The following is a 72089-nucleotide window of genomic DNA, read 5'->3' on the forward strand; positions in this document are numbered from 1 at the left end:
CTCCTCTGGCAACTTGTTCCATACACCTAAAAGTTACCCCTCAGATTCCTATTAAATCTTTTCCCCTTCACCTTGAACCTATGTCCTCGATTCCCCAACACTGGGCAAAAGACTGTGCATCTACCTGATCTATTTATCTCATGATTTTGTACACCTCTATAAGATCTCCTCATCCTCCTGCGCTCCATGGAATAGAGACCCAGTCTACACAACCTCTCCCTGTAGCTTACACCCTCTAGTCTTGGCAACATCCTCGTAAATCTTTTCTGAACCCTTTCAAGTTTGACAATATCTTTCCTACAACATGGTACCCAGAACTGAACACAATATTCTAAAAGTGGTCTCACCAACGTCTTATACAACTGCAGCATGACTTCCCAACTTCCATACTCAACACTCTGACTGATGAAGGCCAAAGTGCCAAAAGCCTTTTTGACCACCTTATCTATCTGCGACTCGACCAAGGAACAATGCACCTGTACTCCCACATCCCTCTGCTCTGCAACACTACCCAGAGGCCTACCATTTACAGTGTAGGTCCTGCCCTTGTTCGACGTTCCAAAATGCAACACTTCACACTTCTCCGTATCAAATTTCATCAACCATTTCTCCACCCATCTGGCCAATCGATCCAGATCTGCTGCAATTGCTCGTAACCATTTTCACTATCTGCAACACCCCCCCAATTTTCCTCTACCAATCCAAGAATCGAACAGCACTAAAACAAACTGAAAAAAGATTAGTATATCCATAAATATCCAATGAAATTACTTTTCACCTCACCTCACATAAACAGTATTGCAGATGCAAGAATAAGAGTACAAAGTCCGTGGCAGATGATTTTGATCGGACATCAATCCATCACGTGACCACTTGATTAGTATGGTGTCAGGGGTTTTGGGGAGAAGGCAGGAGAATGGGGTTGAGGGCAAGAGATAGATCAGCCAAAATTAAATGGCAGAGTAGACTTGTTAGGTCAAATGGCCTAATTCTGCTCCTATCACTTAGTCAATAAATATTTTACAAGAAACATTCATTTATTTAGGCACACACTTAATCAAAAACAATATTACATGTAAAACTCCTGTCCTTTCAGAACAAAATAATTTACAATAGAAAACAAAAAAATCTTTAAGAGTGAAGGGAATGTGCTGCAGTTAATCAACACACTGAATCTGCATTGAATCTGCCCAAACACTGCCAATCAAAGTTCACTACTACATTAAATGTCAGCTATATTCAATAATATTATTAACAGCTTAAAATGGATAAATGCCCTAATGAGACGTCAAGTATACGGCATCACCAGCACTCTAATCATATGGAATGATTAAAATGGTTGTGTTCCCTAGCCAATTACCCTGCAATAGAATAAAAAGCACAATCTATCTGCTGCTGTTATTTAACATTTCATTATTGTGAAAATAAAACATTAAAAATATCATGTATCAAGTTATACACATCATCTTGTGCATGTCCAAATTAATGAAATATTCTCTTAAATGTTATACACCTGGGGAAAGTTCTGTCAAATGTGAATTTTAAACTAATCATTCGCTACATGTAGATAGCTATTTCTTGTGATAGATCAGAATACAAACGGAACAACACTTGCGTTTTTCATATAATATTTAATTTAATTCTTAAATGAAAGTCCATCAATACTAAAACTGTTCTGGCGATTCTTTTTAATGTTCTTTTCTGCAGCAAAGCATTTGAATCACTTCCATGTAGTTTCTTCACCTGGTTTCAATTCCCTAAAAGGGAAAGATAACAATTTAAATATGCAGCTCATGGATAGAAGTAGGTATTACATGTATTTTTTATATACTCTTAAAATCTTAACTTGAAAACTAATTGCCAAAATTGGTAGAATACGTTTATTTTACCAGTTTTGGCAATTAGTTATAAAGCTCAATGGATTACCATTCATCTCAATGACCATATTGGTCCTTTGAAAGATCTTTCTATGTTCTCCAGTGATGCTGCCTGATCAGCTGAGCTACCACAACACTTTGTCTATTTTGTAAACCAGCACCTGCAATTCCTGGCTTTTCTACAAATTAGACCCACTTGACAGTTAATTCTTGATTATTTTTTAATCATATTCAAGCATTTTCAAAGTTAGTACTGAACCTGCTTCCAAGGTCCTTTCAAGAATGCATTTCAGTTCAGAACAACTTGCTGAATAAAACATGATTTTTATCATTCTATCATCTCACTGACCCAAGTTTTGTTTGTTAATTATCCCAAAACCATGTTCTCTGATCAAAAATCCTCCTGCTAATGGCAAAAACATTGCCATTCTTCAAAATCCTGATAGATTTTGACCATTATCAAAAAGGTCACTGAATGTGTAGGAAAGAAAACTGCAGATGCTGGTTTAAATCGAAGGTAGACCCAAAATGCTGGAGTAACTCAGCGGGTCAGGCAGCATCTCTGGAGAGAAGGAATGGGTGACATTTCGGGTCGAGACCCTTCTCATTGCTTTGGAGAACAATCTCAACCTCAGCAATCTTTCTGCATTGATGAGTTACATTATTTCTGGTACTGGTGTACCTTAAAGATCTTAATATATTTTCTGAAAATGTACAATAGTGATCACTTTGTGTCTTAAGAACATATTAGTAATAATTCTTACTAATTGATGGTTTCAAAATGCAAATCTTGCACTCACCGTTTGAACAATAAGCTTTTGTTTCTGAATGCAGTGAGCTTTTCATCATTCTTTCTATCTAGATAACATCCCAGTACAAAACCCAGAGGGACAAGGATATTACACCAGTGATCACGCACAAAACCTACCAGGTTCATTATGCTGAAAGGAGGAAAACAAAACAAAATTACTGTTGGTACAAATAAAGATAATGATATATTCCTGCTTACATTGGTCTAGATTTGTCTTTTTTCCCTGCCTATAATGAAAATAATTTAATACACAATTTCTATTCACAACAAGCAAAACAATCCAGCCAGCACATTTGAGAGTAAAATGAATGTGCACAAGTGTGATATAATTCACAATTATTATGGAAAAGTAATGAAACAAGAATGTCAGGTAGAAATGAAAGAATAGTGAACTATGTTCTTGAAACAAGGGTTTTATTGATATGCAGCATGCAGTTTATAACTGCAACATTAAAAATATATTTACAGACTCCACTGTGGCATAGTTACTCAAGCTGCTGCCTTAGAGTTCCAGCAACCCAGGTGCTGTATGTGTGGAATTTGACCGTCTTTGCTGTTACTCGGTGGGTATACCAGGTACTATTTTATCTCACATTCCAGTTAGAAATAGAGGCATGAGGGAAAGGAGGGGTCAGAATGATGGCAACAAAATGGCAAATGAAAAGTCATATCACAACACTCGATTGGGAGGGTAGAGAAAGTTAGGATGAAGGGCTATGAGGCATAGATAATTACTGATTAGTTTGGATTTAATTGCATGGAGGGGCAAGTTTATACATTTTAAATATCTCAACCTATTACTTGAAATGTTTAATGAATTGTCCCGACTTCCCAAGAAGGATCATATCATTTTAAAAAGTCACCGTCAGCAAGATGCCATTTAAACCAAAACGTCACCGTGACTTGGAAATCTCCCCGTCCCATCATTATCACCTAGTCTAAATATTAAATGGTCTAAAGGGAACATGACGAATTGAGAGTGGCAGGATTGTAGACTTAATGGAGGGAAATTGACAGATAACATTTTATGTCAGGACTCTTTTTCAGACTGGTGGAGTAGCAGATAGAAAACTGGGGGTGGGAGATAGGACAAAGCTTGGCAAGTGAGAGGTGGATACAGGTGAGCAGGTGGATGATTGGCAGATGGGTGGAGAAAGTGCCATAGGCAACAGTTGAAGAGGAGTGAAATGTAAAGCTAGAGAGAAGGTAATGGGTGGAAGTGGCAGAGGGGTGAGAAAAGAGAAACAAGGACTCGAGGATGGGAGAGACACAAAGTGCTGGAATAACTCAGCAGGTCAGACAACATCTCTGGAGAAAAAGAATAGGTGACAATTCGGGTCAGAAGCCTTCAGAGTGCAAGTGGGGGTGGGGGGAAAGGAGGAGAAGAGCTGGTGGTGAGAAAAGAGCAGGACCTGTCAGGGATGGGAGATGAATGTAGGAGAAAAAGGGGGGCTGGATAGTGGGGGAAATGTGTGCGCACCAGGATGGGTGGGGTTGAGGAGGTGTCTGGAGTTACCTAAAATTGGGGAATTAACTGTTCATACAGTTGGGTTGCAGGCTACCACAGTGGAATACGAGGGACTATTCCTCAGAGAAACATAGAAAATAGGTGCAGTAGGCCATTCGGCTCTTCGAGCCAGCACCACCATTCAACATGATCATGGCTGATCAACCAAAATCAGTACCCCATTCCTGCTTTTCCCCCATATCCCTTGATTCCTTTAGCCCCAAGAGCTAAACCTAACTTTCAAACATCCAGTGAATTGGCCTCCACTGCCTTCTGTAGCAGAGAATTCCACGGATTCACAACTCTCTTGGTGAAAAGGTTTTTCCTCATCTTGGCCTACCCCTTATTCTTAATCTGTGACCCCTGGTTCTGGACTCCCCCAACACTAGGGACATTTTTCATATAATAATAATAATGTATTTTATTTATATAGCGCTTTTCATATACTCAAAGACGCTTTACAGAGATTTAGAGAACATAGGGAAATTAATAAATAGATAAATAAGTAAATAAATAAACAAACAGAGAAAGGAGACAGAAGGTGAGGTGACCTTCAGTGGTTGAAGGCAGAACTGAACAGGTGAGACTTCAGCGATGTTTTGAATGTGGTGAGTGTGGAGGAGTCTCTAACGTTTTGGGGTAGTGAGTTCCATCGGGTGGGAGCAGCGATGGAGAAAGCCCTGTCCCCCCAGGATCTGAGTTTGGTCCGGATGTGGGGGGATAGGAGATTGGCAGCAGCAGAGCGGAGGGTGCAGGTGGGAGTGTGCCTGTGGAGGAGGTCGGTCAGGTAGGATGGGGCCAGGTTATGGAGGGCTTTGTAGGTTATGAGGATTTTGTACTGGATTCTCTGGGGGATGGGGAGCCAGTGGAGTTTATAAAGGACGGGGGTGATATGGTCACGGATCGGGGTGTGGGTGAGTAGACGGGCAGCGGAGTTTTGAATGTATTGAAGTTTACTGATGATTTTTGAGGGTGCGCCATAGAGGAGGAGGCTGTTGCAGTAGTCCAGACGGGAGGTGATGAAGGCGTGGATGAGGGTTTCTGCAGCTGTGGAGGAGAGGGATGGACGGAGACGGGCAATGTTTTTGAGGTGGAAGAAGGCTGTCTTTGTGATGTGTTTGATGTGTTTGTCGAAGGAGAGGGTTTGATCAAAGATGATTCCAAGATTCCGGATGTGAGGTGAGGTGGATACTGGGAGACCATCAATGTTGAGGATTAAGTTTTGGGTGGATTTGGTGAGCGTTTTTGGACCAATGATGATGATTTCAGATTTGTTGCAATTGAGTTTGAGGAAATTTGATTGAAGCCAAGATTTTATTTCAGTGATGCAGTTTGTCAGTGTAGAGTGTGTGGTGGGGGAGATTGACTTGGTGGAGATGAGGAGCTGGATATCATCGGCGAAGCAGTGGAAGTTGAGACCATGACGGCGGATTATCATATCATATATATACAGCCGGAAACAGGCCTTTTCGGCCCACCAAGTCCGTGCCGCCCAGCGATCCCCGCACATTAACACTATCCTACACCCACTAGGGACATTTTTTTTTACCTTTACCCAGCCAATTAACCTACATACCTGTATGTCTTTGGAGTGTGGGAGGAAACCGAAGATCTCGGAGAAAACCCACGCAGGTCACGGGGAGAACGTACAAACTCCTTACAGTGCAGCACCCGTAGTCAGGATCGAACCTGAGTCTCCGGCGCTGCATTCGCTGTAAAGCAGCAACTCTACCGCTGCGCTACCGTGCCGCCCTTTTCCTGCATCTAGCCTGTTCAATCCCTTAAGAAATTTATATGTTTCTATAAGATCCCCTCTCATCCTTCTAAATTCCAGAGAATACAAGCCCAGTCGATCCATTCTTTCATCATATATCAGTCCAGCCATCCCGGGAATTAACCTGGTGAACCTAAGCTACACTCCCCCAATCGGAATAATGTCCTTCCTCAAATTTGGAGACCAAAACTGTACACAATACTCCAGGTATGGTCTCACCAGAGTCCTATACAACTGCAGTGGGACCTCCTTGCTCTTAAACTCAAATCCTCTCGCAATGAAGGCCAACATGCTATTAACTTGCTTCACTGCCTGCTGTACCTACATGCTTACTTTCAGTGACTGATGTACAAGGACACCCAGGTCTCGTTGCACCTCCCCTTTCCCTCGCTCCTCTGTCAACGGAGGCGGCCCAGGACAGAAAGGTCAGTGTGGGGATGGGAAGAGGAGTTAAAATGGTTGTCAAGAGGGAGCAGGTGTCGCCCTTGATACAAGTCCTGTCCCGGTGTCAGCGCCGTCCCCACTCTGACCTTTAGCGCCGCCGCCAAGCAGCAGCCACAGGCCGTAGGAGGGGTGCGAGGAGCAGCGCGGGTCAGCGAGTCACGCCGGCGCTGGAAGAGCAGCGCCGACGGTCGGTCGGTCGGTCGGGGGTCAGGCCGGGCTCCTGTCCTGTTCTCCCCGCCGACCCGGAGCGCAGGTCGCGCTCAGACTTCACTCACCTGCAGGCGGCCGCCGTTCTCCACCCACGACACGGGCCCGCAACTGGTTCCGGGGCAAAGGGCAGCAGACTCTGCCACCCATCGCGTTACCATGGAGATGGGGGGGGGGGGGGTGATAAATATCAAGTGTTTTATGTCCCAGATGGAACAATGAAATTCTCACTTATAGCAGCACAGAATGTGTAAACAATATAATAAACGAGCAAAAAACTCCACACTTACAGGTATTTGCATATATACATATACACACACATTTATATACATAATACATTTTTTTTTGTGTGTGGATATATATATATCACAACAGAATGTGTAAACAATAATAATAAACGAGCAAAAAGTTCAGTGTGCGGTGCATATTTATATACACACACACATATATGCATATATACACACTATAGGTATAGATATAATAAATATACATACATATACACACACTCACATTATGCATATATATACACTATATATATATATAATACATATACACACACACATATGCATATATATATACACACACTGAACTTTTTTCCTCGTTTATTATATTGTTTGCACATTCTGTTGTGATATATCCACACACATAAAAAACAATAATAGTGCAAAAAGACAAAATTAATTTAAAGTGTACTATGTTTCCATATCTTTGATGCTGCTGCAAGTAAGAACTCTTGACTCTAAACAATATAATATCAGATAAATATGAAGTTATGCATTGACACACCATGTTACTGGCATTAATTGTGAAGTTTTCTTCTTAGAAGTAAATGTTTCAGGTGAGTAAGATTGGAAATGAGGAGGGGTTTGGCTGATGGGGGTGGAGGAAATGGTGGCGCCCGTTACCCTCTGACCCGGTGCCTGCTCGGCGGAAGATGGCGGCGCGGCGTGCGCTCTGACTCCGGCCGCTCGCTGCTCGGGCCTCTCCAACCCCTCCGCCCGGTACGTTCACCGCAACCAGGCTTCATTCAGTCCCTCCTCCGTGTTTTGAGGCCCGTCTCTGGGCCCTGGGATATCAAGGGATAGGATGGGAAGGGGGGGGAGAGAGAGAACCGCGAATTTCTCAAACTCCTCTCCTCAGGCGATAAAATGCAGCAGTTGGTGACGTTAGGTTTAGGTTTATTAATTATTGTCGCCTGTACTGAGGTAAAGTGGAAGTTTTGTATTGCATACTATCTAATCTGATACATGTGTAGGTAAGTACGATCAAGTCAAATTTAAGTATAATAGATGGAGTGAAGGGAAATAGTGTGCAGTATTTGCAAAAGGGCACAAAGTGCTGGAGTAACTCAGCAGGCCAGACAGCATCTCGACAACATTTCAGGTCGAGATCCTTCTTCTGTCACCTATCCATGTTCTCCAGAGATGCTGCCTGACCTGCTGAGTTACTCCACCACTGTCCTTTTGTGTATTAACCAACATCTACCGTTCCTTGTTTCGATATTTGGAGTGCAGAATATAGTTGTCAGCATTGTAGCGCATCAGTTTCATAGATAGGCTGTCAATACAACCAACTACCACCAGTAGACAATGACCAGATAATTTCCTTTTGATGATTGATCGAAAATTATTGGATTAATACCCTTCCACCAACTCTCCTTGAAGTTATTTGATGGGACCTCAATTTAACATGCCACTTGAAAGACTCAGCTTATGCAGGAGAGTCTTCAGAAAGGGAGTAGTGCATAAGTTTTCAGCGTTAGTTTAGTTTTAGTTTAGAGATATAGTGTAGAAATGGGCCCTTCGGCCCAGTGAGCCCGTACTGACCAGCGATCCATGCACACTAGATAGAGCTCTTAAAGATAGCGGAATCAGGGGGTATGGGGAGAAGGCAGGAACGGGGTACTGATTGAGAATGATCAGCCATGATCAGATTGAATGGGGGTGCTGGCCCGAAGGGCCGAATGGCCTCCTCCTGCACCTATTGTCTAACAATATCCTACACACACTAGGGACAATTTCCATTTATATCAATCCAATTAACCTATAAACCTGTACGTCTTTGGAGTGTAGGTGGAAACTGGAGATCCCGGAGAAAATCCACGCAGGTCACGGGGAGAACGTACAAACTCCAAACAGGCAGCATCCGTAGTCAGGATCGAACCCGGGTCTCTGGCACTGCAAGGCAGTAACTCTACCACTACACCACCGTAACGCCCTAGTTCTAGTCCATAAACATTTCAAGTGAACAATTTACTTACAAAAACCAGTGCTGAAGGATATCAGCAGATCGGGCAGCATCTGTGGTGGGGAAATGGGCAGATGATGCATCGTCATATCATATATCATATATCATATATATACAGCCGGAAACAGGCCTTTTCGGCCCACCAAGTCCGTGCCACCCAGCGATCCCCGTACATTAACACTATCCTACACCCACTAGGGACAATTTTTACATTTACCCAGCCAATTAACCTACATACCTGTACGTCTTTGGAGTGTGGGAGGAAACCGAAGATCTCGGAGAAAACCCACGCAGGTCACGGGGAGAACGTACAAACTCCTTACAGTGCAGCACCCGTAGTCAGGATCGAACCTGAGTCTCCGGCGCTGCATTCGCTGTAAAGCAGCAACTCTACCGCTGCGCTACCGTGCCGCCCTTTTCCTGCATCTAGCCTGTTCAATCCCTTAAGAAATTTATATGTTTCTATAAGATCCCCTCTCATCCTTCTAAATTCCAGAGAATACAAGCCCAGTCGATCCATTCTTTCATCATATGTCAGTCCAGCCATCCCGGGAATTAACCTGGTGAACCTAAGCTACACTCCCCCAATAGGAATAATGTCCTTCCTCAAATTTGGAGACCAAAACTGTACACAATACTCCAGGTATGGTCTCACCAGAGCCCTATACAACTGCAGTAGGACCTCCTTGCTCTTAAACTCAAATCCTCTCGCAATGAAGGCCAACATGCTATTAGCTTGCTTCACTGCCTGCTGTACCTACATGCTTACTTTCAGTGACTGATGTACAAGGACACCCAGGTCTCGTTGCACCTCCCCTTTCCCTCGCTCCTCTGTCAACGGAGGCGGCCCAGGACAGAAAGGTCAGTGTGGGGATGGGAAGAGGAGTTAAAATGGTTGTCAAGAGGGAGCAGGTGTCGCCCTTGATACAAGTCCTGTCCCGGTGTCAGCGCCGTCCCCACCCAAGACGGGTCCCAACCTGAAACTGTGCCTCCACAGAAGCTGCTTGATCCATGAGTTTCTTCAGCACTTTGTATTTTGATCAGTATTTGCATAAAGTTTGCTCAGCATTCCAGCATCCACAATTGTGTGCAATTCCTGTGTCCAATTGACTTACATTATTTTATTCTATTTCAGCAATGTAAAGTTTTACTTTTATATGTTGGTGTATTTTTTTAAATTCTGCCAGAGGTCCTCACATATTTGAAAAACAACAATGACGTCTATCATAAAGCTGACTGCCATTTCTGGAGTGCAGGAGGAATCTGCCCTCTGTTATTTGCTGCAGGTGGATGAATTCCGCTTTCTGCTTGATTGTGGCTGGGATGAAACCTTCTCCATGGACATCATAGATGCACTGAAAAAGTAAGTAATAACAATTGACAGATGAAGGCAAGGTTGACATTGAAGGAAATCAAATAGAAGTTTCAAGAATTGGGGGAGTGCAGAGATGTTGGAAGCTGGTAGAGCTGGCAAAGGTTACAAATATGCTGGCGAATAAGGCTGTGCAAGGATTTGATGGAAATTTTAAATACATAGAACATAGGGCATTAACGCACTGGAACAGGCCCCACAGGCCATAATGCCTGTATTGGACATGATGCCGAGACTAACCCTTATCTGATTGCACATCATATTGACAGATTGTTGATTAGTAAGGGTGTTCAAGGTTAAGGGGAGAAGGCAGGAAAATAGATTTGAGACGTAAAATAGATCAGCCATGATTGAATGGCGGAGTAGACTCGAAGGGCTCAATGGCCTAATTCTGCTCCTATATCTTATGGTCATATAATCTATATCCCTCCATTCCCTGCCTATCCATGTGCTTATCCAAAAGTGTCTTAAATGCCACAATCGTATCTGCCTCCTCCATCACCCCTAGCACTGCCTTAATAGATTCTGACTATCTACCTTGCGTAGGAAAATAACTGCAGATACTGGTACAAATCGAAGGTATTACAAAATGCTGGAGTAACTCAGCGGGTCAGGCAGCATCCCTGGAGAGAAGGAATGGGTGACGTTTCGGGTCGAGACCCTTCAGACTGATGTCAGGGGGGGCGGGACAAAGAAAGGATACAGGTGGAGACAGGAAGACAATGGGAGAACTGGGAAGGGGGAGGGGAAGAGAGGGATAGAGGAACTATCTAAAGTTGGAGAAGTCAATGTTCATACCGTTGGGCTGTAAGCTGCCCAAGCGAAATATGAGGTGCTGTTCCTCCAACTTGCGGTGGGCCTCACTATGATACTGAAGAAGGGCCATGACAGAAAGGTCAGAGAGGGAGTGGGAGGGGGAGTTGAAGTGCTCAGTCACCGGGAGATCAGGTTGGTTAAGGCGGGCTGAGCGAAGGTGTTGAGTGAAACGATCGCCGAGCCTGCGTTTGGTCTCGCCGATGTAGAGAAGTTGACATCTGGAACAACGGATACAATAGATGAGGTTGGAGGAGGTGCAGGTGAACCTCTGTCTCACCTGGAAAGACTGTTTGGGTCCTTGGATGGAATCGAGGGGGGGGAGATAAAGGGACAGGTGTTGCATCTCATGCGGTTGCAGGGAAATTTGCCTGGGGAGGGAGTGGTTTGGGTAGGAAAGGACGAGTGGACCAGGGAGTTATGGAGGGAACGGTCTCTGCGGAACGCAGAAAAGGGAGCAGATGGGAAGATGTGGCCAGTAGTGGGATCCCGTTGGAGATGACAGAAATGTTGGAGGATAATTTGTTGGATACGCTGGCTGATGGGGTGGAAGGTGAGGACAAGGGGGATTCTGTCCTTGTTACGAATGGGGGAAGGGGGAGCAAGAGTGGAGCTGCGGGATATAGAGGAGGCCCTAGTGAGAGCCTCATCTATAATGGAAGAGGGGAAGCCCCGTTTCCTAAAGAATGAGACATCTCTGATGCCCCAGTGTGAAACACCTCATCCTGGGTGCAGATGCAGCGTAGACGGAGGAATTGTGAGTAGGGGATAGACTTTTTGCAGGAGACATGGGTGGGAAGAAGTGTAGTCCAGATAGCTGTGGGAGTCAGTGGGTTTGTAGTAGATGTCAGTCACTAGTCTGTCTCCTGTGATGGAGATGGTGAGATTCAGAAATGGTCGGGAGATGGCGGAGATGATCCAAGTATATTTAAGAGCAGGATGGAAATTAGTGGTGAAATGTATGAAGTCAGTGAGTTCTGCATGGGTACAAGAGGCAGCACCAATGCAGTCATCAATATAGCGGAGGTAGAGTTCGGGGATGGGGCCAGTGTACGTCTGGAACAGGGATTGCTAGACTTACCCGAGAAAGAGGCAGGCATATCTAGAGCCCATGCGAATGCCCATAGCTACGCCTCGGGTTTGGAGGAAGTGGGAGGAGTCAAAGGAGAAGTTGTTGAGGGTAAGAACCAGCTCTGCTAGGCGGAGGAGAGTGTTAGTAGATGGAGATTGGCTGGTTCTACGGTCGAGGAAGAAACGGAGGGCTTCAAGACCATCCTTGTGGGGGATGGAGGTGTAGAGTGACTGGACATCCATGGTAAAGATGAGGGAGTGGAGGCCTGGAAACCGGACGTTATTGAGGAGGCGGAGAGCATATGAGGTGTCTTGGACATAGGTGGGGTGGGATTTGACCAGGGTGGATAGGATGGAGTTGAGGTAGGTGGAAATTAATTCTGTGGGACATGAACAGGCAGAAACAATGGGGCTGCCAGGACAGTTCTGTTTATGGATTTTAGGGAGAAGGTAAAATCGGGCCGTGCGGGGCTGGGGAACGATAAGGTTGGAGGCATTAGAGGGCATAGCGCCGGAATTGGTGAGATCAGTGATTATGTTGATGATTAAGGTCTGATGCTCGTCGGTGGGGTCATGGTCCATGGATAAGTAGGAGGAGGTGTCTGAGAGTTGTCGTCTGGCCTCAGTCCTGGTAGAGGCCTGCACCCCAGACTACCACAGCACCTCTCTTGTCAGTGGGTTTGATGACTAAGTCGGGGTTGTTGCAGAGTGAATGGAGGGCTGTACGTTCAGGAGTGGTCTCAATTGGTTCTTAATGCCTACCCTCTGAGTTGTTAGTTGACAAATTTTATGTTGCAGGATCAAAGTGACTTGGCTCAGGTTAGAAATTGTTGTAGTGTTGGTATACTGAAGTTTATGGAGGGTCGTTGAACCTGTTGCTCCATTCAGTCAGATCTTTGACTATCTTCTATTTCAATACTAATGTTGTGCACTGTTTAATTTAATTTAGTTTAGTAATGTCACCTATACTGAAGTACAGTGAAAAACATTTGCATGCTATCCAGTCAAAGAAAATACTACACATTACAATCAAGCCGTCCACAGTGCACAGCTAAAGGGTATGGAATTTAGTGCAAGGGAAAATCCAATTAAAGAGAGTTCAAAATTCTCCGGAAGTGGATGGAAGGTCAGGGCCGCACTCTAACTGATGAGAGAACCGTTCAGTTGCCTGGTAAACGCTGGGAAGAAACTGTCCCTGAATCTGGAGGTACGGGTTTTAAACTGCTGTTATTTCTTGCCTAATGGGAGAGGGGAAAAGGAGTGACCGGGGTGAGACTGGACCTTGATTATGCTGGTGGCCTTGCCGAGGCAGCAGGAAATTGCGTTGGAGTCAATGGAAGGAAGATTGCTTTGCATGAGTGTCCAGACTATGTCCATAACTCTCTGTGGACTTGGATGAAGCTGTTCCTAGACCATGTTGTGATGTATCCCGATAAAATGCATTCTAAGGCGCATCAGTAGAAGTTAGTGAGGGTTGCTGGGGACATGCTGAACATCCCATGCCTTCTATTCCCAAATCTGTCAATTCCTCCAATATGCAAAAGTCCTATCAATATAATTTTGACTAAGCCTCCACAGGCCTCTTGGGTAGAAAATTCAAAAGAATGATCTTTTCAGTCCAAAGGTGTCACAAAAGGCTGGAGTAACTCAGCGGGTCAGGCAGCATCTTAGGAGAGAAGGAATAGGTTGTGGCGGTCCCTGGGTATCAGGCCACTCCTAGGGTCAGCCCCCTCGGCACTTGACAGACAGGCGTACGGGGTATGTACCCAGGCGCTTTGGGGGAGTGGTTCATCCCTGTGGTGGACTCCGTTGTGAGTGGAGGCTCACAACCAAATAAAGAACTTTCTAAACGTGCCTAGCATCCAGCCTTTTTCTGGCCTCAGCCAGGCCACCAGAAGGTGATGTTTGGGGTCAAGACCCTTCTTCAGACTGAGTCCAAATGTTTGAAGTCTGATTTTGAGACCATGATTCTTAATTCTTGATCTCTTGGCCAAGGAATATATCCTCCCGTCCCTTCCACAGATGCTGTCTGACTAAGTGTTTTCATCGTGTTTAATTTCAGATTTCCCATATCCATTTTTATTGGATTTTCAAGTACCCTGGGATGTTCTGTGACTAGTGGGGTGCCACAAGGCTCGGTGCTGGGACCCCAGTATTTACAATATATATTAACAATTTAGACGAGGGAATTAAATGTAACATCTTCAAGTTTGCGGATGACACAAAGCTGGGTGGCGGTGTGAGCTGCGAGGAGGATGCTATGAGGCAGCAGGGTGACGTGGATAGGTTGGGTGAGCGGGCAGATGCATGGCAGATGCAGTATAATGTGCACAAATGTGAGGTTATCCACTTTGGTGGCAAGAACAGGAAAGCAGATTATTATCTGAATGGAGTTAGATTAGGAAAAGGGGAGGCGCAACGAGACCTGGGTGTGCTTGTACATCAGTCACTGAAAGTAAGCATGCAGGTACAGCAGGCAGTGAACAAAGCCAATGGCATGTTGGCCTTCATTGCGAGAGGATTTGAGTGTAGGAGCAAGGAGGTCCTACTGCAGTTGTACAGGGCCCTGGCGGGACTGACGTATGATGAAAGAATGGGTCGATTGGGCTTGTATTCGCTGGAATTTAGAAGGATGAGAGGGGATCATAGAAAGATATAAAATTCTTAGAGGATTGGACTGGGTAGATGCAGGAAAAATTGTCCTGATGTTGGGGGAAGTCCAGAACCAGGGGGCCACAGTTTAAGAATAAGGGGTAGGCCATTTAGGACTGAGATGAGGAAAACCTTTTCACCCAGGGTGTTGTGAATCTGTGGAATTCTCTGCCACAGAAGGCAGTGGAGGCCAATTCACTGGATGTTTTTAAGAGAGATAGATTTAGCTTTTTTCCTACTCCGTTTGACAAGGACTTGATTGCTTGTTGGAAGGAGTGACTCCTCACCCCCGTTTTCCAGTAGATTGGGCATAGATGTAGCAACGAATCCCCTGCATCCCACTTCTATAGGGAAAATCTTGGTTTTCCAGGCATTCTGGGCAGCTTCAGTTGCCAGTTCAGTGTATTTGGTCATTTTCATCTCATAAGCTTCTTCAACACCATCTTCCCATGGTACTTACTGTCAATTCCACAACGTCTGCCAGCTTCGCTGTTGTGGACCAGAGGACCATGTCTGGACGGAGTGTTGTAGCCACAATATCTGGGGGAAACACGCTTTCTTCCCAAGTCCATGTCCATTTTCCAATCCCAAGCAGGCTGCAAAATGCTTGCAACTTTTGCTGTTATCTGGTGCTCTGGAGGTTGGACTGCTGGTACAAATGGTGTGAAGTGGCCATTTCTTGCCGATGTTTGTGGGGAATAATAACGAAGCATCAATTTGCATTTTCAACAGCACAATGTTTTTGCTTCTAATCTTGCTTGCTCGTCTAATATAAATATTTATCACTTTAAAATTGGTATATTTTTCAGTGCTTCTGTTTTAAAGTTGCTTTTAAACTAATACAAGGACATTTTATTACCACTGTATAGGGTGAGACTGCATCTCTGGAGTATTGTAGACAGTTTTGGTTTCTCTATCCACAAAATGATACATTTACTGTGAAGGCCGTGCAGTGAAGATTCATTAGACGGTTCCAGGGTAGTGGGTATGTCCTATGAAGAAAGATTGAATAGACGGGGTCTGTATTTTTAATACTGTAGTTTAGAAGATTGATGGTTGATTAAATTGAAACTTGAAAAATTATTAAAGGGTCTGCCAGGCTAGTTGCAGGGAGGACATTTCCCCTGATGGAGGAGTCAGAGACTGGGGCATATTTTGAGAATTAGGGGTTAGCCATTCAAGACTGAGAAGATAAGAAATTTCTTGACTCGGAAGAGGGCAAGCCTTTAGAATTCTCCACCCCAGATAATTGTAGAAGCTCAATCGCCAATTTAATTTAAAAAAAAGATATATAGGTCTGTAGGCATAAACGGAATCAAGGGATTTGGGGCGTTGCTGGAAAGTGCTATTGTGCAGAATTGGTCACAATCTTGATGTGTGGCCGAGCAGTCTCGTGTCTCGTGTGGTCTAAAACCATTCTTATTTCCGTGTTCTTATTTCCGTTCATGTCCTGACGATTTATTTTCTTGGCTTCTGAGGTCTCTTAATTGTGTTGATTTTATCTGTATTGTTTATTATTTAATGTATATTAATGAGGTCCTCAACCAGCTTAAAAGTAATTCCTGAACTTTTAGAATTTATAGTTCACTGTGGTATGCAGTGCAATATTAATTATGAAGTATTGCAAGCCATGAGCTTTAAACCATAAATATTGCCTAAACCATTGTGTATTTTTGATTTCATTTTATTTGGAGATTGAGTTCTGCAAGCACTGAAACACAGGGTTAAAGATTAGATGGATGTCAGATCCTGGCACATCTGACTTCCCATCAGTTGTTGGCTGGCGCCATTCATTTCAGTGGGATCAAAAATCCTGATTAAATGTGCTGTGTTATAATGAATTGCATTTTTTTAAATTTTGCAGATATGTACATTTGATTGATGCAATCCTACTTTCTCATCCTGATCCCTTACACCTGGGAGCACTCCCTTATGCTGTTGGAAGGCTGGGGTTAAACTGCTCAATTTATGCCACTATTCCTGTTTACAAGATGGGGCAGATGTTTATGTATGATCTCTATCAGGTAAGTGAATTGAAAGCTGTATGTGGTGTCAAATATATAAAATATGTTGTTTATACTAATTTCTGTTTAAATATTAGAACCTTGGTAGGAGCAGCTAATGGTAATTTAAAAGAAGCAGCCAAGATGCAGCAAAGTTCAGTTTAATGCATTAACGTTTTTGCTTAAATCGTAGATTGATCTAAAATGAATAATATTCTAAGAATGTGAGGTTGATTTAAGTTAATAGATTAAAATGAAGTTCATCAAGATATTTCTTACTGTGAAATTGTAAATTAATTTAATTTCTCGTTACAAGTCTCGGCACAATACTGAAGAGTTCTCCCTGTTTACATTGGATGATGTGGATGCAGCTTTTGACAAAATCCAGCAACTGAAATACTCGCAGATTGTCAATTTAAAAGGTGCGATCTCACAAGCTTGGGTAATAACCCTCAAGTCCAACTTAACATCGGACAAATGATCAGTTTTTTAACTTAGTAGAATAGGTTGGCATCACTGCATTGATGGCCTTTAGATTTATGACCAGCTCATCTGCAACATGAGCCTTAAATCTCAGTCTTGTTGTTTGTTGATATATCTTGTGGAGACATGGTACCTCACCTGGAAAACTTGCACATATGTCATTCTCTTCTCAAACTGAATGTTCCAAAGAGGTTCACAACCAATGAACCAACTGAAGTGCAATCACTGTTGGTAGTACGGATATCTTAGTAAATGTGTAGGAAGGAACTGCAGATGCTGGTTTACACCGAAGATAGACACCAAATGCTGAAGTAACTTAGCGGGTCAGGCAGCATCTTTGGAGAAAAGGAATAGGTTCTAGAAAACATATTCCTTTTCTCCAGTGACGCTGCCAGATTCACTGAGTTACTCCAGCATTTTGTGTCTGTCTTAGTAAGTAGACGTTTTTCCTCCAGTTACACAAATGGTGATGGCAACTCTTATCAATGCAAAGTGGCTCAAGTGTTTTGGATGTAGAGTATTTGGGTGCTGTGTGTTATGTGACCAAAATGACTGCAACAAATTACTGGTTGAACATATTTAAAAATCCAATGAGCAGTTTAGTTGCACTCAATTATTGAACTTTTTAATTTCTGCCCTGTATTTAGGTAAAGGACATGGCCTATCCATAACTCCATTACCTGCAGGTCACATGATTGGAGGAACAATTTGGAAGATTGTGAAAGATGGTGAAGAGGAGATTGTGTACGCAGTTGATTTTAATCATAAGAGAGAAATGTGAGTAAGACTTCTAGTATCACATTTACATAACCATGCAACATCTGCCACTTGTCAAATCATCTATACAGCACTTGTTAATATCTAAAAGTCATCTGAAGAAATTCAGAAGTAGCTGAATGCTTTTAATATTAAATGATTCTTGTGGTTTAAGACAGAGACATCCCATCTGATGCAAATTCAAAATCTTCAAACTTTGATTTAAATCAGATATGTTGTTAATACTGTGGTCTCTTATATTTAAAGCCCTAATGAGACCAGATTCAGAACTAATTTGTGTGGGCACAGCTTCCAAGTTCATTATCTGTTTTACTTCTTAGCCATCTGAACGGATGTTCACTGGAAATGATTAGTCGGCCATCTCTACTCATCACGGATTCTTTCAATGCCACATATGTTCAACCCCGAAGAAAGCAACGTGATGAACAACTGCTCAGTATGTATTTTTCAACAACGGAAAATCAGAACTAGAGGGATTTCGAATCATTTGGTCCATTATCATTCACTATGTGACTTCAAAAACTTTTTTTTGTTTTCAACTCTAAAATTGTGAATTTTGCAACGTATGCCCGCCGAACTAGATCTCTTTATTGTTTCAAATAAACTGAGTATTAATAGGTACAAATTGTGAATATGGTAACCCGCACTTTCTTCGTTTGCTGGTTGTTATTCTAGCAAGATCTGTTTTGAAGGCAATAGAGATATTGGCATGCAAAGTTATCAAGGAATGGAGAGATTTCTTTGTATTAGACAAAATTCTAGTTGTTTGTGTCTTCATTGATGCTTTGGCCCTCTTCAAAGTTGCTCGCTTGGCTCATTAATATTATTCTTTTAATCTAATTGAAATCCATACCTAGATTTTTTTTTTTTAATTAAAAATGTTTTTTTTTATTTTTTACCATGGCTTCTGCTTTTCCTGGCGCCATCACATTTGACTCTATATTTTTATAGTAATGGGAGACAGCATGACTAGATTTTAACAATTTTAATATTGTTAAAGTATAGTAAAACCCTGATAATCCAGCACTGCTGGACCAACAGATTATCTGGTCAATTGAATTTTACTCGTGTTAAAACCCCAATCCCACTTTTATTTCATAATTGTTACGTGTTGTACAGGAGTATAGTAGTTTTTTTTTTAGTGAACCTGGTGAGTTTCAACTGTAGGCATAAAGCTGAGCCAGAGTGTGTTCAAAGGGAGCAAGACATGGAACCAGGTGAGTTTAATCTTATAAGCTTCACCTTGTAAAAACAGTGAAACATAAAACATTCCACATTCTGGCCACTTTTCTAACCATTGTTGTTACTGACCTTGGCTCTGACCACACAGCCAGCCCATTGTCCATCCACACAACCGAACAACTCTCCGCTTGCACTCTGGTGCCCTGGCTCACAGTTCTGACTAATGAGTGAGCCAGATGCTGAAACATGGGGATTTCCAAATGATTAAATTCTAGTTGATCAAACTTTTACTGAAATTAGCCGAGCCACAATTAATGGCTATGTGCCAATGACAATTATAATATAATCATTGTGCCAAATGATTGTTTTTTGTTTTGTTTTGATGTTCTCAGAATTAGAGTTTAAACATTCTACCATAATTTTGTAGAATTCTGTTGAAGTGAATGATTGTTTTGAATAAAGTCTTCCCACAGTGTACAGTCTTCGGAAGGTCATATTCCGACACAAGATAATCCCAAATAAATCTGTATAAATGGACAATAGCATGTAAATCTTAAATCAGTAGAACATCTTACATTTTTGAAGGAACGCCTTTTTAGTTTCTCATTAAATTGGCGGTAGAGAAGAAATAACCAAAGTGCCATCAGTAAAAGAAGGGAAAATGACAAATAGAGTGAAAGTATAACAACGTTCTGTGGATTCCTTGAGGAACAAATGCTGAGTTCTTCTTGACTCTCAGTAGAATTGAAGTATGTAGACAATTACATGCATGTAAGAAAAATATAAACTTGTATTTCTGAAAGTTGATTCTTTTTTGCTGCATAAGTTTGTCAAAGATTCTTTCAATGCCAATGGCCTTGCTTTGCAGCCAATGTCCTGGAGACTTTACGTGGAGATGGCAATGTGTTGATAGCTCTGGATACTGCTGGCAGAGTGCTGGAACTAGCTCAGCTTTTGGATCAAATCTGGAGGACAAAAGATGCTGGGCTGAGCGTCTACTCTCTTGCTTTACTCAATAACGTTAGCTACAATGTGGTGGAGTTTTCCAAATCGCAGGTTAGTCTGAAAGTTTTCATTTCATGCTTGTTATTATAGATCCATTTAAAAATTAATTTATTAGATTAGAGTTTAGCTTCTTTTTCTTTAAATGTCAGGCATAATTACCTAAAAGTAACTTTATTTTCAGAAAGAGATTGACTTAGGCCATTGAAATGCTTTTTCTAAAACTCTATTTCCCTTTTTACTTTTATCTCGTACATAATCCTCCGTGAGAGAAATTTTGCACCATAAGTCTCAGAAAAATTCTATGTTAGAGTGAAGGACAAAGCAGGCAAAGTTAGTGTGAAGGGCAAGAACGACGCATGGAACAGGTATAGGCAGCTGGGATCAAGTGTATCCCTGGAGGAGTTTCGGGAACTAATGTTAACAATATAATAACTTCCTCTGGGGCTTACATTTATTCATTGTATATAGTGATTAGTTTGTTTCAATCATGCGAATGATTTGGTAATCAGTAATCTTATTTTGAAAGAAGTGTGACAGTTATCAGCCATCATTTTGACAGAAGGCTTTTTTGGGGAATATTCACTTGTGTATTTGTAAATGTATTATAATTGATACGTCAATGTGGCTTCAATAGCTTTTTTACAAGATGTAACTTATGCGGTTAGAAACCCTCGCCGTAGAATATTTTGAGCTGCCAGTAGGATGCAATAATAAAATATTGTCTTAATTATCCCATCAATTTTAGGTAGAATGGATGAGTGACAAGTTAATGAGATGCTTTGAAGACAAGCGAAACAATCCCTTTCAATTTCGTCACCTTTCATTGTGCCACAGCCTCTCGGATTTGGCACGAGTGCCTAGTCCAAAGGTGGTGCTTGCTAGTCAATCCGATATGGAATGTGGATTTTCACGCGACCTATTCATACAGTGGTGTCAGGACCCAAAGAACTCTGTGATTCTCACATACAGAACAACCCCAGGTACACTGGCCAGATATCTGATAGACAATCCACTCACCAAGAAAATGGAAATAGAGGTAAGAGTGCAAGTTAAGAAAAGCCTGTCAATTGCAATTAGAGTTGGTATTCCTTAGGCTTATCAAAGATTCTGAATTACAATGTAACCACTGTAAATGAAAGAAGGCAGTTTCAGTTGATGAAGATATAGTTTCAAATACTTTGTGTGCTATTCGATCAAATCATTCAATGCATGGATGCAATCAGGCCATACACAAGTACAACAAGTAGCCAAAGAGAAAAGTACCAGAGAGCAGAATATAGTGGTACAGCATTAAAGCATTACAGTTACAGGAAAGTATAGATATAAAAAAAGTTCAAGGGCTGCAATGAGTTAGGTTGGGAGATCAGAACCAATCCTTAGTTTATGAGAGGACCGGACAGTCTAATAACAGCGGACAAGAAACAATTGCTGAATCTAGTTGTACACACTTTCAAGCTTATGAATCATCTACCTGACAGGAGAGGGAGAGGAGGGAGTAACTAGGGTGTAAATGGTCCTTGATTATGTTGGCTGCTTTCTTGAGGCAGTGTTAAGTGTAGATGGAGTTGATGTGGGGGGGAGGAGAGAGAGAGTTGGGGTTGTAGCTGGTTTGTATAATGGATCAGGCCACACGCACAATCATCTACAATTTCTTGCGTCTTGAGCAGAGTTGGTGCCAAACCAATCCATGATGCATCATGATACTTTTTTTGGTGCATATTTAGAAGTTTCTAAGAATCATGCTGAATCATGGAGACATGCTGAACTTCCTTAAACTTCTGAGAAAGTAGAGGCATTGGTATGCTTTTGTCGCTGTAGCTTCAATGTGATCGGTCTAGGACAAATCTTTGAAGCTATTTACACCTGGAAACTTGAAGCTCTCAACCATCTCCACATTCAGCAGCTTTGATGCTGAATGAGTTGTGCACATCATGTCATTTCCTGAAGTCAATAACTAACTTGTTCATCTTGCTGACATTCAGGGAGAGGTTGTCTTGACACCCTGTTATTAAGCTCTCCATCTCCTTCCTGTATTCCGTCTCGCTATTGTTTGAGATCCAGACTACAACAGTGGTATTATCTGCAAATTAGTAAATTGAGTGACAGCAGAATTGGGCCACAGTCATGAGTGCATAGGAAATATAATAATAGTTAATGAACTATTATTATATTACTATCAGATTTGAAGAATTAATTTTCTTTTCACTTGTTAATAGGTATAAATTTCTCTTCCAATGGGTGCTCTCTCATTTCTGGCAAGCTCTGTACTCGAATGCTAATTTATTTTTGTCATGTGTTTTGAAATGGGTTACCTGTTTCTGTGTTATTCTACTCTATGACTATCGTAATAGACACAAAATGCTGGAGTAACTCAGCAGGACAGGAAGCATCTCTGGAGAGAAGGAATGGGTAACGTTTCTGGTCGAACCCCTTCTTCAGACTGACTATCATAATGTTTTGTTAATAGATTAGGCGTCGTGTAAAATTGGAAGGGAAAGAATTAGAAGAATATCTGGAAAAGGAAAGGCTCAAGAAAGAGGCGGCTAAAAAGCAGGAACAAGAAAAAGAGTAAGTAGCTCAGAAGATCGTAAGACATGGGAGCAGAATTAGGCCATTCGGCCCATCGGGTCTACTCTGCCATTCGATCATGGCCGATCTATTTTTCCCTTTCATTCTCCTGCCTTCTCCCCATAATCTTTGACACGCTTACTAATCAAAATCTTATCATCTTCACTTTCAAAATACACAATGACTTGGCCTCCAAAGCTGTCTGGAGTAATGAATTGCACAGATTTACCACATTTACCAGATTTCCAAAGAAATTCCCCCTCATCTCCATTCTAAACGTACGACCTTTTATTCTGAGACTCTCCCACTACTGCAAACATCCTCTGCACATCCATTCTATCGAGGCCTTTCATAATTCGGTTGGTTTTAATGAGATCCCTCCCTCATCCGTCTAAATTCCAGTGAGTACAGGCCTGGAGCCATCAAACGCTCCTCACACGTTAACCCAATCTTCCTCTGTATCGTCCTCGTAAACCACCTCTGGGCAATCTCCAATGCCAACACTTCCTTCCACAGAACTACTCACAATTTTCCAAAAGTTTTTTTATTTTCTTTTGCACACTTTGGTTGTCGAGTCCTGAAAGCAGTAGCCTGCTAAATTGGAAGAAAAGGTGCTGTTCATGGAGCTTAGATTGAACTTTACTGGAACAGCAAAAGAGAGCATACAGAGTGAAAGAGGAAAGATTAAAGTAACATACAACTGGAAACCCAGAGCCACCCTTGCAAGGGGCTCCAAGAGTCCAGAAGGAAAGAAAACTGACAGACTTGGCCTGCAGAATCTGTCAGTACATTTGGGTCTTCCGCATTTGAAAATGTAAATAGAATCCTTGAACATTCAGAGCCTAGGTGGAATTCTTAAAATGTTACTGAATCATCAAAATTCCAATGTGTCAGTGTAATGTTAGTTTAACTTATATTTGTTACATTATTAACGTTGTTCGAAACAAAAATGTAGAGTCTGATTTTATTTTCCTTCCAGGCGAGATGTTGACTCCAGTGACGAGAGTGACGTTGAAGAAGACTTGGATCAACCGCTGATCGGAAAAGCCAAACATGATCTCATGATGAAAAGTGAGAGTAGTCGCAAGGGAAGCTTCTTCAAACAAGCTAAAAAATCTTATCCCATGTTCCCAGCCACTGAGGAGAGAGTGAAGTGGGATGAATATGGAGAAATAATAAGGTATATCCTGTTGTCCTCCACTTGTGATACCAAATCTACCCCAAGTCAATCCCACCATTTGAGGTGCTGATTCTTGTTGCAATTTACTGCTTTAAGTGTTCCAATCATGGTGGGAGATTAATCTTTGATGTTTGTACTTGTATGGCTGTGAAAGCGATGGATCTTTGTGGGGTTGTGATACATACAGTACGTGTACAATCTTATGCGTTTTATGTGGTGAAAGAAAATGCTTTCCTACAAACTTGTCTGGTTCCCTAGTGTAGTTCCTTTGCAACCAGTGCTTTCCAAAGCACAATGTCTTTTTAAACCATTAAAATGCTGCAAAAAGGACTCTAGTTTCTTCAGTATAGTCATCTAAAGTTAGTTTTTCACTTTGCTAGCAGCTCCTCACTATATTTCATAATGCAGCACATTACTGATTTATTCCTTGCAGCATCTTTCATGCAAGTTTAAGTTTAGAGATTTTTGGAATGATAATGTTTGAACCATTGAATTATGGATTTGGTTTTGGTTTGTTATTGTCACCTGTCCCGAGATATTGTGGAAAAACCTTGTTTTACTCGCTTCCAGCCAAATTTTACCATAAATCTGTGCATCTGGTAGTGCAGAAGAGAAAATGAACAGTACAGGCGGAATATAATTACAGCTAATGAGACAATGCAGACTAAAAACATGCAAGGGCCGCTCTGAGGCAGATGGAAGGGTTGGGAAATTCATCCTCTGCACCTGAGAAGTCCATTAAAGAGTCTGTTAACAGTGGGAAAGCAGCAAGGTGGTACGTGATTTAAAGCTTTTATATTGGGAAAGGGGAGAATGAGTGTAATGTGAGTGGTTGATTATGCTGACTGGTTTTCCAAAGCAGCGTGGTATAGATGGAGTTGATGGGGGAGGCGGGTTTGTATGATGGGCAGTGCTGCAACTCTGCAATTTCCTGCCAGTTCTTTTAGATTTTAACATTTTAATTTTAAGAAAAGAACAGCAATCACATGTTGTTTAGTGTAATTATGTCAATATATATTTTGTAAATATGTGTATCGTAATTTTAGTTCTACATTTCATTGCCATTTATTACTGAAACAGGATAGAAGAATTTTTTGTTCCTAGATCACCATCATCATCATTATCATTGAGGTTGGGATAGGTGAAACTTGGCGTAGTGGGTCCATGCCTTGACTGAAATCTTGCACTTCCCTTCCACTATTTGCATTTTGCCTTTGCATGCACTTTTACCATTTCCTTCCATTCCCTGCATATTCCTGTGCCTATATAAACACCTCTTAAATGCCACTGTTGTTTCTGTCTCCACCACTATTTATCAGAGATTTTCACTTTATTTTACCCAATTACATTCGCGTTCTCTCACTCACTCACTCATGCCTGTAGGTTTTTGACTTCATCTTAAGGCATCCTTTTGAAACAATAATTTTTTTTATCATTCAATTTGATATCTATGCAGATGCGAAATTCAACAGTGAGCTTCTTTGCCTTGTGCTTCCTGATTTGTTTATTTCTTTTTTTTTATAGAGCTGAAGATTTTTTAGTTCCAGAGCTTCAGGCCACAGAAGAAGAAAAGAGCAAACTTGATGCTGGTCTGATTAATGGAGATGAACCTATGGATCAGGATCTATCTGATGTTCCAACCAAGTGCATTGCTGCAACAGAAACCATCGAAATCAGGTTAGTGAAACCCTAATATTTGAAAGTAAAATGATTTGTAAACAGAAAATCTGCTTATTTATCTTCTTCTAAAGTGAAATATATTTTCATCAAATAATTTTCCTTTCTCAAACAGAGCAAGAGTGACATATATTGATTATGAGGGGCGTTCAGATGGTGACTCTATCAAAAAAATCATTAATCAGATGAAACCCCGTCAGTTAATTATTGTTCACGGACCTCCAGAATCCAGCCACGATCTTGCTGAATCCTGCAAAATATTTGGTGGAAAGGACATAAAAATTTACACACCAAAGCTTCAAGAAACAATAGATGCTACAAGCGAAACTCATATTTACCAGGTAATGCAGCTTGAAGGTTAATATATTTGATGGATATTAATTGCTGGACGTATGCTTTTTGCTACAATTTTAAAGAATATTGTAGGCTGAGTAATAATTTCTAAGATAATAGATGGTTCCTACCCTCATGATCATGATCAGCCATGATCACATTGAATGGTCGTGCTGGCTCGAGGGGCCGAATGGCCTACTCCTGCACCTATTGTTTATTGTCTCATATTCTAGGTAAAATGACTCCATTATTGAAGTTGTGATATGTCACAAAGGAAATGGCGTACCTGGAACAAATATTCTGAAGTGTATTTCAAAAGTGATTGTGTTTTATATTTTTGGGCAGGTAGTTTGTAGGTAAGATTTCCGCGAGGAATTACTATAAATGTGCAGCTTGAAACAACAACTCGTCAGTCCAGAAAGAATTAGATGTATGAATTTAACATCCTCTCAGTGTTGGACCTTCAAGTCTTACATATACAAAACCTAAATTTGATGCTTTCTGAAGCAAATTAGAGTTGACAAAATATTAAGTTGCCTACTCAGCAACTGAGAAAATAATAGCCTGTAGGGAAACAGCACCAAAAATCTTTTTACTGTGAAGGATATGATAACTCCAAAGACGTACAGGTATGTAGGTTAATTGGCTTGGTAAATGTAAAAAAATTGTCCCTAGTGGGTATAGGATAGTGTTAATGTGTGGGGATCGCTGGTCGGCGTGGACCCGGTAGGCCGAAAGTGCCTGTTTCTGTGCTGTATCATAGAGTCATAGAGTGATACAGTGATACAGCCCAACTTGCCCACACCGGCCAACATGCCCCAGCTACACTAGTCCCACCTGCCTGCGCTTGGTCCATAACCCTCCAAACCTGTCCTATCCATGTACCTGTCCAACTGTTTCTTAAATGTTGGGATAGTCCCAGCCTCAACTGCCTCATCTGGCAGCTTGTTCTATACACCCACCAGCTTTTGTGTGAAAAAGTTATCACTCAGATTCCTATTAAATCTTTTCCCCTTCACCTTGAACCTCTGTTCACTGGTCCTCGATTCCCCTACTCTGGGTCCAAATAGAAACTTGGGTCCAAAATATCCGTGATGATCTTAGTGCCACGTTAAACTAATCTCCTGATGATCTATATCCTCCATTCTATATCATGATCTATATCCTCCATTCCCTGCATATCCATAGGCCTATCTAAAAGCCTCTTAAATGCCACTATTGTATCTGCGTCCACATTTAGACAATAGACACAGGAGTAGGCCATTCGGCCCTTCGAGCCAGCACCGCCATTCAACGTAATCATGGCTGATCATTCACAATCAGTACCCCGTTCCTGCCTTCTCCCCATACCCCCTGACTCCGCTATCATTAAGAGCTCTATCTAACTCTCTCTTGAAAGCATCCAGAGAATTGGCCTCCACTGCCTTCTGAGGCAGAGAATTCCACAGATTTACAACTCTCTGACTGAAAAAGTTTTTCCTCATCTCCGTTCTAAAGTTTTCCTCATCTCCCTTATTCTTAAACTGTGGCCCCTTGTTCTGGACTCCCCCAACATTGGGAACATGTTTCCTGCCTCTAGCATGTCCAATCCCTTAATAATCTTATATGTTTCAATAAGATCCCCTCTCATCCGTCTAAATTCCAGTTTATACAAGCCCAGTCGCGCTAAACTAAACTCAAACTAAACATTAGCTGAAAGTATAAATGGGAGAAAAGTACTGACTAATTTGTAAGAGATCTATTATAACCATATAAATAAAACTGCATTGGAAAAAGCATTCAACGGTACATTTAGATATATATTCTAAATTGACACTAATAAACTTAACTTTGAAAAATCTACATAAACCTATTCAATGTCAGCTTTTGATTATAGTTTATAAATCACTGAATACATATTTAATAGCATTTAAATTAGAAGTACATTATAATCTGAACTCAGTTTTCCAGTCTACCCACAGTAACCTATCACGCCCATGTTATTAAAGAATCTATCAACATTGGCCTTAAAAATATTTAAAGACTTCGTTTCCACTGCGCTTTTAAGGGTGAGAGATCCAGACTTCAGACTCCCCCAGGGAGAAAAACATTTTATCTCTATCTTAAACCCCATAATTTAAGCAGTGACCTCTGATATTTATTTTATACCACTGGTATTATATTTTTAAATATATTAATATAAATGAGATAGGTGTAAATTAACTGCTTGTTAAATTGCTTTAGTTGCCTTTGTGTAATTAGGCAGATGGACCTGGGGCTGTTGGCTCTGCTTATCATTCCATGATTTTCTAAAATGTGCATATTTTATTCTCACAGGTTAGACTAAAGGATTCTTTGGTCAGTTCTCTTCAGTTCTGTAGAGCAAAGGATGCAGAATTGGCCTGGATAGATGGTATTTTGGACATGCGGGTGTCAAAAGTAGATACTGGGGTCATTCTGGAAGAGGGGGAATTAAGAGAGGATGAAGAAGGAGAAATGCAGGTGGATGCTCCTTCATCTACACACAGCTCCGATCAAGTTGCAGCTCAACAAAAGGCAATGAAGAGCCTCTTTGATGATGATGACAAAGAGAACAATGAAGATCTTGATGTAATTCCCACTTTGGAACCATTGTCACCAAATGAGGTAACAACATCTAAATACCAGTTTTTCATAGTTGCAAACTTGCATTTCTTACAAAGCATACATTATCAAGCTTGATTTAAGTTTTAAAATGAAGAAAATTATTGCAGATTTATAATACGAATGTTCTTTAGGTTAAAACTATTGTAATGTTTTTAAAGATTATTTTATATTTCCATTTAACACAAATGTATTATTTTAACATACATGGTGTCTTATTCTGAATCATAATAAGATATTTTCTCTCTTTGTGATGCACAAATTGTAAAAGGTATACAGGTTGTTCTGCTCTTGCAAATTAGTTGCATTTGTAAGAAACCTTATGTTACAGAAAATCATATTATAAAAACAATTGTGTCAATAGATCTTATAGAAACATATAAAATTTTAAAAGGACTGGACAAGCTAGATACAGGAAAAATGTTTCCAATGTTAGGGGAGTCCAGATCCAGGGGCCACAATCTAAGAATAAAGGGGAGGCCATTTAAAAACTGAGATGAGCAAACACTTTTTCACCCAGAGAGTTGTGAATTTGTGGAATTCTCTGCCACGGAAGGCAGTGGAGGCCAATTCAATGGATGAATTTAAAAGAGTTAGATTGAGCTCTTGGGGCTAGGAGAGAAGGCAGGCACGGATTACTGATTGTGGATGATCAGCCATGATCACAATGAATGGGCGGTGCTGGCTCAAAGGGCAGAATGGCCTCCCCCTGCACCTATTTTCTAATGGGGGAAGAGTTAGGGGTTACGAATTGCAGACTCGCTATAACAAAGTTATTTTATCTGCAGGGTTTTCAAAAATGAAGATCTTTTCATCAGCACTAGATTTATTGTCATTGCAAGCTAAAAATACTAAAGATTCTGTTACATTGTTCACTAGAGTATAGTTACAATGATGTCAATAAAAAGGATTACCAGTCAATTTCAATGGTCACCCTTGATTAGCAGCAGTTGTTCAGTTAAGAGACAATGGTGTCCGATTACTGCACAAAGGTTACACGGAAACAGGGTTTTTGTCCCCTAAACTGTTTAAATCCAAGACCATTCATTTTTCTGCTCATCAATTTCCAAAGGAAACTTTAAGTGGTTCTCTAGTCCCCATTAAAACTGCGTTACAATCAATTCAGTACGCGTAATGCAAATAATTTCCCCTAATTCATCGCTTGCATTATATTCAATTTGTGTTATGGAAGGATGTTTTATAACAGAACTACCTGCCCCTATTAAAATAAGAAATCTTTTTCTTTGTACTTTAATTAAACTAGGAACTGATAACATTGGGATTTGAAGTGAATGTAAACCTAAAGTGGGGGGAAATGTCTGATTTGCAGTGGACTTCAATTGCCTTGCTTGATTAAAACTAAACTGACTTTTTACAATTTAAAGCTAAGCTTCAAGGCTTGTGTGGTTAGAAATTGATCCTTGGTAATGGTGCCCAGCACATTATAAAACAGCAACACATTTGATTCTGTCTCCAAAACTTAATTTCATTAACTGTAAGAAACTAAATTTGAAAGGCAGGGTACATTACACTGTTACTGAAGTGACAGATCATTGTCCAGACAGTTATTTTTCAAAGACTTTGATGTCAAAAAACACTTAACTTGTTTTTTTCCTCTTGAGCGTGTAATTAAGTTGAGCGATTGGGCACAATGGATTAAAGCTTGTAGATGGAATCTGTAAAATTTGATAGTTTGTAATGTGAACTTAATTAAAATTTAAGTATTAATTATTCAGTCTTTGCCCTTGCCAGAAGTAAAACAATGACTTTTTATTGGAGCGGGGCGGAGAGAGGAAACTCTTGATAAAGTTAAAGGATTAGCCTGTTTTTATAGAACTTATTAGTCTGTTTTGAGTATAGAAGTTGAGATGTTACTTTACAGTCAGTCGTACAAGGCATTAGTGAGGCTACATTTGGGGTATCATGTTCAGTTTTGGTCACCCTGTTAATAGGAAAGATGTTGTTAAGTTGTAAAATGCACCGAGAAGATTTATGAAGATGTTGCTAGGACTCGAGGGACTGAACTATAGGGAAAAGTTGAGCAGGCTAGGACTTTATTCCTTGGAGCGCAGAAAGGTGGGGAGTGATCATGAAGGGAATATATAGGGTAAATTCTCAGAGCCTTTTACCCAGAATAGGGGAATCAAGAACCAGAGGACATAGGTTTAAGGTAAGAGGGGATAGATTTAATAGGAACCCAAGGGGCAACCATTTCACACAAAGAATAGTGGGTATATAGATCGAGCTGCCAGAGGAGGTGGTTGAGGCAGATACTATCACAGCATTGGGCGGCACGGTAGCGCAGCGGTAGAGTTGCTGCTTTACAGCGAATGCAGCGCCGGAGACTCAGGTTCGATCCTGACTACGGGTGCTGTACTGTAAGGAGTTTGTACGTTCTCCCCGTGACCTGCGTGGGTTTTCTCCGAGATCTTCGGTTTCCTCCCACACTCCAAAGACGTACAGGTATGTAGGTTAATTGGCTGGGTAAATGTAAAAATTGTCCCTTGTGGGTGTAGGATAGTGTTAATGTACGGGGATCACTGGGCGGCACGGACTTGGAGGGCCGAAAAGGCCTGTTTCCGGCTGTATATATATGATATGATATGATATGATATGATTTAAAAGACATTTGGACAGTTACATGGATAGGATATGTTTAGAAGGATATGGCCAAAAATAGGCAGGTGAGACTAGTTTAGATCTTGGTCAGTGTGGGCAAGTTGGGCTGAAGGGCCTGTTTTCATGCTGTATGACTCTACCGTCAATGTCATCTAATCTTATTTTGTGCTTATTATTCCTTATTTGTCATTTTGTTTCAGGTTCACTGTATTATGGCATAATGTTATCTTTATAATTTCTACAAACAAATTGTTTGACTGCAATGGAACTATTTTTGAAGAACAGGGATAACACAGAGAGACACACAGTATCATTCACAAAATATTTTCCATTTAGTACTTGTGATTAGTGATAATTTTGCTCATATTTTCAAATAATTTGATTAATTGTCTATATTTCCTGGGAATCTCTATGTAAATTTCTTAATTATTTTTTTAAGTAAACTTCTGAAGATCGATAGTTTCAGTCAGAGTGAATTTTGGTTCGGATATGGTTATTCGGTATTATTCGGATATGGTTATTCGGATATGGTTATTCGATATTATGGTTCGGATATGGGGCTATTTGTCAGCCAAGAATATGGTTCGGATCGACATAGATGTTGTCCTGTTTTTATCACTTGCATCTTGAGAATAAAAATTGACAATAAGATAATGAGAAGAAATGCTTAGAATCAAGTCCCATTGCCCCCAAAACGAATGTCCCAAAGGTGTAATAACAAATGAAATTTCTGGAAATAGAAAGCAGGTCAAGCAGCATCCATGGAAAGAGAAAGTATTTTCTTTTCAGATTTGATTTACAGCATCCGTTAAGTTTTTCTTCACATTTCCGATTGACAATCTTTTGTTTGACCTCTATGTGGCGGGCCTCCCTGTGATTTTAGTCAGAGATCATGACCAGATAACTTTGTTTACGGCTTACTCCCATGGTCACCCTGGATTAATTATATCAAAAACGTTCTTTCCTACAGTAAACAAGCCTCTTTCGTCTCCTTCCCAGTTCTCATCATTCTGTTTCTCTTTCCTCTCTCCTCAGCCTTCTCCCACTGGTATTTCTAGTATTTTCTTCACGTAGTTGTATAACATAACATTGTGGAAGTAAAACGCTATGCAGCAGTGCTCAGTAATTTAACCATCAAGAAGCAGGATACAATTTTATCTCCACTGTGCCTGTCCATATTGCTCGATTCCATGTTAATTTTGAATAAACTATTCTATTCTGATATCTATCCTGGAGATCAAATTGGTTCTGAAATTCTTTCTGATTTTACCTTTTATTTTGCCTGTTGTATTAATATGTTTATCTCAAATTGAATGTGATAATTAAAATGCAAGTGAGATTCACAGATCAATAATTAATATTTTTTTAGGTTCCTGGTCATCAAGCAGTCTTTATTAATGAGCCAAGATTATCTGATTTTAAACAAGTCCTTTTGCGGGAAGGTATTCAGGCAGAATTTGTTGGAGGTGTGCTTGTCTGCAATAATTTAGTAGCTGTTCGAAGAGTAAGTATTTTCATCTGGAATGTTATTGCATTAAAACAACACGAGCAAATCTGATGAGAGTGAAATTTGATAAATTCAATTAATAGTACATATTTCGTATGATTTTCCTTTGGCTTGTCACTGAGCAAGGTCAAGAAAGCAGCCAGAGTTTTTACGGTAATATTGAACAAAACTAGATGAAGCAAAGTAATTTAAGCACTTCATGCATTTCCTTTGACTCGTGTAGGAAGTAAAACTATTTGTTACAATCATTGGAGTTGCAAAATGGGCACTTGTGTGTCAAGGTGATATTTGCTCATCATTTTTCTTGTCTTGATTAAAAAATATTTAAATGGCAGTGATTTGACCAATCTTCTGAGTACCCATCTCCCATTGCAATGTTATTTTGGTTGAGATATCATTTATAATATCCAAATATAAAACAAAACATTATTGCATTTTGTAACTTTGGGGACTCTTATTTGCAGATTGATAATAAATAGAAAATGCATTTATAATTAAAATGCATCTGCATGGACTGTCATTTCATTGTCATGAAAGTCATTTCTCTTTTTTCAAATTTGATTGACAGTGAAATGAACTGTCGCATTACTTGATTAATATTTTGTTTATCTGAGAATTATTAAGAAAACAAATAATGTTTTGAATTGCTTTACCCATAATGTTTAGAATTGTTCTACCTAATATTACTATTTTGCAATAAATAGCATCCATTTAGATTTCAAATTCCAGTACTCATTTAGATGTGATGTAAAACTAAGTGTTTGGATCTATAAATTCTTACTAGTTTTTCAATTTTATTTGTAGACTGAGACTGGACGCATTGGATTAGAAGGATGTTTGTGTGAAGATTATTATAAAATAAGGGACCTTTTATACGGACAGTATGCAATTGTATAATTGTGTGTGGAATTCTCTTGGAAAATCTATTCTACTCACTGGGAGTCATTTCGACTGCTGGAAGGCATGAAAGTGACATGAAAAATCTGGACATTTTTTTCTTTACCATAGCAATTCTTCGTCTTTTGAGTTTGGTATTCTTTTCTCATTCCATTGGAAGAAAGTCGAGGTCAAATTTGTCTTTGTGTATGTCAAAACTGTTCTGTTAAACATAAGATTATGTTCTCTTTTCACTAGTTTCCTTTAGCAATAATTTCTTGATCATTTTCAGTATATTTTGAGGGCTCGCAGAGTACACAGACAAATATGTTTGCCAGATTTAATTTTACGTAATAACACTGCAACTTGGGATGCTATAATTGTATCAAGCTGTGTAAAACTAACTTGGCCTATTATATGTGTAGGAACAAACATATAATTTGGTTTAAACCGAAGATAGACACAAAAAGCAGGAGTAAGTCAGGCAGCATCTCTGGAGAAAAGGAATAGGTGATGGTTTGGGTTGAGACCCTTCAGACTTTTTCAGTCTTCACGCTGAGTTACTCTAGCTTTTTGTGCCTATCTTAGCCAGCAGAGAAATAAAACAGGTGAGTTTTCGACCAAGAAAAGCTGAAAATAATTTTAAAGTTTTTAAATTTTTCTGAAATGTTAGTATGTATTTTGGAGAATTTGGTTTGCTCACCCTATACAAGATGAGACTATTAAGTTGGTTTATCAGCTTTTTGTAAAATTATAAAATACAGGACTCACCAATGCACAAATATTGTAAATAGATTGCATTTATAAAGGAGAAATGCTGTTTGAGATTTGTTTACAAATAAGTTGTAACTTAGTTTTGCAATCCATAAAAACATAATTAAATTGTTTATAAAATTTTGCGTTTTTTTTTTCTTGAATTCACCCCAAGTTCTTACTGAAAGTGTGCATTCTTAATATAGTTCTTGAGTAGATCATACTCAGTAGATAGTAGGCAATTCTTGATGAGATGAAAATCAAAATTGAAAGAAAATTTGGCAGCATGGTGGCGTCTGTACAGATTTTGTACGTTCTCCCCATGACCTGCTTGGGTTTTCTCTGGGATACCCCATTCCTCCCATACTCCAAAAACGTACAGTTTTGTAGGCTAATTGGCTTGGTATAATTGTAAATGTTCCTAGTGTGCGTAGGATAGCGTCAGTGTGAGAGGATCGCTGGTTGGACGGACTCTGGGCCGAAGGGCCTGTTTCCATGCTGTATCTCTAAACTAAACTAAACTAAAAGAATTACTGATGCTGTAAACTTTAGAGATACAGCATGGAAGCAAGCTTTTGGCTTATGGGTCTGCGCTGACTAGCAAACCCCGTACACTAGCATTATCCTACACACTAGGGACAAATTACAATTTTACTGAAGCCAGTCAACCTACAAACATGTACATCTTTGGAGTGTGGGAGGAAACCGGAGCACCTGCAGAAAACCCACGCCGTCATAGTGAGAACGTTCAAACTCCATACACACAGCACCCACAGTCAGGTTTGAATCCAGGTCTCTCGTGCTGTAAGGCAGCAACTCTACCACTGTGCCACAGTGCTGCCCCAATCTGAAATTTAAAAAATGCCGGATACACTCAGCAGATCGGGTAGCATCTGTGGAAGGAGAAATAAAGTTATAGATTCAATTCTAACGAAGGGCCCTGGACCTGAATCGTTAACTCTTTCTCTCTTTTCACAGATGTTGCCTGACCTGCTGAGTGTTGGCAGAATTTTCCCTATGTCAAATATTAATTGTATCTCACTTCTTGCCATGGCTGTAATCTTTTGAGCTGCGTTGAATGGCATAATTTTCACGCATTTTGCATTTATCGCTACATATTATTGTGCACTTGTGAGATTAACATTAATAGCAAACTTATTACCTATGTGCTGGTAATCTTGTTTTTTTTTTGTGGTGATCTACATTGCAAATTATTGAAAAGAGTGCAGTCTTCTGTTTAGAAGTACCGAAGTCTTAAGTATTCCCATCAGTCATACACTTTTTGAGAAATTTATAATTCTGAAGATATTCACTGTAGGATATGTAGAGGGCATCCTCATCAGCTGAGCATGAAAGAATTTCATTTTAATAAAGCTTTATTATGTTGGCTCTCTTTGATAGTGATAGTTGTGGAGGGGAGAAGGGAAACAATTTAAGTATGTTTTTTGCCTTTTGGGACATGCTTTTTTTAAACCCTGCGTCATTGACGGATCCTTGATAAAATGGTTGAAATTGGGGAATGTCAATATAAAAGTCACGGATGCAAATTAAGCTTATTGGCGAATTCATATTTTCCACTGCTCCTGTAATATTTATCCTTTCGCAATGTTTGATTATCACGTTACCATTTTTAGAGCATTTCAAGCTAAACTGGAATTTCCAAATTTATGTTATTTTTACTATGTCTTTTGCAACGCAAACCTCATGGAAAGCGTTTGATGCCTTATGAAAGGAACAGTAATCTTCTTAAGCTGTTGCAGTCCATTTGTGCTTCTACAGTGCCATTAGATTTGTAGTTCCAGAATTTTGATTTAACAACAATAAAGAATCATCGATTTCAATTTCTAAGACAGGGATACTTTGACTCTGATGCACGTCCTTAAATATAGTAAACGTGTGCAGATTTGGGAGTTGGTGCAGTACTTTTTGGAGATGTTACACACTTTGGCCATTGTAGCACATCTGTCTAAGGACTATATTCTGCACTCTGCATCTTCCCATTTAATCAATCTATTGTACTTGAGGTTGAACTGATTGTGTTTTTATATGGCATATCTGATCTGTTTGGATAGCATGCAAAAAAAAGGTTTTAACTGTACCTCGGTACATGTGATAATAATATACCGAAACCTAAATGTGGACTGGTGGAGGAAGTGAATGTTCTGAAGGGAATGGGATACCAAGTAACTACGCTGCCTTTTCCTGGATGGTCTTGAATGCTATGGAGATGCAATCAATGATGCTGAAGAAGAATATTAATAAATGTCTTATAAATTATGTAAACGCTTTGGAGATTCAGGACCTTAATACGTATTGAAATGTATTCAAATTCCAAATAGCTCTTGTAGCCACAAAGAGTATGCGGCTTATCACTGGTAATTCCCTGATGTTGCTTTTGGTGGTACAATTGACTATACGAGGGAGAGATTGATCAGCCACGATTGAATGGCTGAGTAGACTTGATGGGTCGAATGGCCTAATTCTACTATCCCTTATGATCATCAAAGATCCCCATCATCCAAGCAATGCCCTCTTCTGGTACCATGAGGCAAATTTCTAAATCCCTGCATCATTTTTTTCATTGATAAGTGATTTTTATTTTTTCAAGAGTGTGTAAGATTTTGTGATTGAAACGGCTTATACATTTGAGTACAATTTATGCATCCAAACTTTATAAAATACCTTCTTCAATAAACATGGCCATTTTAACTAAACCCTCGAGAAAATGATGACGCAATGTATTTTTAGTTTTTGAAGATCAATTCTTGCATCTAGATAAATCCTCCATGATGGAACATTTGTGAAATTGCCTTGTGTGAATTCTTAACCTTATTGCAGAAATCAGCCATGGGTTTATAGCTAAATATAATGCGTGCATGCATAAATATGTGATAGGCATAATGAGTTGGCTGTCTGCTCAAGTGTGAGGTGAGACCTGGATATACTTTGATTTATGAATATTCAATTTGTAAATATTTGTTATAATTGATCATTTTGACAATTGTGAATAATTCTTGTTGAGAGACAAGGATGGAGATTATTATTGATAACTTAATCAAAAAATGAAATTTCAATGGTTGTAGCTGTGCCAATAAAAATCACCATCCATTTGGTTGACAACTAATTTGCAATACACTGATAATTGCACTTTGAATATCCTTTACTTTTATTTTCCTAATGTTCCACCTTGAGCAGCAACCCTTCCACTGCCCCTATAGCAGCCCACCCAGGCTGCAGTGTGTCGCATCTTTAAGATGAATTGAGCACTCAATAATTATTCAAATGCACCAACCTCACCCATCTAAAGGACGACAGTAATATGTTCTGTCCTCCAAGTCACCAACACCTGACCATTGATATAAGTGCATTGTGAAAGAAAATGCAGCCTGTTGACATAATTGCCTACTGACATAATGGTTATAAGAAATAGATCTCTTAGTTGCTATGGAGGGCGTGCAGCGTAGGTTCACTAGGTTAATTCCCGGAATGGTGGGACTGTCGTATGTTGAAAGGCTGGAGCGATTGGGCTTGTATACACTGGAATTTAGAAGGATGAGGGGGGATCTTATTGAAACGTATAAGATAATTAGGGGATTGGACACATTAGAGGCAGGAAACATGTTCCCAATGTTGGGGGAGTCCAGAACAAGGGGCCACAGTTTAAGAATAAGGGGTAGGCCATTTAGAACGGAGATGAGGAAGAACTTTTTCAGTCAGAGAGTGGTGAAGGTGTGGAATTCTCTGCCTCAGAAGGCAGTGGAGGCCAGTTCGTTGGATGCTTTCAATAGAGAGCTGGATAGAGCTCTTAAGGATAGCGGAGTGAGGGGGTATGGGGAGAAGGCAGGAACGGGGTACTGATTGAGAGTGATCAGCCATGATCGCATTGAATGGCGGTGCTGGCTCGAAGGGCTGAATGGCCTACTCCTGCACCTATTGTCTATTGTTGCAACGGTATGTTAACTCTGGAAACGTGCCATGCGTTTCAAAGAGTAGTGATGTAATGGAGAGAATGAAAAAGGGGTTATAGGTATGGTTAGAAAATCAGAATCAACAGCTTGTACTTCTCAGTTTGACGATGATGCATAAAAAAGTGAGATTGTTACTGCAAGATTTGAAAGAACATTCATTGAAAGGGTGGCAGATCTTCTGAAAGTTGTTAGGGTCAAGGCTGCCATGTCTAGTTTGAAGAAAGGTGCAAAACTGCATGATATTCATCTGGCAGGAAGATACCCTGGTCACAGAATGTTTTCCAAAAGAATTGCGACATATTGAGAAGAAACAGCTTTTGATAACAAAAACTGCATCAACCTCTCCTTATCCAAATCAGATGTTAATGTTGCCAGAGGAAGATAGGTATGCACATTTTGTACTGTAGTTCACCGTAGTCACTTGCAGATTGATGGACATCAGGGCTTGAACAATAGGGACTGTTTCGCTGAACACTTACACTCAGTCCATCTAGGCTTATGGGATTCGGCGACTGTTTTACTGAACACGTGCTCCATCCGCCTAGGACTATGTGATCTCCCGGTTGCCAACCATTTCAACTCCCATTCCTATACTGACCTTTCTGTCCTGGGCCTCCTCCACTGCCAGAGTGAGGCCACATGCAAATTGGAGGAACAGCACCTCATATTTCACATGGATAGCTTACAACTCTGTGGTGTGAACATTGAATTATATAATTTTAAGTAACTCCATCTTGCATTCCCCTCTTTCTTTGCCTCCTTCCTCCACCCTAGTTGTTTCACCAGTTCCACAGTTTTCCCGCATTGCTTCTCTTGAGATTACACCTTCCCAAGCCAACAATGGACCTACCAGGCACTGCCCTGCCTGAGGTCATTTGTAGATGGCCCTGGTCTTTTCTCACCTCTAGCCCTTCACCTCCCCCCCCCCCCCCTTCTTTCAGTCTGAAGAAGGGTCCCAACCCAAAACGTCACCCATCCTTTTTCTTCAGAGATGCTGCCTGACCCGTTGAGTTATTCCAGCACTTTGTGTCAATCTCGCCTGCTTTATCTTGCAACAACATTGTTGATGTGTGCAACCTCTATTCATTTGTAGGATCTGGGCTTCACTGGCAAGGCCAGCATTTAATGGTCCTCACCATTTATAAATTGATAAATCAGTTACAAGATATCTTGAATTACTGAAGGATAATGAAGGACTAATATCGTGGGAAGTTCAATAGAAGGAGCCTTGTTGAGTGCTCAATGCATCTTGGAGATGGTATACACTGCAGCCTTGGCAGGCCAGTATTGGGGGGAGTGGAGGGGATCCTGGTGGAGGTGGAACTATATTAGGAAAATAAGAGTATATGAATATTAAATGTTCACATTCCTTCCTGGTAGTCCTAATTCTGTCAGTAGAGACCAGAAATGAAGATGATAAAGACATAAGATATAGATTTTTCAGGATTGTAAGTTTTTTTTAAGTGACACTACAGTTTATAAGACAATATTAGAATGTATGGCATTGTTGAGTGATTTGGACTGAATGATGTGGTACATTGCATTTCACCTAAATCTGCAAAAGATGGCACTGTTTCACCTTCGTACAGTATATAATACAGGTATCATTTCTCATTACTCAGACATGGCTGTTATTTAAGAAAAATCGTGTTATGTATCTAATTAGATCTAATACATCTGATGTTTTCCCATGTTCAGCGCATAGTTATCACATCAATTTACTTCTGCCTTTTCTAAAAAGTGAATGCTCCAACTGAACATAAATATAAAGCATGTGACTGCTAAGGATTTAAAATAATGTAGCTCAAGATTGTTCAAATGTATGATTTGGGTCAATCCATGTGCAGGTGAAATGCATGCCCTGAAATTGGTAGTTTACTTTAATTTTTCCAAACACAATCCATGTTTACAAGATGATTTTTAGAAATAATAGCGTAGATTACAAAATTATAAATAAATTTAAGTGGCGCACATTAGGCCTGAGGCAAAATTACATCTGTGGTGTGTAGAGGATACGGGTGATAAAGATGTGGATTTGTTTAGGGGATAAAAAGTAGACCAATGGTGAATGCTTATTTCATGGATAGTTGGAAGTTTGTAGTGATGTGTACCAGAGGTCAGTGTCTGCAACACTATTATTGACCGCAGTATAGTTTCAAGAAAGTTTGCAGATAATAAGAAGCTTAGGAATACAGTTACCAAGTAAGATGAAATGACACACATTATTAATTGTGCACAAATGTGTATAATATGCATCAAATGTATCCCTCTGAACATAATCATATTTAAGTTCTCGCATGTATCCTGTATTGGGTTTTAACATCTATAGCCTTGAAAATCAATTGTACAAGCTGGAGCACTGTGTTCACTTTTGATCACCCTGCTGTTGGAAAGATGCCATTAAACTGTAAAGAGAACTGTAAAGAGTACTCAGATTTACAAGGATGTTGCCAGGACTTAAGGGCCTGAGCCATAGGGAGAGTTTGGGCAGAAGAAGACTTTATTCCTAGGAGCACAGGAGGTTGAATGGTGATCTTATAGAGGTCTTGTCAGATAAGACCTTTCATCGGACTCAGCAGCAGAGTTGCTGCTTTACAGCGGGAGAGACCCGGGTTTCATCCTGACTAAGGGTGCTGTCTGCGCAGAGTTTGTACTGTACGCTCTCCCTGTGATCTGCGTGGGTTTTCTCCGAGATCTTCGGTTTCCTCCTACACTCCAAAGATGTACAGGTTTGTAGGTTAATTGGCTTGGTATAAATGTAAATTGTCGCTTGTGTGTGTAGGATTGTGTGGGAATCGCTTGTCGCCATGGACTCGGTGGGCCGATGGGCCTGTTTTCATGCAGTGTTTCTAAACTAAACTAAACTAAAAGAGGTGTATAATGTCATGAAGATAATAGAAAGGGTGAATGCATCCTTTTTTTTCCCGAGAGAAATCAAGAACTTGAGGACATACATTTAAGGTGAGAGGGGAAAGGTTTACAAGAGACTTGCAGGGCAACTTTTTCCACACAGAGGGTGGTGGATATATGCAACGAGCTGCCAGAGGAAATAGTTGAGGCAATAAATGAAAGCATTCAAAGACTTTTAGACAGGGACATAGTTTAGAAAAGGTTCAGAAAGATATGGGCCAAACAGATCAAATGGGATTAGTTTAGAAGGAGCATCTTGGTTGGCCTGGACATGTTGGGCTGAAGGGCCTGTTTTCATGCTGTGTGACTCTGACTTTAATCACACATATGAGTTTTGATTGAGTAACACGACTTAGCATTCCCAGTCCATGCTTTTGGGAAACCTGATTTATTTAAGTACAAAGATTTCCCATCTTAAAGAACACGTGAATCAGAGAGATTGTATACATCAACTAATTGACTTGGCATCATGCAAGGACATGTTGGCCTATATTTTCTATGGGGTATGATAACTGCTGCTGGTGAACTGGGACAGATAACATGACGACTTGTCCTAAATAATTCAGACTGGCGTGGTTCGTGTTGCTTAAGTGAGCTGCAGGAATTAAAAATGCGTCAGCTTATTTGCAATTGGAACTAGTCCTCCATTGCTTATTTTAAGTGCTAGGTATTATGAACAGCTTTCATTTAAGAAAAAAATTATTCAAGGAGGCGCAAATGCTTGAAATATACAAATCTTTTTATATTTATGTGAGGTATCTTGGGACATTTGACCACGTTAAAGAAATATATTTACACGTTGTTCCTGTAACTATTGTTGCATGAACAATTCTACAATAGGAGGTAAACTATTTGTTGCCTGGAGGCAACTACCGGAGTCATTCTTTGGGAACTTGTCCAAGGGTCGAACTTGAGGGATTTGCACTTTCAATAAGTTTTTCCTTAATGAACTACAAGGGGCAGTCGGACATATATCAGTCAGCCTTGGTCTATCGACACAGGAGCTAGGCAACGGTGGGTGTTGTGAGCAGCTTCAGGTATAAATACACATCGATCATCTATTCAGATCCTCCTTTTCCGGCTACAAAACTGGCAAATGAAGTGGTACAATCAATCCAGTACAATGCCCACCCCATAGGTGGCAAATTGTACTTCTGGCAACACAGAAAATAATGTGTTATCATAGAGTCATAAAAAATGCTCCAGAAAATGCGGCAGAACTGTTAGAAGGAATAAGAGAGAGGGAAAACAAATTTGCAAGGATTGTACTTAAGCTTGTATCCATCCTAAAAAACGATGTTCTCCTCTCAAAGTTCAATTTTAAAAGTTGCAGACAAGGTTTTGAACATTTTCGATTTATACACCTCTAAATGACTTCAATCAAATATGTAAAATGCATCATTAATAAATTAAAATGTACTTCTGGATCATGAAGTCCGCAATTATGAAATGCACAAAATGTAACAGGTCTTCTGATTGTAAGTGAGCACATGGGATTGGCAAGAGGACCTCTGCTTTTCATTATGTTATGTGTGGTACCTTTTATTCCTTTTTCAAAATTACTAAGTATAACAAAAATACAAGACTGAAATAAAAGTGGAGTTGTAACACGATGCCTCAGAAAAGCCACCAGCATCCACAAAGACTCTTCACACCCCTGCAACAGTCTGTTCGAACTCCTTCCATCGGGCAGACGATACAAGGCCTTCTATGCCCGCACCTCCAGACTCAGGAACAGCTTCATCCCCAGGGCCATAGCTGCTATGAACCGGTCCTGCTGAGCCGGATGGCCACAACGCATAGATCAACTTGCACTTTACCCTGTCCAAAACTGTTACAACTGTTCGTTTCGTTGGGTTGCTGCTGTCTAAATTACCTAAATTAGTGCATCGTATGGGAGGCGCATTCCCAATCTCGTTGTACCCCTGGGTACAATGACAATAAAGATATATTGTATTGTATTGTATTGTATATTGTAAATATCCAATAGGTCAGGGGGAAATCTGCAGAGAGGGAAGTAGTTCATGTTTCAGGCTGATTTCATCTGTCCTCAGAATTTTTAAACTTTGCTTTGTTCTCCAATGTTCCCAACTGTGGCCCATGTCCCTCTAAGCCTTTCCTTCCCAGTTCAATCTATTCCTATCTCTGTCTGCTTTAATTTTGAGACCCACTTAATGTATTTACAAAATGTAAAATACACTAATTTATTTTAGAAAGTAATTGGAACCAGAATAATTTGTCAGATCTGGTAAAGATTGTCTTTGAATGACAAAATGTACTATTGCACTGGTTTCATTCATTCAGTTTTAGATTCACAAACCCTATTCTCAAAAGGTTCACTTTATTAAAGCCATAATGTAAATCCAGATTGTTATATTTGTCTGGCATAATTGTCGAGGTGTGCACCACAGGTGCTTATTTCATTAGAATAAGCATGCCAGGCAAATATGTGTGCCAAGGCCAATCATCTCATTGGCATTGCATTCACATATATTGGCCAGTCCGTCTTGGTCTGTCCTGTGACGAGCTGTTTCAAATATCTTTTATGTCCGATAGGTATGTCCAAGAGCCCTTCATCTCTCTGCAGGTTGAAGCATTATTGAGCTGACAGGCCTGTTGCTTCCCTCTGTGTATTATTGATGTACCATCCAGCTGGGGAAGGAGTCTGAGCAAGAACTTCAAAACCAGCAAAAGGAACTAAAATGCAGAGAAAGTTTCAGTTAGGAATGCACTTTTTGCATGAACATTTCAGCTGATTGCATTTTCCTCCTTTTTTTTTGAAAATCAGAATTAGTCAATACATTTGCAAAACCAATGGAAAAATCATGTTATATGCCTGTAACATTCGCTCAGTTATTTTCTTTCCACAAATGCTACCTGATCTGTTGGGTGATTCTACTATGTTTCAGATTTCCCGCAACTATTGGATTTTGCATCTCACCTTCCAGTTCTGATTGAAATATTAACTCTGTTTCTTTCTCCACAGCTGCTATCTGACCTGCTGAAAATTCATAATTTCCCTATTTATGCAAAATTGAGAACAAGCAATTTGATTCATTCTTCTTATCTCAATTTCCTTCAACAAACTTTAATTTTAGAAGCCTGATAAACACCTATTGAGATATTCACACCAATTGTAAGTCTAAACAGGTGCTAAGAGTTAACCCCCTGATATTAATATGGTGAACTCTAGTTTTGGGGGAAATGGACATGATGAAATGAAGATAGACACAAAGTGCTGGAGTAACTAAAGCGCCTGCCCCACTTAAGGGATTTTTTAGGTGACTGCCGGCGACTGTCATGGTCGTAGCAGGTCACCGAAAAACCGGCGACTGGACCCCCCCCTACGTCAATGTCTAAGACAAGCTACAACAAACTACCACCTAGTCGACGTCAAGCTACGGCAAGCTACCGACAACTGGCGAACCAATCATCGCAACTTAGGACGACCGCACCTACGACAACCTATGACGACACCTACGACCACACAGGCGACAACCTACGACAACGGGAGTCAACCATCGTCCACCCACGATAAGCTACGACCCTGTCAGCAACAACTGAAGACGATTCACGTCATTTTGGCCTCCAAAGCAATGGAATCACCCAGTTTCCCTACTAAAGGGGGCGTAGGGTAGGGTTTCCAATCATTTTGCATCATGACTACCATGGAGCAACATAAGAGGGCATTGCTCTCACAAGAAGAAGAAGCCCTGCTGCTTGCAGTGGCCCTCGTGCTTAAAGATCAGCAAGCCAGAAGGTCAAGAAGAATGGGGAAGAAGCCCAAGAAGAGTTTTGTGTGGTTGATGCCCTTGTCTCTGAAGTGACCTAGATTGGGCCAGTATGACAGCCTGATGACTGAGCTCCAGCAAGGACATGACGCTGCCTTCATAAACTTCACTAGGCTCCCCCCGAGCTGTTTCACGAGCTGAAGACATGGGTGAGCCCTCTCCTGGAGAAAAAGGAGACCTTCAAGAAGAAGCCACTGGAACCAGGCCTGCGCCTAGCCATCACCCTCTGCTACCTGGCATCAGGAGACTCCTACAAGAGCCTCTCCTACAGCATTCATGTGGCCCACAACACCATCAACAAGGTTGTCCGAGAGACCTGTGAGGCCATCATCAATGCTAATGAAGATGAAGTCATGGACTGCCCCAGTACACCAGATGAGTGGAAGAGAGGAGTGGCGCAGTGCTTTGATACCAGATGGAACTTCCAGAACACATGTGGAGCAGTGGACGGCAAGCATGTGGCCATCAGGTGTCCACCCAATGGAGGTTCGATGTACTTCGACTACTAGAAGTTCCATTCCATCGTACACATGGCTGTGGTGGATGCAAACTACAACTTCCTGTATGTGGATGTGGGCACAATACAATACAATATATCTTTATTGTCATTGTACCGGGGGACAACGAGATTGGGAATGCGACTTTCATACGATGCAATAAATTAATTAGCTAATCAGCATAAATTTAGACAACCCAGAGAAACAAAATTAGAACGTTTTTAAAAAGAATAAAGTGCAAATAGGTCTGTCCTGGGTCAGCTTGTGATGTGACCATCCGACTCAGCAGGACCGGTTCACAGCAGCTATGGCACTGGGGATGAAGCTATTCCTGAGTCTGGAGGTGCGGGCGTAGAAGGCCTTGTAGTGTCTGCCAGATGGTAGAAGTTCGAACAAACTATTGCAGGGGTGTGAGGAGTCTTTGTGGATGCTGGTGGCTTTCCTGAGGCATCGTGTGTTGTAGATGCCCTCCAAGGCTGGTAGCTGTGTTCCGATAATCTTCTGAGCTCTATAGACTACCCGCTGAAGAGCTCTCCTCTCTGCCTCCGTGCAGCTGAGATACCACACAGGGAGGCCATGTGTTAGGATGCTCTCTGATGCAGCGGTAGAAGGTCGTCAGCAGCTGTTGGGGTAGACCAGACTTTTTCAGTGTTCTTAGGTAGAACAATCGTTGCTGTACCTTCTTGACCAGCGCAGCAGTGTTAGTGGACCATGTGAGGTCCTCATAAATGTGAGTGTCCAGAAACTTGAAGCTGGACACTCTCTCCACACTGTCCCCGTTGATAAAGATTGGAGCGTATTCCCCGTTATGTGACCTTCGGAAGTTGATGATCAGCAACTTGGTCTTGGTGGTATTTAGGAACAGGTTGTTATCAGAGCACCAGTCCGCCAGGTTCTGCACCTCCGCTCTGTAGTGTGTTTCATCACCGTTGGTGATCAGCCCGATCACCGTTGTGTCGTCTGCAAACTTGACAATGGTGTTGGTGTCGAATGCAGGAATACAGTCGTGTGTGAATAGGGAGTAGAGCATGGGGCTCAAAACACAGCCCTGTGGTGTGCCGGTACTCAGGGTGATAGTGCAGGACAGGTGCGGGCCCATTCTCACTGCCTGCGGTCGCTCCATCAAGAAATCCAGGATCCAGTCGCATAACGACGAGCTGAGGCCAAGCTGGTGGAGTGTGGTGATGAGCTTGGTGGGGATGACCGTGTTGAAGGCAGAGCTATAGTCTATGAATAGCATCCTCACATATGTGCCCTGTCTCTCCAGGTGAGTCAGGACAGTGTGAAGAGCCAGAGAGATGGCGTCCTCTGTGGATCTGTTTGCCCTGTATGCGAATTGACGCGAGTCCAGTGAGGCAGGGATGCTGGATTTGATGTGTGAGAGGACCAGCCTTTCAAAGCACTTCATGACTATAGGAGTTGGGGCAACTGGACAGTAGTCGTTCAGGTTGGTGATTTTTGTTGTTTTCGGCACCGACACTATGGTAGCCGACTTCAGGCACTTGGGGACCGTAGCCAGAGATAACGACAGTTTAAAGATCCTGGTGAATACCTCAGCCAGCTGTTCAGCACAGACCCTAAGTACCCTTCCTTCAACTCCATCCGGGCTTGCAGCCTTGCGTGGGTTGACCCTTTGCTGAGCACGTTGTACTTCCTGTGTGCTCAATGTTAAGACCTGTCCCTCTGCCTCGGCTGGGGTTCTTCCACTCATGGTGGTGTTGCCAGTTTTGAAGCGGGCAAAGAAGGTGTTTAGCTCGTTGGTTAGTGTGACATCACTGTGGGGGCAGGCAGGGCTCCTCCTGTAGTCAGTGATGTCCCTGACACCCTGCCACATGCTTCTGGTGTCCGTGATATTGAAGTGGTCTTCCACCCGTTGCCTGTGGGTGTCTTTGGCCCTTTTTATACCTTTGTTCAGGTTTGACCTGGCTACACTGTATGCTGAAGTGTCACCAGATTTAAAGGCATTGTTGCATGCCCTCAACAGATTCTGTACCTCCTTGTTCATCCATGGTTTCCAGTTTGGGAATCGGAACACACCTGGCAGTGTCGCAGATGGCGGGATCTGGAGAGAGACCTCCCATGGGGAAGCACTGGAAGAAGGAAGAGCAGGCTTTCCTGATCCAGAACCTCTCCCAGGAGAAGACAACCCTGACATCCCATACACACTGGTTGGTGATGTCGCCTTCCCACTCAGGTCATGGATGATGAAGCCATACACACGCAGACAGATGTCAAGGGAGCAGAGGATCTTCAACTACAGGCTGTCCAGGGCTAGGAGGGTGGTGGAAAATGCCTTCGGCATCCTCGCCAGCGGATTCAGATGCTTGCTGACTATGATGGAGCAGGAGCCCAAGAATGTGGAGACCATTGGCGACACAGCATGTGTCCTCCACAACCTGATCCGTACCAGAAGTGCAGCAGCAGCCTGGTGGAGGGTGACCCAGTGGACAACCAGACAGGCAACATCACACCAGGCTCATGGAGAACTGGAGCACAGGTTGCACCGATGGTGGGACTGGAGATATTGCCAGGGAACACCAACAAGAGAGCCAAGGACCAGAGAGACCATGGCCTCAGTTACTACAACTCCGAACTCGGCAGTGTACCAAGGCAGAACGACATGATCTGAAGACCAGCAGCAAACAGCCCACACCACAAACGGGAAGAGAGCCCACAACAGACCACAAGAAAAGCCCCTTTTCAGGGCCACCCACATCCTCCCAAAATAGTTTAATTTTCAATGCAGTACAATGCTTGTGTTTGTGTTTGTTTTATTGATCAAAATATATGAAATTAAAATATTTGAAAGTGATGCTATGAGACACTACTCTGAAATACAACATACATCAATGGAATTCACTGAAGTCAGCTGGCGACACCCTACATCACCTGGCGACAACCTACGACAGTACCTATGTCAAGCTACGCTCAATGGCGTCAAACCCACTGTCGCCAAAAAAGATTCAACATTCTGAAAATCCAGCGGCAACCAGAAAGACACTATGGCTCTTTGGGCAACTGAGGAGACTACTCACGGCCATACAGGCGACACCCCGGCAACCATGTGGCGACAGCCTAGTTGCCTGTAGTCGCCTAAAAAAATCGCCTAAGTGGGACAGGGGTTTAAGCGGGTGAGGTAGCATCCTTGAAGAAAAAGGAAGGTTGGCGTTTTGGGTTAGAACCCTTTTTCGGACTCTTCAGAACCTAGTCTTCAGACTGATGGAAATGAACATTCTTAATGGAAGATGGAACATTCTTGGTGGAAGATTTGTTCACGTCTAAAGAGGAGAATCAAGAGCATAGATTTATCTCCCAAAATCGGGTAGGTTTCAGTCAGCTGTTGAGTAAGAATGTTAACAATTGAATGCAGGAGCCTAAAGCTGCTGGGAGGTTTACCCTGGATTTTATAGGCAATAGACATAGGGGCAGGAGTAGGCCATTCGGCCCGTCAAGCTAGCATCACCATTCAATGTGATCATGGCTGATCATTCTCAATCAGTACCCCGTTCCTGCCTTCTCCCCATGCCCCCTGACTCCGCTATCCTTAGGAGCTCTATCTAGCTCTCTCTTGAAAGCATTCAGAGAACTGGCCTCCACTGCCTTCTCCCCGTACCCTCATTAGATGATTGTGCTCCGTTACGCTGCTCCATATTGAAGCCATAGATGTAACTGCATGCCTCAATAACTTGACACATATATTGTGAATCAATCCAATGAATTTATGATGTTTTGGCACAGGAACATTGAGTCTATTTATTTCAATGGAAAGGAATGGCAGCAAATGACGTAGGAATTAGGTCATTTTCCTGAATTTTACCTGTCTTTAATTGTTTAAAAGTGTTAGGCTTTTAAAAAATGTGAAACATTTGTAATGCCTTTTAAAATTGTTTCAAACATTTTTCATATTAGTTTATGAACATTTGATCGTTTCTAACAGGCAGCGATATTTAACAGTCATAAGGGATTGAAGAAGGGTCTCGACCCGAAACATCACCCATTCCTTCTCTCCAGAGATGCTGCCTGTCCCGCTGAGTTAATCCAGCATTTTGTGTCTATTTTAGTTTAAATCAGCATCTGCAGTTCCTACACAAAGAATTTGACGATCAGCTGAGCCGAGGCAGGTTTCAGTTGACTGTCAAAGATTTTTTTCCAAGCTTTTATTCATGCCTTACATTGTATAAACCCTTGATGCCATGTAAGTCCTAACCAATTAGGTTTAGGATGGTTTGGGATAACGTGCTTACACCCGTAGTAAAAGTAAATCTGAAGGTCGGCAAAGAGAGCAGATAGTTCACACCTGACAAGTATTAGTCACATTATCAGATTATGTCCATGTAGTTCATTATAATCGACTGAAAAATATGATGAATACATTTTAGTCATTGCTAGTTAGATCATCTTAATAACCACCAACACATTGAATTACATAAGATTACATTTGAATTTAGCTTTTCATTAACATTTGAAACCTCAAAGATGAAGTCAAATTTAAATATGAAGAAAATTTAATCACAATTTCATTTTGATTTTTTGTGGCTATCAAGCTTTTGATGTAACAATTTCTCATGAGATAGCAGTGCGCAGATGCATTACAAGTCTTTGGGCCCTGATAAAAACAATCGCTTGATAAGTGCTTCATAAACGGTTGCTTGGCAACTGTTTTCTCAACTGTGGGATTATGCAATTGATGCAATACACTGTTCGAGAGCCTACTTTACTTCCCTGGTTGGACTTGCAGGAAAAAACGCAGAGGAAAAAGTGTGAGGAATTGCACAAATTCATCAAAACCAGGAAGACCTGGGTAAATCTCCCAAAACCAATTGGACTTCATTGGTCAAAATCACGGCCTAGTCGAAGACCTGCAAAGTCTTATAGAAAATGGAAAATAGATTTTGTAACACTGGATCTGTAGCTGGACAGTTGTGTCCAATAAGTGATTTAGTTTAGAAATCAATACTGACTCAGTGTTATGAGTACAAATGAATAAAATTTAAATTAACCTACATGAGAAAATCTAAGTTAGTTCAAATAGGTAGCCCTGAGGTGGTCAAATTACAATATCCCAACTATATCACAGATGTGGCAATAAATTGGATTCTTATTCCAGAATTAATTTGAGTATGTTTAAGTTCTACTGCAGAGTTTTCAGCACAAGATATCAGCGCATTTTGTACGTTCTCCCTGTGACCGTGTGGGTTTTTTTCCGGGTGCTGCGGTTTCCTCCCACATTCCAAAGACATGCAGGTTTGTTGGTTAATAGACCGTTAAAATAATAAATTGTCTCTTGTGTGTAGGATAGTGCTAGTGTACAGGGTGATCGCTGGTCGGCACGGACTCAGTGTGCCAAAGAGCCTGTTGCTGCTCTGTAACTCTAAAGTAAACTAAAGTACTAAAGTTGAGTATTAATGTCGCAATTCAATAGCTTAGACACGGAGCGTTAAGCTCTCTTTATTTGTGGCCAAGGGTCCCCAACTCAACTGCAAGCATGTACAAGCTATGCTATAAGATAAGACATGGCCATCAACCTTAAGGTAGCACTTCCTTTAACAATTACACCTCACCCTTCTTCCACTTTCCAGACCCAGCGACATTTTCTTCTGTTAGAGTTACATCACTTGTATATAAAACAACTTTCTTTTATGTTTGCAATACTTTTATCTCAAACAGAAACAATCAACTACTTCTCTGAAGTCTATTGAATGAAATGATGCGATTGTAAAGCAGGACTAGGTAGCAACCAAAAACTTGATCTCAGAATTGAGGTTCAAGGGAAATTTTAAAGGAATAGAAGGGTGGAGATCTTTGTGGTGAAACTTTTCAGAATGTAGAGCCAAACAGGGGCATTCACAGGAGGTTATAGTGATTGAGAAACATTGCAGGAACTGGGAGAAATAATCTTTCATATTTCTAGACAGCAAGCTCAAATGCAAAAGTTGTTTGGGGATAGTTTGATAGTGTAGTGGAAGTTCAATAAAACAAGTAAAATTAGATGTCGTCTGTACTCCTGCCCAAATGGGCAGGCCCATCAAGGGCAAGTCCAATTATACGTTCTCTGCTCTACCAACCAAAATCAGGCTTATCGATGACAATGCTGCTGTTTGTGGCTTCCTACAATGTATTTAAAAAAGTTACTTTCTCTGAATTTAGTGTCTTGTAATTTATATAATTGATTCTAGGTGTCAGATTCGATGAAGCACACTCAGATAATATGCACACATTCTTGCATGCACCACGATGAAATTGTCCCTGGCACTTACTATAATAATGTATTAATTGATAAATAATTCAGGCTTTTTGCCATTTTCCTCCTCGTCTGGAGCCAATTCTCAAAGGCCTGAAAAATATGGTAAGAAGCAAAAAGGTATTTCATGAATTAATTACAAATAAAATGCACCACATTGAAGAGAAAGGATTCATTGTGAGTACAGTTTGTTCAAGGGGAAAGCCATGCAAGCTTAAATCCTTCTGTGACGCATGAAGAATGCCTGGCCGTGGAAGTGCAGGGTGCTTGTGTTTTTCAATTTCCACTTTTCTCAGCAACAAATAACACAACTGAAGTCATGTCGTTGATTTCCTTTGAGAAAACTAATTTGACCTCTGGGAGCCTATTCATTAAATATTGCTGTGTGTTTAATGGACAGATGAAAGATAAGTCAAATAGCTGCCATAAGGGACTATACAGAGAATGCCCTGTGAAGCCAGATAGAGTATAATCTGCGTACATATGTGATGCGGCTGAATCAATTGTTATTTGCAGTAAGCACATCTGGCGTTTTACAGCAAGGCGACCCTCTGCATGTTGTGTGTTATGCAATACTGCAGTATAATTGATGTGGCATACTCTCTGTAGCTACGACCCATTTAAGTGCACTGCCAAATCAAAGTACATTAATCTATTCTATCTTCCTTGCACAAGACCACAGAACAAACAAAGTAGGAATGGTACAATTTAGCTGCATCATTCTATCAGCACAGTTAAAAATGATCTGGGTGTAAATTATTGAACTGTGTCCTGAAAGATACACCCAGAGTATTGATCAACTGTCCTTATTTGTCATTGACAAGGGCAGTGGGAAGAAATGGCTCTTTCTGCAGGTTGTTGTGCTGTTGGCTCATTTAAATCAGTGTTGCCACATATTGAACAACAGAATCTCCTACAAAGGGCCTTGATTGCTTGTCATTTTGGTAATGACGAAGGAATGTTATCCTGATATGTTGTGAAATGCGCTTGATATATCAAAAGCATCAACTTACCTCTATAAAATTGTCCTTCAAATCAATCATAATGTTCTATAAAATTATGATTCCTTTAAATTTAAGAGGTAATACTGCTTAACAGCTATATTTAGACAAGAGATGGTGTGGATGTTTCAGTTTTCAGACTAATAATTTAACTTTTCCATGTTTTAATATTTAATGAGGAAAACTATAAAGTGGACAGAAGTGCCATTAGAATTTAAACTTCAAAGTTAATCTCACTGAATGCCTGTTAAAATTCACAGTAAAAGCAGTATGAGGCTTCTGGGATCCTAAATAAAAGAGTGTTCTGTGATGTATGGGGAGCAATGATGAAATGCACTTATTTGTCATCTGATCTGACAGCTGAATTGCAGGGAGACGTATTTAAAATCTTGCAGCAAAGATGCATTGAGCGCAAGTGTTATTCAGTCAAAAGCATGGTTCTTTCGCATTTACTAAGTCAACTCTAAAAGCTACAGGAAGTAAAGATGACTGCACATGCTGGAGATCGACAAATAAAAGCAGAACGTAGTGAGAAATAACACAAGGGGTCGGGCAGCATCTATAAAGCCAGAGATAGAGTTGACATTTCAGTTTGGAGACTCTACGGATAAATGCTACAGAATTGCAATTTGTGTTTCTTTCTCGACCTACTTTTAGCAACATTAACATTGTCTTCTCAGACTTGCCTTCTCTTTTGTGGATGGAAAGATGGCCATCGCATAAATTCCACCACTGGAATACGTACTGGAAATGGTTCTGATTCCTAATTCTCAACCTGTGTCATTTAAATATGACATGCTCTACATCAGAGCCCTGTGGATGTTTTTGTGTACATTTAAAGCTGAGCATGTTAATTTTTTCAGGAAATAATGGCAACAGGCTAGGAAAGTGGATGAGACTCAAGATAGGTTAAGATCAATTTAAGTGGCAGAGCCAGCTCAAGGGACCACAAGGTATACGTCTGCATCAATTTCTTAAGTTAGATTCATGGTGCACAGAAGCAGGCGCAACTCATCCATGGTGACCAGGATGTCCCATCCAAGCTAATCCAATTTGCCCTCACCCAGCCTATATCCTCTAACCTTTTCCTATCCATGTATACATCCAAATGGCTTTTAAATGTTGTTATTGAGCCTGCTTCCACTATTTCATCGGGCAGTTTGTTTTGTATACTCACCACCCTCTTTGTGAAAACGTTGCCCCTCAGATTCCTATTGAACCTGGTTTCCTCTCATCTGAAGCCTATGCTCTCTGTTTCACAAAACCTGGGAAAAAATGCATTCATCATATCTATTCCTCACATGAATTTATACACTTCCATAAGATGGTTCTTTATTGTCAAGTTTGCACAGCACAGTGGAATTCTTTTGCACAACCACAAATGCACAATTGTGACAACTTGGACACCCTGAGCCTCCCGAGCTAGAAGGAATTAAGTCCTGTCCTGACCAATCTCTCAGTATAGACAAGGCCCATGAACCCTGGCAACATCTTTGTACATCTTCTCTGTGCCTTTTCAAGCTTAATGGCACCTTTCCCATAGCAGGGTGACCAAAACCGAACACGATATTCCTTCTGCTGCCTCAACAACTAGTGCATAACTGCAACATAAAATCCCAACTTCAATGCTTAATACCCTGACTGATCAAGTCCAATGTACTCATAGCCTTCCACACCACCCTATCTAACTGTGATGCCACTTTCAGGGAACCATGTACCTGTACTCTTCGATTCCTCTACTGTGCAACACTTCCCAGGGTGCTACCATTCCCTGTGAAGGGCCTGCTCTGATTTGTCTTCTCAAAATGCAACGCCTTACACTTATGTGATTAAACTCCATTTGACATTGCTTGGTCCACTTGCCCAGCTCATTTATATCCTACTGTTCTTATCTTAAGTTATTGTATTATCAGATACTGCAAAGTATAGTTATGTAAGATGCATGTTTACTCAGAAACACAATAATGTCAGAATTAAACGAATATAGTACTCATTATGCACTTCAAAATTTGTGGACTCTTCATCACTGTTTATGGATCATCAGTGATTTAACTTAATGAAGTACTTTTAGGATCCATCACTTAATAGAAACATAGAAAATAGGTGCAGAAGTAGGCCATTTGGCCCTTCGAGCCATTCAATATGATCATGGCTGATCATCCAAAATCAGTACCCCGTTCCTGCTTTCTCCCGATATCCCTTGATTCCGTTAGCCCTCTGAGCTATATCTAACTCTCTCTTGAAAACATCCAGTGAATTGGCCTCTGTTGCCTTATGTGGCAGAGAACTCCACAGATTCACAACTCTCTGGAAAATATCAAAAAGTAACTCGCAGAGAGATCGTTGGATATGGAATACCCATTTTGTAAATCAAAGGAGTTCAGAATGGAATATATAGAACAAACTGACCTTGATTTCTAAAATATTGGCCTTCACCAAAACTGGGCTCATCCAGTTCTTAATGCTATTGCCGGGAAAGCACAACAATGCCTCTACTTTCTCAGAAGACTAGAAAATTCAGCATCTCATAGCCATTTCTAAAGATGTACCATTGAGAGCATCCTATCGGGATGCATCACAACTTGGTTTGGCAGCTGTTCTGCTCAAGATTATTAGAAATTGTAGAAAGTTGTCCTTCACATAAACCAATCTGCCCCCACCCACCTTCCCACCCCTATCAAATAAACCAATACAAATTGTGAGGATTGGGAGGATGAGGCGTCATCTTGTAGAGGTATAAAATCATGAGAGGAATAAATCGGGATTCACAGAATCTCTTGCCTAGAGAAGGTTAATCGAGGACCAGAGGACATAGGTTCAAGGTGAAGGGGAAAAGATTTAACAGGAATCTGAGGGGTAACTTTTTCATAACAAACGGTGGTGGGTGTATGGAACAAGCTGCCGGAGGGGGTAGTTGAGGCTGGGACTATCTCAATATTTAAGAAACAGTTAGACAGGTACATGGATAGGACAAGTTTGGAGGGATATGGACCAAATGAAGGCAGGTGAGACTAGTGTACCTGTGACATGTTGGCCGGTGTGGGCAAGTTGGGCCGAAGGGCCTGTTTCCACACTGTATCACTCTATGACTCTAAATACCAATTAATGCTTTAATCATCATAATCATAATCACAATCATACTTTATTAGCCAAGTATGTTTTGCAACATATGAGGAATTTCATTTGCCATACAGTCATACCAATAAAAAGCAACAAAACACACAAAATACATTTTAATATAAACATCCACCACAATGACTCCTCCGCATTCCTCACTGTGATGGAAGGTGCAAAAAAGTTCAAACTTCTTCTCTTCTTTGTTCTCCCGTGGTCAGGGGCTTCGAGCCTTCCATTGATGGGACGATCTTGGCTCCTGTAGCCAGTGGTCGGGCCCTCCACGTCGGGGTGATCAAGGTCCTGCATCGGGGGGAATCTCAGCTCCCCCACGCTGGGCGATCGGACCCGGGTCGGGGCTAGTCGAAACTTTCTGCATCATTTGGAGCTCCTGACATTGGTCTCTACCCGAGACCGCGAGCTCCTTGATGTTGAAGTCCGCAGGCCGCAGTTGGAGCATCGATCCCAGGCACGAGATTGCACGCTCTGACGGTAAGTCCACGTCCCCGCGGTGGGGTTCAAAGTCAGTCCCGAGCAAGACCACAGAGCGACCGGAAATACAATCCAGAAAACAATCGCATCTCCGGCAAGGTAAGAGATTAAAAAAAAATATTCCCCCGACCGCCCCCAACATAAAACAAACCAGAGAACATTAACACAAACTTTTAAAACACATTAAAAATAACAAAAAAAAACCGAAAAAGACAGAGAGACTGTCGGGGAGGCTGTCATCGCGGCGCCATCTGATGGTACATGCTATAATAGAATTACTTCTGAGAAAATATGTTGAAAGACTGGAGCGACTAGGCTTGTATACACTGGAATTTAGAAGGATGAGAGGAGATCTTATCGAAACATATAAGATTATTAAGGGGTTGGACACGTTAGAGGCAGGAAACATGTTCCCAATGTTGGGGGAGTCCAGAACCAGGGGCCACAGTTTAAGAATAAGGGGTAGGCCATTTAGAACTGAGATGAGGAAAAAAAAATTCAGTCAGAGAGTTGTGAATCTGTGGAATTCTCTGCCTCAGAAGGCAGTGGAGGCCAATTCTCTGAATGCATTCAAGAGAGAGCTGGATAGAGCTCTTAAGGATAGCGGAGTCAGGGGGTATGGGGAGAAGGCAGGAACGGGGTACTGATTGAGAATGATCAGCCATGATCACATTGAATGGCGGTGCTGGCTCGAAGGGCCGAATGGCCTCCTCCTGCACCTATTGTCTATTGTCTATTGTCTAAAACTATCCAACGTCCAGTTTCCATTCCACCAGTCCGTTCAAAACCCACCTTGCAGTCGGCGTGCTGTACAGTGCACAGCGGGGTGGGACAGCTACCAACCGATCATGACTTGGTCAATCACGTTTATCTAGAATAGACTGCAGATGTGATGTACTGTCATTCAAGCTTCCATAATTAGCTGTGCTGATGGAATATTATCAAAGCTTCCAAACTTCAAGGGCACCATTAAACTCTCAAATAGGCACGAGAGGTTTGGTCGCACTATTTAGATAAAGCTATTTTTGTCTGAGGGGCTACAGTGCATCATTTCTCTAATTACTCCAGTGAAATGTAAATCCAAATACTTCTGCCGGGAAATGGTTTGAGAGAAAATTCAATTGGACTCATTTTTGTAGACTGATAGTGCATATAATGTGCTTCTGTACAAGTAATGTAATATTTGCACACAAATCCTTTTAAAATTCCAACCATGGGCGTCTGCCTGCTGCCAACATAATTTCTTCATTTTGAGTACATGTGGAATGTTTTATTTATTTAATGCCAGAATTTTGGATCAAAAATCCATGATCGTCAGCCCGTATTATTAGCACTCAGTTCAATGCTGAAAGAAGTAAAATATGTAAAGGTACATCATGGGGACAATGTGTTTTTTAAAAATAAACCAGTCACTGTAGAAACTTTAGACTTTAGAGTTAGATTTTAGATTTTACTTTAGAATTTAGAGATGCAGCGTGCAAACAATTTACAAATTTACTGAAACAAATTCACCTACAAGCCCGTAAGTCTTTGGGGCGTGGGAGAAAACCGGAGCAGCTGGAAAAAACCCACGCGGTCACAGTAAGAACGTACAAACTCCGTACAGACAGCACCCATAGTTAGGATCGAACAGTATCTGGCGCTGGAAGGCAGCAACTCTACCGCTGTGCCACTGTGCCGCCCATTTATAATAATAAAAATGTCTGCTCCCCAACTCCTCTTCTCCCACCCTCCAATTGGCTTGGGGTCTGATCGCATTTACTAGTCAGACTAATTGTAGTATCTATAACTTCATGGTGCATTTCATCAAGAAGACTGGAAGTATTGTCGATGACGTCTGCAACACTGGCCATTGCCTTTTCGCTCTTCTAACTTCTTGGAGAACATAGGCGTTTGAAAGCGCAGACATCCAGGCTCAAGAACAGCTTCTTCCCACTGCGTTCAGATTCCTGAACCAATTAAGCCTTTCACACCAACTTCCCGGAGATGCTGCCAGGTAGGCTTACTCTTACATCTACCTCCTTTAGTTATTGTAGTTTTGTTTTTTTTGCACAACTTCACATTGCACTACAATCTTTGCACCATCCTGCCATTTTGCACTTGTCATTATATTTATCATTATCTTGTGTACTGTTTACTCCATGAACTTCATGTGAACAAGGAATTTCATTGCACCCCTTGTATATATGGCAATAAGCTAATCTGAATCTAAATTTGAATCTGAACCTGACCCATCTCCTCTCCCACTCCCTCACAGGCCAATCATCAATTAACCTAAAATAATGCAGGCAATTCCAAACATTCTGCCCAAGTCCGAGAATCATTGGGGCATATAGCACGGAAACACACCCTTCGGCTCAACTTGCCCATGGTGACCAAGATGCTCCATCTACGTGAATCCCACGTCTGCATTTGGCCCACAACTCTCTAAACCTTTCCTATCCCAGTCCAAATGTCTTTTAAATGTTGTAATATTACTTGCCTCCAAAACCTCCTTTGGCAGCTCATTCCATATACCCACCACCCTCTGTATGAGAAATTTGCCCCTCAGGTTATTAGTAAATCTTTCCCTTTCACCTAAAACTTATGTCCCATGGCCTTGACAATTTTTACTGAAGCCAATGAACCTACAAGGCAATTAACCTACATTTGGAAACTGCAGCACTCAGAGAAAACTCGCAAGGTCACGGGGAGAAAGTACAAACTCTGTACAGACAGCACCCGTAATCAGGATCAATCCCTGGTATCTGGTGCTGTACGGTGCTGTACGGTCTAAGCATGACCAGTGACCACCGTGCTGCTCAGTACGGGAGCTTTTGGTCCTGACCCAAAAAGTCACCTTCCACAGATGCTGCATTACTTGTTGATTTACCCCAGCACTTTGTGTTTTAATCACAGAAGGAAACTCCCTTACTGCCAAAAGAGTTATAGGTTGAAAATTGGCAACATCAGCAGTGAGTTCTCAATCACCGACTGACAGTCAGTTGGAGGCAGCTGACGGAAGCCAAACATTTCACCACAGGGAGCTGGAAGTAATCTATCAGAGTCTTAGCCCAGTCCACCCACATACATGACGTTATAAAGCAGAGGCTGGAACAAGGCTGCCTGCTCAAAGTGTGAAACATGATTTGCCAAGTGTTGAAAAAGGAACTGATTTTCCATCTATTAATTGCAATTAAATTTAATGGATGACAAATTTGGAATTTACCCTCAGTTTCCTTAGATGCTTTCTGATGGGAGTGTCAGACTATCTCATCACCAAATTTACAATGTTGAGCTAAATTGCAAAAACACACTGAGGCAAAGGCACTGAACAATCATTCCATGTTTAGTACTTTGATTTCTTATTTGTGGAATATATATCTCCATTCTCCTTTAGAAATGATTTCCTTCACCCTGAATTTACCCTCAAAGTTTGATCGCAAAGTTGCTTCTTTTTTCTGTTATTTCCCTTTCATATAAAATCTAGTGCGTTGCTTGTTTAGAAAGCCAGCAATTTCAATCAAAAAGCCATCCCCAACTAAGACAGGAGCTAAAGTATATAAATTAATAACGATGGATGACTTGGTGAATTGGGTGATCAGCGACAGAGAGTATTTATATGAAAAGGATGCAGGAGAATAAGTGGGGAAAATGAAGCACCTAGGAAAAGAGGGAAGAAAGAGATTAAATGTAAACACGGATGAAAAGGATTAGAAGTAGGTCAGCTATCCTATTGAGTCTGCTCTGCCATTCATCAAGATCATGATGGATCTTCATGTTCAGTGCCATTTTCTAGCATGATCCATCATATTTCCTGATTACCTTAATATCCAGAAAATTATTAATCTGTGTTTGGAATCAACTCAATGATTGACCCTTCCTAGCCATTTGGAGTAAAGAATCCCAAAGATTCACCACCTTCCTAGTGAAGATATTTCCTTGCACCTCAGTCCTAAATGGTCTATACTGTAATCTGAAACAGTACTTCATGGTCCTAAATTCGTTTGTATAAATGTTCATACAGTACATTTAGCCTGTCAAGTCATAGAGTCATGCAGCATGGTAACAGGTCCTTCGACTCAACTCGTTTATGTTGACCAAAGAGTCCCATCTAAGCTAGTCTCATTAACCCGCGCTTGGCAAATATCTCTCTGAAACTTTCCTATCCATGTGTCTGCCCAAGTGTCTTTTAAATGATGTTATTGTAACTGCATCAACTATTTCCTCTGGCAGCCCATTCCAACATATATCCACCATCCTCTGTGTGGAAAGGTTGCTTCTCAGGTTCCGATGAAATCTTTCTCCTCTCAACTTGAACCCATGCCCACTAGTTCTTGATTCCTCTACTCTGGGAATAAAGACTATTTACCCTATCTATTTCCCTCATTCATTTATATAGTTTGATAAGATTACCCTTCAGCCTCCCGCCCTCCAAGGATTAAAGCCCGAGCCTGCCCAACCTCTCCCTGTAACTCAAGCCCTCAGGTCCTGGCAAAATCCTCATCAATCGTCTCTGAACTCTTTCCAGCTTAATTACATCTTTCCTGTATCAGGGTGACCAAAACTGAACATAATGCTCAGTGGATATTTTTAAGGCAGAGATAGATAGATTCTTGATTAGTACAGGTGTCAGAGGTTATGTGGAGAAGGCAGGAGAATGGGGTTAGGAGGGAGAGATGGATCAGCCACGATTGAATGACGGAGTAGACTTGATGGGCCGAATGGCCTAATTCTACTACTATCACTTATGACCTTATGACCTAAATGTGTCCTCATTAACGGCACCAAGTGTAGTCTCATTTTTATTAAATCTTTCCCCTCTCACCTTGGTATTTAATTCCCCTACCTTGGATAAGACAGTGCATTCACCCTGTCTGTTCCCATTGTGAACATACAGTATACACCTCTATTAGATCACCCCTCAGCCTCCTGCACTCAAGAAATAAAGTCCTAGACTACCCAATCTCACCCCATAGCTCAGGCCGTTGAGTTCTGGGCAACTCTGCACTCTTTGCAGCTTAATGACACCCTTTCAAATGTGGCTTCATCAACACTTTGTACAACTGTAACATAACATTCCAATCTGTCCCAATGCTGTCTCTGTGGAGTTTGCTGTTCCCTCTATGAGTGTATGACTGTGAACTGCCCTCAATGTGCAGATGAGTGGTAGAACTTGAGGGGAAAGTGGGGAAAACAAAGCAGAATAGTTGCAAACAGATGCTCGATGGAGTCACCACAGACTGAATGGACTGAAGGGTTTGTTACAAGAAATACCTGTGATCACATATGCTTTCTCCGGGTCCTCCAGTTTCCACCCACATCACAGACGTGCAGGTTTCTAGGTGAATTGACCTCTGTAAAATGACCCCTAATGTGTACGGAATGGATGAGAAAGTGAGATAACATAGAATTAGTGAGAACGAGTGATTGATGTTACGGCGTGGATTAGTTAAGTTGAAGGGACTGTTTCCATATCGTTCAAATCTGTATCCTTTCAAACTAATTTCAAAAATCAAATGTTAAAAAGTTATAAAGTCCATGATAAATATTAAACACGTATTCACAGTCATTTTAAACTTGTGGGCCTTTGTGAACTAGGATCTAATTTAAGTCAGAGGTTCAGAAGCGAAAAGGGAATGGATTTACCGTGATTTCAAAAAGTTGTTTGAGTTTCTACATTTTTTTTTAACCGCAATCTTCCAGTGGCTCAGATCTTCAAAATGCGGCTGAATCTCTGTGAAGGCATACATTCCAATTTTCTCCACAGCTCAAACTTGGACAAAGGATCAACTATGATGCTGGGATCAGTAGCTTTACATGTGTTTATCATGTGTCCAACAAGAGGGACCTGCCTGTTCTTAGGTAGCACCAATTCGCAGCATCTGAGAACATAATTTCTCAAAATGACGTACATTCGTCGAAATGTTGCAAATCTTAAGTAACACATCAGGCATGTTCTGAGGGTGTACAATATCTCATTGAAAGCAATGTCGTTTTGAAAGATTAGAGTCATGGAGTTAGGTGAAATGGTGGGCGGCACGGTTATCGCAGCGGTAGAGTTGCTGCCTTACAGCGAATGCAGCGCCGGAGACTCAGGTTCGATCCTGACTACGGGCGCCGTCTGTACGGAGTTTGAATGTTCTCCCCGTGACCTGCGTGGGGTTTCTCCGAGATCTTCGGTTTCCTCCCACACTCCAAAGACGTACAGGTATGTAGGTTAATTGACTGGGTAAAATGTAAAAATTGGCGCCTAGTGTGTGTAGGATAGTGTTAATGTGCGGGGATCGCTGGGCGGCGCGGACTCAGTGGGCCGAAAGGCCTGTTTCTACGCTGTATCTCTAAATCTAAAAAAATCTGAAACAGTAGGAAAAAGGCCCTTCTTCCCACTAAACCCACACTGACCATTAAGCACTTATTTACATTAATCCTACACTAATCCCATTTGGTTTTCCTGACATTCTTCAGCCTTTTTGATATATTGCTGAAACTTAAATTTCCTGATGTGCTTACAGCTTTGGCAGGATTTTCCCTGTAGATTTCATCACATCTATATATTAAAACATTTGTTTGTTTGTTTATTTGTTCCTGAACTACAGCCAAAATGGTACATGATAGCGTGACAATTTTAGGCCCATCTTACTCACCGTCATCCCTTCGATGCTAATGGAAGAAGTTTCATTGAAATCGGTGTTATATTTTTTAAATTATTCATATTTTAAAGTTTGAATCTATCTCCTAGGGAGGGAGGGGGGAGGGAGGGAGAGAGGGGGGAGGGAGGAGGGGAGAGGGGAGGGGGAGGGGAGGGGGGAGGAGAGGGTGCTGCACCAATGCAGGAGAGGTTTGGGCCCAACGGTTCCACTTGGTCTAGTTTAACAATATTTTCCTCTGTCCTCTGGGTTAACACAGAGTCATTAGTTGAATTGAGAAGGGTCGTGGCCAGCTTTGATTTCCAGACATTCTGAGTGACAGATGTCACATTATCTGCCACAGAGCACCAAGGTATTCTAGTGTGAGACACTGGGCTTGCGTGGATACCTCAAGAACGAAGAGAACAAAGAGAGTCCCGGTGTAAGGGGGCCGCCAAGGACAAAGAAGGACCATTTTATTTTAGTTTAGTTTAGTTTATAGATACAGCACGGAAACAGGCCCTTCGGCTCACCGAGTCTGTGTCGACCAACGATCCCCGCACGGTAACACTATCCTACACACAAGCACAAGAAACAATTTATATTTATAGAAAGCCAATTAACCGACAAACCTGTACTTCCCTGGAGTGTGGGAGGAAACCGAAGATCTCAGAAAAAACCCACGCCCATTGGTAATGTTACTTTGGTCCTTTTACTGCTCAGCCATCTGAATCAATTTAAAAAAAATTCCGTCATTACCAATGTTACTTTGTAACTTTGTCAGCTCCCTTTACCTGGCGACTCTTTGCATAGTTTGTGCAATGTATGCAAAACAAAGAATTTCACTATGACATGCCACATGTGATCCTCTTTCTTTCTTTCGTAAGGCAACTACAACAATCGAAAGTGGCAATTGGTGCTTCAGAATACCTTAGTTGACGCTTTGCTGCAAATTTTGCCAGTACCGTAGAACTACCCAGGGTGGACGACGAGGATGTAAAGCAGCTCACATGTGATAATAGAGTATCATTCATTCAACAGGGCGGCACGGTGGCTCAGCGGTAGAGTTGCTGCCTTACAGCGAATGCAGCGCCGGAGACTCAGGATCGATCCTGACTACGGGCGCCGTCTGTACGGAGTTTGTACGTTCTCCCCGTGACCTGCGTGGGTTTTCTCCGAGATCTTCGGTTTCCTCCCACACTCCAAAGACGTACAGGTATGTAGGTTAATTGGCTGGGCAAATGTAAAAATTGTCCCAAGGGTGTAGGATAGTGTTAATGTGCGGGGATCGCTGGGCGGCGCGGACCCGTTGGGCCGAAGGGCCTGTTTCCGCGCTGTATCTCTAAATCTAAAAAAAAATCTAAAAAAAACCAGTGCATCGGGAACCTGGCCTAAGGTTAGAGATCCTCCACATTTGTATGGAAATTTGAACGGGGAATGTAAGTTTTATTTTAATTATTTTCCTATAGTTTTATGTTTCTTAAAGTTTTAATGTGCTTTTATTTCATATAATTATACTTCTAATTAGAAATGATAACTTTAATTTATTTTAATTAAATTCAGATTCAGATTAGTTTATTGTCATATACACATGGGTGCAATGAAATTCTCTGTCTGCATGAAGTGCCTAGAGTACACAATATACATGATAATGTACACAGTTACGAAAGTTCATAAGTCATCGAAGCAATATTAGGCCATTCGGCCCATCGAGTCTTCTCCACCATTCAATCATGGCTGATCAGTCTTTCCCTCTCAACCTCATTCTCCTGCCTTCTCCCTGTAACCTTTGACACCCATACTAATCAAGAACCTATCAATCTCCACTTTAAAAATACCCAATGACTTGACCTCCACAGCCATCTGTAGCAATAAATTTCACAGATTCACCACCCTCTGGCTAAAGAAATTCCTGCTCATCGACTTTCTAAAGGTAGGTCCTTTTATTCTGAGGCTGTGCCCTCTGATTCGAGACTCCCCCATTAGTGGAAACATCCTCTTCACATCCACTCTATGCAGGCCTTTCACTATTCGGTAAGTTTCAATGAGATCCCCCTTCTAAACTCCAGCAAGTATAGACCCAGAGCCAGGGCCGTCTTAACGCATGGGCCTGATGGGCACTTGCCCGGGGCCCCACGAGCATAGGGGCCCCATGCTGATCTGTGTATGTTAAGTGACTTGCAATAAATAAATACTACTTTAAAAATGTAGGTTCAATAAGTGCTTTTTTCGCAACATTTTCGGTCCCTAAGTGCTTCTCACAGCGATCTGTAAGTGCTTTTCGCAACAATGTAGCACCCTAAGTCCATCGCTATGTGCTTTTCGGTAAGTGCTTTGCGCCGGCACGACAGGGGGGTGCTGGTAGGGAAAGGGGGGTGGGGGAGAGTAACGGTAGGGGCCCCAGTACACTGCTTTGCCCAGGGGCCCATAATGCTGTAAAAACGGCCCTGCCCAGAGCCATCATACGCTCATCATACGTTAACCCAATCATCCCCTGGATCATTGTCAACACCACACAGTGATGGGCGGCACGGCGGCGCAGAGGCACAATTGGTGCATAACAGCACCAGAGACCCAGGTTTTATCCTGACTGCGGGTGCTGTCTGTACGAATTTTGTATGTTCTCACTGTGACTGCGTGGTTTTTCCTTGGGTGCTCCGGTTTCCTCCCACACTCCGAAGACGTATAGGTTTGTCGGCTAATTTGGTTTCAGTAAAAACTGTAAATGGTCCCTAGTGTGTAGGATAGTGCTAGCGTACAGGGATCGCTGGACGGCACAGACTCGATGGGCCAAAGGGCCTGTTTCCACGCCGTACCTCTAACGTAAAAGCCAACACATCCCACCGCAGATATGGGGTCCAAAACCACTCACAATATTCCAAATGCAGTCTGACTAGTGTCCTATTACATTCCTGCTTTTATATTCTTGTCTTCTCAAAATGAATGCTGTGATTTACATGATAATTTATTTTGAATCATATCAAATTATTTATAACAGTTTTAATAGTTTTTAAATGTATCCGTTCAGAATGTCATAGAGACATTTAAAATGTAACATTAGTTTACAGGCATTGAGAAAAGCCAAAGCTTTGCTCCCCGTCACAGATTGTCACCAATTCTTCCAGAGGTAAAGATTATCTTGATACCTCCACACTACCTGCAACTCACTGTAGAGCACAAAGTGCAGAAGGCTCGTGACTCTTGCCCTCGAATTATTGCAAATCTAGGCTGTGGGCCAGGTTAGTTTAGTTTAGATATACAGCACAAAAAAACAGGTCCTTTGGCCCATCGAGTCCATGCTGACCAGCGATCCCCACACACTAACACCATCCTACACCCATTAGGGACAATTTACAATTTTACCAAGCCAATTAGCCTACAAACCAGTACATCTTTGGAGTGTGTGTGAAAACCGGAGATCCCAGAGAAAACTCACACAGGGAGAATGTACAAACTCACTATAGACAGCACCCGGGTCTCTGGTGCTGTAAGGCAGCAACTCTACCGCTGCGCCACCGTGCGACCCGTATCTGCCTTTGCAGATCCAGTCCAAAGCAGACAGCATTCAGATTCCCTGTATTTCCTTCCACTTGTTGGTTATGCAAGATGTCAGGTCAGATCTAGAGCCACACCATGGTGGACAGTGCGTAAGAATATCCCACAGTATTGCTAGCTTTAGGTGAAAAACAGGGAAGGGTAACATCAGAGGGGAAAGAGCAAGAGTTGTCAATCTGTGGAATTCTCTGCCACAGAAGGCAGTGGAGGCCAATTCACTGGATGTTTTTAAGAGAGAGTTAGATTTAGCTCTTTGGGCTAACGGAATCAAGGGATATGAGGAAAAAGCAGGATCGGGGGCCCGATTTTGGATGATCAGCCATGATCATATTGAATGGCGGTGCTGACTCGAAGGGCCGAATGGCCTACTCCTGCACCTATTTTCTATGTTTCTATGTTTCTAAGGGCAAAAGCAAAAAACAAACATGGAGGGGCAAAGAGGAATTTAGGAATCAGGAGGGGAAATCAACAGAAGAAGGGCAGAAAATGTTTGCCCAAGTTTCTGACTTGCTCCCAGTGGGTTAGGTTCCCGACCAGCTTCCGGGAGTTGCTGGATTATCAGCGGTATGAATGGTTTGCTCATGTTGTTCATGCACAAACGCACTGCAGCTACTCCTGTCATAACAGGCTTTGGGTCCTTTTACTGCTCAGCCATCTCAATCAATAATAAAAATTAAACTCTACCATCAAGGACAAAGCAGCCACAACCAGCAAAAGAATTGACTGAAGTCCCTACTTGAAATTGAAACAACATATTTTAAAGAGTAATAGAAATCGAAACAACTCCAAGCTTGCAATCTCATCATGGGATGAGTGTTGAAACCACTAGGGTTTTGCTTTTGTGGTTTATGATGTTATTTGAACATCATGATTAGATTACTACTTCGAAAACTCTCCCAGGAACTTGTTATTCTTTACAGAAACATGTCAGTGGCAAGAACGGAGCTCTTTCCAATTTTTCCGCTAGACCTATGTATTAATGTTTGCAGCCTGATTTGAGCATTTTGCAGAAAAGAAATATATCCTCTAGCGGAAAAATTGGAAAGAGCTCCGTTCTTGCCACTGACATGTTTCTGTAAAGAATAACAAGTTCCTGGGAGAGTTTTCGAAGTAGTAATCTAATCATGATGTTCAAATAACATCATAAACCACAAAAGCAAAACCCTAGTGGTGCCATATCCTTATCGGGTGATAATATTGTGCAGTGTAGGGGGCCATCTTACTATTTTAATACAACCCGATTTTGTTAAGAATGACCTCTAATGCTTTTACTCCAATGGTTTATGAGGTCAGAAGGTCATAAGGAATAGGGGTAGAATTAGGCCATTCGGCCCATCAAGTCTACTCCGCCATTCAATCATGGCTGATCTATCTCTCCTAACCCTATTCTCCTGTCTTCCACCCATAACCTCTGACACCTTAGATATACTACATTTTTTTCCCACTTTGAAAGAAAAGAAAAACTGAAAGTAGTTCAACATCTCTCTTTATTACACCAACCCCTATCTGAGAAGATAGGAAATAGAAGCAGGAAGAGGTTGTCCAACTCTTAAGCCTTCTCCGTTTCTCATTAAAATATAGCTGGTCTCCTTCAGCAGCACTTTCTTGTGCTGTTCTCACACGCTTTCCTTAGTTTGTTTTCATTTAGAGATACATCATGGAAACAGGCCATTTGGCCCACCGAGTCCCTGCCAACCAGTGATCCCCGTACACTAACACTACCCTATACACTAGGGGCAATTTACAATTTGTACCAATGCTAATTAACCTACAAACCTGTATGTCTTTGGAGTGTGGAAGGAAGCCTGTATGTCTTTGGAGTGTGCCCAGAGAAAACTGCCCTAGTCATGGGGAGAATGTACAAACTCTGTACAGACAGCACCTGTAGTCAGGATCTCTGGCGTTGTAAGGCAGCAACTCTACCGCTGCGCCACCATGCCCCCTTTGAGTCCCGTAATGTCTGGAAATTTTTTCAATCCGCGCTTTGATGACTGAGCCCTCTTAAGGAGCCCTCTTAACCAGTCACATTTGTAGCAGCTTTCTCAATTTCTGATGATATTGCTTGTCCTGGAGAACAAAGCCGTCGGCTTTGCACAATATTGATGGGTGCCTGCGATTGATTATAAATGCCAAGGTTCCTGATGTTCCTGGTTCTGAGCTGCCATCTTGCCTCACCCGATAACCAGCAGTGACTACCCCTTCCTCTGCCTGTGCTTGAGTCTGAACTTGGGTTGCAATGTTTCAAAGTCACCCTGTTGAAGTTGCTGAGATTAATTTTGATCCTCCAGACTCGCTCTATCACTGTGAGTATACAGAGAACACAGAACAGACCGTAGAACAGGCCCTTCGACCCACTCATGCCTGTGTTGGACATGATGCCAAGACCATCTCTTATCTGCCTGTACATTATCCATATCCTACCATTCTCTGCATGTCCATATGTCCTACCAAAGGTCTCTTAAAAACCACTATCGTATCTGCTCAATTGCCACATTCAGTAGCACATTCTAGGCACTCACCATTCTCTGTGTAAAAAAACTTGCACTGCATGTCTACCTTAAAGCTATGCCCTGCAGTGTTTGATTTTTCCGTTCTGAGAAAAGGGTTCTGACTGTCTACCCGATCTATGGCTCTCATAACTTAACATATGTCTATGAGGTATCCCTGCAACCTTAGATGTTCCAGAGATACAGCCCTTGATACACTTGATATCTTTGTTACTTAAAACAACTTTCATTTTTAATAATCACATGCTTCCTCATTGCATGTGCAGTGTCCCTGTCACTGCCAAAGTCAAGTCAAGTCAAGTCAATTTTATTTGTATAGCACATTTAAAAACAACCCACGTTGACCAAAGTGCTGTACATCTGATTAGGTTCCAATGGGAAAAAAAAAGGGAAAAAAAAAGAAAAAGAAACATACAGTAGCACGCAAACAGTTCACAGCGCCTCCTCAATGAGCCTCAAACGCTAGGGAGTAGAAATAGGTTTTGAGCCTGGACTTAAAGGAGTCGATGGAGGGGGCAGTTCTGATGGGGAGAGGGATGCTCCAAATGTCCAGACTAACACATGGGAAACATGGAAAGCTGTAAAAGGCCAGTCTGGTTCATCTGAGCTCCTTCACTGACAGGGACATTACGATGCATACATAATCAAACACTCATAAAATTGACAGAGGTAGACACAAAAGGCTGGAATAACTCAGCGGGGCAGGCAGCATCTCTGGAGAAAAGGAACAGTCGCCGTTTTGGTTCCTCACCCTTCTTCAGCCTGAAAGATAGAGGGGTGGGGGGGGGGGGGGGGAAACTGGAGGCAAGAAAAGACCAGAACAAATCAGAGCCGGTGACAGATCCCCTAAGGAAGGGTGGAGTCCATAATGGCCCATTGTTGGCAGAGGAAAATGTGCTAACTCCTACCAGTTCCACTTATCGCAGCTACATGCAAATTGGAGGAAGGGCACCTCATATTTTGTTTGGACAGCTTACAACCCAACGGTATGAACGTTGAATTTTAAGTAACTCCTGCATTCCTTCTGCCTCCCTCCCCCATCCCAGACGTCCACTGTTTTCAGGCTTTTTCTTTCCTTCAATTCCACTCTCCCCCCCCCCCCCCCCCCCCCCCCACCCCCCATTCCTATATCTTTCATTCTGAAGAAGGGATCCCACCTGAAACATCACCTATTCCATTGCCCCAGAGATGCTGCCTGATCTCATTAGTTCTTCCAGCATATTGTGTCTCTCTTCGGTATAAACCAGCATCTCGTACAGTGGCACCTCATCTATTTAGTGATACTTCACTACTTAATTTTTCCCAATTCCCAGATATTTCATTTTTAAACATATATTTAACGTCCCCATGAAAGTTTCCATTCTGTCGCAATTTCAGACAAAACATTTTAGATCATAAACACCTTGCTGAATGTTAGTTAGTTAGTTTAGTTTAACGTCACGTGCACCGAGGTACAGTGTAAAGCTTTTTGTTGCAGCCAGTGGAAAGACAATATATGATTACAATTGAGCCATTTGCAGTGTACAGATACATAATAAGGGAATAACGTTTAGTGCAAGGTAAAGCCAGTAAAGTCCGATCGAAGAAAGTCCGAGGGTCCCCGATGAGGTAGATAGTAGTTCAGGACTGCACTCTGGTTGCGGTAGGATGGTTCAGGATGGTTCAGTTGCGTGATAACAGCTGGGAAGAAACTGTCCCTGAATCTGGACGTGTACGCGTACCTCATTTTTGTTCTTTTGCCAATTATTTAACAGCAACATTTTCTGGCTCAGGGCCCTGCCACCAAGGAAGCAGTTTCTCCTTACTTACTCTGTCAAATCCTTGTGTGCACACATCTTTCATCCCTGGTTCTGGAAAACACAGACTGATTCAGCTTTCAGCACAAACAACTTTTAAAATAGACTTTCATTTATATAACCCCTTTTAGCACACCCCAAAGCTCTTTGCAGCCAATAAAATATTTTTGAGATCGTTGTTGTAATATAGGCACTTGGGTCTAAATGTTGTGGATTCAGAGACTTTTCCCTGTAGTAGCTGAATTACTGAACAATACTATCAATTACGTACTATTACAATTATAAATTATACATTACAAAATAACCGAATTATTGAATTGGTAGGGCATGGTTTCAAATCCCACCATTGCATTAGGGAATGTAGGTGTAAGTTGTTACATATATCCGAAATGTAAAAAATAATTGGTGGTAAATAAAGACAAAATAATCAATCCATTGATGGGTTTAAAGTTGGATAAATCCCCAGGCACAGGTGAGATTAACCCCAGGTTGCTGTGAGAGGCAAGGGCAACGATTGCTGTGGCCTTGATTGAGATTTTTAAATTGTCAAGTGAGGTACCAGACAACTGGAGGATGGCACATTTGAGGGTCCCTTCTTCAAGAAGGGCAGTGGGATGAGCCTGGGGAGAGTAATGGACTGGTGGTTATTGGAAAAAATTCTAAGGGACAGTATTAATGATCATTTGGAAAGGCAGGGATTAATCAGAAATAGCCAATATGATTTTGTCAAGGGCAGGTCCTATCTGACCATTCTGATTGAAGTCTTTTAAAGAAACAGTAAAGTGTATTGATGAGGGCAGTGCAGAAGATGTGGTTTACGTGGACTTCAGTGAAGCTTTTGACAAGGTCCAATATGGAAAATGTGAGGGCTTCGCAATAGGAGACAGAAGGTGATGGCAGAGACACCATCACCCTGTCAGGAGTCACGGGTGTCAGGGGTTATGGGAAGAAGGCTGGAGAATGGGGTTAGGAGGGAGAGGTAGATCAGCCATGATTGAATGGCAGAGTAGACGATGGGCCAAATGGCCCAATTCTGCTCCTATCACTGATGACATGACCTTATGACACAAAATGCCAGAGTAACTCAGCGGGTTAGGCACCATCTCTATAAGGAATAAGTGATGTTTCAGGTCGGAACCCTTCTTCAGACTGCATTTTTCCAGAGATTACCCATTGAGTTACTCCAGCATTTATGTCCATCATTGGTATTAACCAGCATCTGCAGTTCCTTCCTAAGCAGGTGATGGTA

At 41.5% G+C, this 72089-nt stretch overlaps 2 protein-coding genes across 2 annotated transcripts; one reads left to right on the plus strand and one right to left on the minus strand.

Moving 5' to 3' along the window:
* Nucleotides 1-1049: 1049 nt before the first annotated feature.
* On the minus strand, nucleotides 1050-6747 carry ndufb1 (NADH:ubiquinone oxidoreductase subunit B1). Its single transcript, XM_078407204.1, has 3 exons — nucleotides 6689-6747; nucleotides 2678-2818; nucleotides 1050-1757 (listed from the first exon to the last, which is right to left on the minus strand). The coding sequence occupies exons 2-3, from the start codon at nucleotides 2812-2814 to the stop codon at nucleotides 1721-1723; spliced, it is 174 nt and encodes a 57-aa protein (XP_078263330.1). The 5' UTR covers nucleotides 2815-2818; nucleotides 6689-6747; the 3' UTR covers nucleotides 1050-1720.
* Nucleotides 6748-7526: 779 nt separating this feature from the next.
* Nucleotides 7527-34487, plus strand: cpsf2 (cleavage and polyadenylation specific factor 2). Its single transcript, XM_078407205.1, has 15 exons — nucleotides 7527-7621; nucleotides 10055-10230; nucleotides 16640-16799; nucleotides 17095-17200; nucleotides 17909-18038; nucleotides 18359-18474; nucleotides 20089-20276; nucleotides 20971-21261; nucleotides 22693-22793; nucleotides 23773-23973; nucleotides 25498-25650; nucleotides 25766-25991; nucleotides 28300-28608; nucleotides 32594-32728; nucleotides 33536-34487. The coding sequence occupies exons 2-15, from the start codon at nucleotides 10082-10084 to the stop codon at nucleotides 33626-33628; spliced, it is 2358 nt and encodes a 785-aa protein (XP_078263331.1). The 5' UTR covers nucleotides 7527-7621; nucleotides 10055-10081; the 3' UTR covers nucleotides 33629-34487.
* Nucleotides 34488-72089: the final 37602 nt, after the last annotated feature.

The sequence above is a fragment of the Rhinoraja longicauda genome, chromosome 10, assembly GCF_053455715.1.
Source record: "Rhinoraja longicauda isolate Sanriku21f chromosome 10, sRhiLon1.1, whole genome shotgun sequence".
Lineage (NCBI taxonomy): Eukaryota > Metazoa > Chordata > Chondrichthyes > Rajiformes > Arhynchobatidae > Rhinoraja > Rhinoraja longicauda.

What these genes read in the sequence shown, in the direction of transcription:
- ndufb1 (XM_078407204.1), bottom strand. Translation starts at nt 2,814, where the DNA reads ATGAACCTGGTAGGTTTTGTGCGTGATCACTGGTGTAATATCCTTGTC. An exon ending in AAAAGCTTATTGTTCAAACG is followed by an intron (nt 1,758 to 2,677) that starts GTGAGTGCAAGA and finishes TTTCCCTTTTAG; the next exon opens with GGAATTGAAACCAGGTGAAG.
- cpsf2 (XM_078407205.1), top strand. Translation starts at nt 10,082, where the DNA reads ATGACGTCTATCATAAAGCTGACTGCCATTTCTGGAGTGCAGGAGGAA. An exon ending in ACGTGATGAACAACTGCTCA is followed by an intron (nt 18,475 to 20,088) that starts GTATGTATTTTT and finishes CTTGCTTTGCAG; the next exon opens with CCAATGTCCTGGAGACTTTA. An exon ending in CCAAGAAAATGGAAATAGAG is followed by an intron (nt 21,262 to 22,692) that starts GTAAGAGTGCAA and finishes TTTTGTTAATAG; the next exon opens with ATTAGGCGTCGTGTAAAATT.